The sequence below is a fragment of the Gossypium hirsutum genome, chromosome D12, assembly GCF_007990345.1.
Source record: "Gossypium hirsutum isolate 1008001.06 chromosome D12, Gossypium_hirsutum_v2.1, whole genome shotgun sequence".
Classification (NCBI taxonomy): Eukaryota; Viridiplantae; Streptophyta; class Magnoliopsida; order Malvales; family Malvaceae; genus Gossypium; species Gossypium hirsutum.
The window spans coordinates 29,427,080-29,499,168 of NC_053448.1; the positions used below are offsets into that span (position 1 = coordinate 29,427,080).

The 72,089-nt window shown below is 32.9% G+C and overlaps 3 protein-coding genes and 2 non-coding genes across 5 annotated transcripts; 4 read left to right on the forward strand and 1 right to left on the reverse strand.

Moving 5' to 3' along the window:
• The first annotated feature begins 1,131 nt into the window (after window positions 1–1,131).
• On the forward strand, window positions 1,132–1,237 carry LOC121224873 (small nucleolar RNA R71). The gene has a single exon (XR_005922615.1). It is a non-coding gene; the product is annotated as a small nucleolar RNA R71 (small nucleolar RNA).
• A 13,410-nt stretch (window positions 1,238–14,647) lies between these two features.
• LOC121224717 (small nucleolar RNA R71) lies at window positions 14,648–14,753 on the forward strand. Its single transcript, XR_005922462.1, has one exon. It is a non-coding gene; the product is annotated as a small nucleolar RNA R71 (small nucleolar RNA).
• A 3,246-nt stretch (window positions 14,754–17,999) lies between these two features.
• LOC107945363 (LOB domain-containing protein 38) lies at window positions 18,000–19,352 on the forward strand. The gene is made up of 2 exons (XM_016879337.2): window positions 18,000–18,431; window positions 18,518–19,352. The coding sequence occupies exons 1-2, from the start codon at window positions 18,248–18,250 to the stop codon at window positions 19,030–19,032; spliced, it is 699 nt and encodes a 232-aa protein (XP_016734826.1). The 5' UTR covers window positions 18,000–18,247; the 3' UTR covers window positions 19,033–19,352.
• A 30,321-nt stretch (window positions 19,353–49,673) lies between these two features.
• LOC107945361 (uncharacterized) lies at window positions 49,674–52,014 on the forward strand. Its single transcript, XM_016879335.2, has 2 exons — window positions 49,674–50,244; window positions 50,584–52,014. Exon 2 carries the CDS (start codon window positions 50,591–50,593, stop codon window positions 51,668–51,670), a length of 1,080 nt encoding a protein of 359 aa, XP_016734824.1. The 5' UTR covers window positions 49,674–50,244; window positions 50,584–50,590; the 3' UTR covers window positions 51,671–52,014.
• Window positions 52,015–52,145: 131 nt separating this feature from the next.
• Window positions 52,146–53,632, reverse strand: LOC107945362 (peroxidase 51-like). Its single transcript, NM_001398465.1, has 4 exons — window positions 53,377–53,632; window positions 53,076–53,276; window positions 52,817–52,982; window positions 52,146–52,729 (listed from the first exon to the last, which is right to left on the reverse strand). Exons 1-4 carry the CDS (start codon window positions 53,593–53,595, stop codon window positions 52,323–52,325), a joined length of 993 nt encoding a protein of 330 aa, NP_001385394.1. The 5' UTR covers window positions 53,596–53,632; the 3' UTR covers window positions 52,146–52,322.
• Between the last annotated feature and the right edge of the window lie 18,457 nt (window positions 53,633–72,089).

A 72,089-nucleotide genomic window follows, 5' to 3' on the forward strand; every position in this document is an offset into this window, starting at 1 on the left:
AAACTTATATACTCCTACCAAAACATCATCGATCTCTCTTTCAGGGTATGCCAAAGATCAATCCACCAACTGAAGTGTCATAGTAGTGGGTCTTACTTCACCTATTCCCAACAGCTTGAAAATAGGTTTGGGCATCAAGTTGATGCTCACTCCTAAGTTGCACCAAGTTTTACCACAATACAGTTCTCCAATGTTATAGGGTATGGTAAAACTTCTAGGGTCTATCAGTTTTAAAAGTAGCTTATTCTATAAGAACGCACTACACTCCTTCGTTAAAGTGACAGTCTCATACTCATTGAATCTTTTCTTCTTTGACAGAATGTCATTCATGAACTTCACACAATTGGGCATTTGCTCTAAAGCCTCTACCAACGGGATGTTGATGTGCAGTTGCTTTAGAACATCCAAAAATTTCTTTAATTGCACATCCTATTTTTGCTTATTTGGTTGGAACTTTTAAGGATACGAAGGTGTTGGGACTTTGGGTTGAATCAGACAACTTTTTAGAGGAGATAAATCTGTATCCAAAAAAGATGTTAGCTTTTCAGAATTTACTGGGTTAGATTTTCACCTCATCAGACTTTATAAGTTTTAGCTCTGCTGGTTTAGGAATTTCAACTGTTGGTAGACTTTACTCATTCTCAAGGGGTTCATCTTCAATCACAATCGTCTTGGGCTCCAAAGTCTTGCCACTTCGTAAAGCTACTACCTTGCAATGTTCCTTACCCAAATTTCATAGATTTTCTGTATCGCTTGGTAAGGTTCCTTATGGTCAATTACAAAACTCTGTATCTAATTGACCCATTTGGTTCACCAAATTCTTCAATGTTATTGTTTGGCTTTGGATTAAGGCATCATTCTTCACCATGTACACCTTCAACAAGTTCTCCAAACTGTTAGAGGACTCAACTTAAGGTGGTTTTAGAGCTTATTTATTGAACACTTGGGATTGGTTAGGTTTATGTTGCAAGTAAGTGTTGTTCAGTCTATATCCTTGGTTGCTCCAAGAAAAGTTTGGATGGTTGCACTATCAAAGATCGTAAAAGTTGCACCATTTATAGAAGCATCTTCCATCAATCTTGTGTGTACGTTGAAACCGTTATAAACATCTCCAATTGGATGCAATGTGGAATCCCATGATGAGGACACTTACAAAGTAATTCCTTGAATCTTTCACATGCCTCGTACAAGGATTCATCATCTAATAGTGAAAAAGTGGTTATCTCATTTCGTGACTTAGCATTTTGCCTTGGTGGAAAATACTTAACCAAAAATCTTTCTGCTAATTCTTGTCATGTAGATATTGAACTTGTGGGCAACGAACTAAGCCATGCCCATGGTCGATCTCGCAATGAATATGGAAACAACTTCAACATCAATACATCTTCAGTCACACTAACTATCTTAAAAGAATTGCTCACCTCCATGAATAACCGAAAGTGAAGGTGTGGATCTTATGTGGGAATTCCACTAAACTGGACCGCCGTTTAGAGCATTTGAAACATCACTAGTTTCAATTTAAATTGGGGTGCATCAATTTCCAATCTCTTGATTCCCAGATTTAACTCGTTGAAAAGGGACACTGTATACTATCTTATGGCACGATCCCTATCATTAATAATAAGGATTGGATTGTGCACATGGTTGGATCCATTACCTTGTCCATCATTCTGATTTCCAAGGTCCATCTTGACTTGTTTTTGAACTTATCTTTCGCGTCTTCTCTGTCTAAATGCTCGCTCAATTTCAGGGTCTACGGGTAATAAATCAATGATTCAATATATGCTCATAAATACCTAAAAAATAAATCACAAAAAATGAAAAATAAAGAATAAATTAGTAAATTTAAGAGTTAGATAAAAATAAAAACCAAACTGTAAAGAATAATTTTACAAAAATGATTAAGGAAACAGTCTCTGACAACGGCGACAAAAACTTGTAACGCTTAGGTTTATGCAAGTGTGCACAGTCGTTATCAAGTAAAAGAGTTATCATCTCCACAGGGACTGTGTATGTTAATCAAGTGATTGTAAAATTACAGTTAACAATTTGGTAATAAAAACACAACATTTTGAGTGATTATGTTTAAGCTAAATTAAATTATTTAAATGCAATATGATCCCTAATACAATTTAATCTAAATTCAAAGTATGAAATGAAATTTATGAGATGAGTTTAGCAGCAAAAAGACAAAATTAAACAAATAATAACATAAATATGTTAGGATAATTACACTATTCAACTTAGTTTAATTTTTTCATGCTTAATAGTGTTCGAAAAACATTCTATGGCAACTCTATCTTTCATGAGTTTGGAAACCAAATTAAGTTCTTTTAGAATCTTTTACTTAGTGAAATATGCATTTTTCTGACCATATTAAACTAAGGGTTTCTTAGAATTCATGTCAACTAACAAGAACGGATCAGGTTTGAAACAATTTAATCACATAAATCTAAAAACTATGCAAGATAATAGAGCTCGTTAAAGCTATTATGAACCTTTAATTTAGTCGGATCAGGATCTAAATTAATCTTGCACTTTTCAATTATTGTGTCAATTAGTCGTCATTTGGTCAAGATCGCTCAGCTAATTCAAATGTATCCAATCAGTATGAATGAAATACATACTTGAATTTAATTGAAAACATGATCGATTGAGGCAAAAACACTATAAACATGATTTAACAAACTTCAATAAATAAATTCAATCATCCTAGCTCAACAAATTTAAGCAACCATTGTTGATGACAACACCATAAAACACATTGCAAACATGATTAAATCAAAATAACAAAGTAAAAGAAGAATAAACTATGTTCAAATCGGTAGTCTCGCGAACTCCGAGATGTTTTCCTCTGATCCTCGCGTTGCTCCTTTCCTAATGGCTCCTCAAGGTGGTCAGCTAAGAGACAACCTTATCATGGTTTTGCTGACTAAACTGCTAGGCATGGAAAGAAGTAAGAAAAAGAGAGAATGAGAAAATGAATGGATGAGTAATGAATGAAGGAATTATAGATGATTTTAGGGATTAAGGGATGAATTAAATGGTGAGAGGAGTGTGGTATTTATACTTGAAGTTGGTGGTTGAATTTACTAAAGATAAGGTCAAAGATCCCTTGGTTCTCTCCCATTAATGGCTGGCCATAACAAGTTGAAATTAAGGTGAGTTGGTTGCTTGATTTAAGCATGGAATCATACTAAATTTAGCCATGTGGTGGATGATTTCTTGAGCAATCTTCATATGCTGATTTTTTAATGATTTTCACAATGTAGGGACCTTAAAATAATTTTTCCAAAGCTAATTTTTGGGCAGCCACAGGCTTGTGCCGAATTTGGGCTTGACTCCCTCTTGTTGGATGGTTTCATGACCCAATAAATAACCAGACATGTCCACCATGTAACATCACTTTAACTGGGTCAAATTAACATTCTTATGACCCAATTTTGTATGATTTTGCCGTCCAAGTAGGGTGGATTTGTTCATGTCCACGCAATAATTGTACTAAGCTCCATATTATATCACCTCATTGTCCCACTGCATTATTAAAACATAGCACAGTAATAAATAACATGAAAATGATTTAATTTATGCACAAAATTCATATAATAAAGCACAAATTTTCATATTTCATAAATTCATGCCCATAATTGAGATTGAAGCAAAATTCACTAAATTCATTAACAACTGCTCGGGATTAATGTTATTTTTAAGTAAAAAAATTGATAAAATGACTAGAAAAACCCTATACAATTTAGAGTTTACAACTTCTAAGACTCAAAAGATCCAAACCCAATTGAAAAGGAAACAAACTCAAAAGTTCAATGTGCAATTCATCTCAAGAATGAATACGACTTAATAAAAGGGAAAATAAAGATTCAATCGTTAAAGAACCTAACAAATTTGAACACAACCCAACATTAGAGAGGCTTCTCTTTGGTCCAATAAGAAAGAACAAGAAGTAACAAAACCTAAAGAATCGAAATGACCCAATAACACATAAAAAAAAACTTAAACATCTTCTAAGTATGATCTAAGAAGTATTCGAACATGGTAAAATAAACCAAGACTTAATCAAATATAAAAGAAAGAAAAAAAAGTGTTCAAATCAATAAAGAGATAAACATGTGAAACAAACTTATTCAAATAAGAAACTATGAAAAAACAAGACTCAAACAATCAAACTAGAGAGAGGAAAAAGAAGTGGAAATTAAAACTAAAAGAGGAATAATTTAAAACTTACTTGAAAGACTCTTGGAAAGACTTAGACAAATCTTGGAGCAATTTTATTCAAATGAAAGGAAAATGAGAAAAGAATGAGAATTTCTCTCTTTTTATAAGGCTAAAAATTAACTAACTCTCCATATTAACCAATCAAGTTAGGAGACATGGCAAGTATGACAAATAATTGCCAATTAATTAAGCATATGACAATTTAACTAACTTACAACATTACATAACTTAGGATAAAGACAACATTGTCCAAATGTTTCAAAAAAATTGTTCAAAAAGCATAATGTGTCTTAAAATAACATAATCCAATAAATAACCGCCTCCAAATCAAGAAAGCCAAGATTATGAAATCTAAGCTTTATATCTTCAAGATTATTGAACGTCAACACATGTTAAGGATTGCAAAGCAAGTCCTAAGATTCTTGATTTTGGACCAAGATTTTCAAGAATCAAAATCTTAATTTTCTTGAATCAAGAAATCTTTAATTGAGTTTGTATGAAACCAAGATTTTGTTTCGTAATTTTCTTGAAACCAAGATTTTGAATCTTGATTTTCTTTTGCCTCAATCTCAACTCCTCCAAGCTTGTTAAGCCCGCTCATCATGATTTGTTACATGAAAAATTTTAACTTCACTCAAATCTGCCTTGATCTTGTACAAGTGATTGGACCTTTAGAAAGACTAAGTTCATCACTTCGTTAGATCGCCAAATGGGCTTACAAACAAGCTTTTGTGCTTATATCAAATTTAAACATCAAATGTTGACAACAAGATTTGAGACTTTTAGGATGCAAGATAATAAGACCTTGTCTAAGTTTTACGTAAAGTCATGAAATATCACAAACCAAACATTTTCTATTAGTTAAGAGTATTCCAATTCTAAGTTGGTCAGAAATGTGCTTAGATCTTTGTTTGAAAAAAACATAGTCAAGGCGACTACTATATAGGATAAAAAAAACATTGCAATAAGGATTGATGAACTCATTGGTTTGTTACAAACCTTTGAAATGAGCCATGAAGAGACCAAAAAGAGCAAAGGCAAAGTCAAAAAGAGCATAGCATTACAAGTGGCATCCCTATTGCAACTAAGGGTGAAACTACGATTGAAGATTTGCAGTAGTTGGACCTTCTCACCTAAATCTTCAATAAGGTATTTAAAAAGTTGAATAAGAAAAGTAGGAGGCTTGATGCAAATCGTAACTTTAGCAAGAATAAGGGAAAGGATATAATGATCAATAAATATTCACCCAGGGAGAAAAAAGAAATATATTGTCATGAGTGCTAAGGTTATGGTCATATTCAAGCTAAATGTGGAAGAAGAAGCCCCTCTATGTCACTTGGAGTGATTTTGTCTCCTCAAGTACAACTTATTAGGATTATGAGCATCTTAGTAACTATATGGTGTTCACATCCCAAGTTGTGTCAATAATTACAAATGGCTTAGACCACTCAAGTGATAATTATGATTAGTATACTTAAGATTTTATAGATTCCTATAAAACCATGTTAGATAAGTGGGATGAGGCTTGCAAGATATATGGGAAAATAATTGATGAGAATTCAATATTGAAAAAGAAGAATTAGAAATTTGGTAACCAAATTAAAGAAAAATTCTCTCTTGAATGCTAAGTCATTTAAATTTGAAGGAATTGTTCGTTGCACAGTCAATTATGAAAAAGTTAAGATTTACCAGTGATAAGCTAGATTAGATCCTTACAACAGGTAAAAGAGACCTTGGTAAAGGTGGGCTAGGTTATGTGGACAAAAGAGATAAAACAATGTAATTAATTATGTTTGTTAAAGCCAAAAGGGTTGTTGACTAAACTAAGTGTTCCAAAAGGCTTAAGATTATTCGAATTAATAATTCTAGCAAGAAGACTAATAAGATTGTGTATCACTAATATGGAACCCCAAGTCGTGTTAGATCAAGGTGTTTTAAGTTATTGAAGAACCTGAGAAGAAAGCATCCAATTGTATCTCCATTCGTAACTTGAGGTACAATCAATAGAAGGTAAAAGCAAAAACTTGTTTTAAGAAGGAAGGATTAGAAGTGTTTCATTGTTGTGTGTCAATCCTTCAAGGCCATTGGTCATGTATGGTATTTTGGTAGTAAGTGTTTCAAGCACACATAACTAGGAACACTAGTTGTCTCAAAGACTTCAAGGAAAACCATGAATGCAGGTGACCTTTGGTGATAGAAAAAAAAGGATCCTTAGAAAAGTTGTTATAAATGTTAAAGGCATGCCTCAAATCCAAGATGTTTTCTTAGTTGAAAGTTTGAAGGCCAACCTAATTAGTGACTCGCCGTCAAATGTAGTAGTTAATTCAGGTCATTTTCGCACTTAAGGCACTTGTTTTCTAGGCAATTTAGTATTTAATATTATTTTTTTAGTATTTAGGACTTAGAATTAAATATTAGTAAAATAAGTATTTTTTAACACATTTTATGAGCGTTGTGACTCATTAGGCCGACACGGGCCTTAGGTAGTACTAATATGTTTAATTGAATGGGTAGGATAGAGATTTATTGGCCCAATTAACATGGAAGCAAGGGACGAGTGATGCACAAGTTTCCTAAGTTTTTAGAGCACAAAACAAATGACACAAGACAGGATTTGCATGTCGTGTCGCACCCTAGATATGGTGTAGCGCGACACAGGTTGACTTCTTGCCCAAGTATGTCGAGGTTATTTTCGTCCATGCAATCAACTTTATTCGAAGACCTAGGACATGTCAAAGACCTAATTTGGGATGCCAACACTTCTATAAATAAGACATTAGGGTTTGATGTTAAAAAGTCGTTCTAGACGTATTAAAAAACCCTAGTAGTTTAGGAGTAGGATTAGATTAATCTTCTTTCGACTTTTCAATAACTTAGTTGTTTTGCCTCTTGGAATTAGTTTTGATCCAAAAGTTTATTTATATTATCAAACTATTTCAATTTATCTTTTTGTTACATTTGATTTATTTTTTTATTTCAATCAATTGATTTGCTACTTTGTTTCCCATTTGATATCAAATCCACGATTGTTCAAATCCCTTTTGTCTTCTGAATCAATCATGTTCTTTACATGATTTGTTCAATCGAGATAAAGATTATGAATAACATGAGTGGCTAAATCCCTTAAAGGAGATTAAAGAGTGGATGAGGATGTTAACAGTAAATTACAAAGTAAACAAGTGAAAGAAAATTAAATATATTTATTTATCTCTATCAAAATGTATACACGAATATAGTATTTATTTTTGTATAGTATAGCCAGATCATATATTTTTTTCCTACTCAGTTTATTTTTGTCCATGCTTTGAACTCTAATGCAGTAATATTTCCTAGTATAATCCCTTATGATTTTGTTATTTGTGCCAGTACGATTGAGATATTTCTCAAGCACTTTTTCTAAGGGCTATACTAGCCATACGACATCGTTTTAATAACCATGAATTTTACTAAGTATTTTCTTTTTAATTCGAACATCCTATACTTCTACAAATATAATTACCTATTCATATATACCTTTATCACTTGGTATATTTAATCTTTTTTTTCCTATTTATAGTTTAATAAACTGAACTAATTAGTCAAACATAAACAACTTAAATTACCCAATTTCAGTCTAAATTTACAATTTAAACAAACAACCTAGGTATATGCTCCTAATCAGTCACTTGTATTTCTACAAGTTCAAGCACATACAAAGCATGCAATTAAAAATTAAAAACTAAAAACGAAAGAGAAAAGTTGAAAAAGTTAAAAAAAATTTCCTCAGTTAGCCCCCACACTTTATTGGGCACATTGTCCCTAATGTGAAATTAAAATGTAAAGGAAAGAGGTTACCCGATTGGTGTGATATGTGCAACTCATTTGGTAGGACTACTCCTCCTTTCAATTTTAGCTCACAATGGTAGTGTCATAAAAAATTGTGGGGGTTCCTACAAAGAAAAATTAAAACATACAAATATATATATAGGAAATACTAACTCCTAACTAATTAAAACTAAATCAAAAATTAAAAATCATCCCAAATAAAAATAGAGTACAAAATCCCAAATATAAAAATAAAAATGTTGAGAATTAGTCAGACTTAGACTCTGACTCCTCCACCATCTGGGCCTTGCCCCTCTCGCGCCCTGCCGATGCTTTCGTACCTAGCCTTTCCGAAGTCTGGTTCGTGCTGTGCTGGCTCGGGTCGGGTCACAGATCATCACGCCCTTTATTGATGAGCAGTTTGTTCTAAATACACGCTCATAGTTTGATTGCACGATTGGCTTCTCCACCTCATCATCATCGTCATCATTGTCCTCATCATTGTCGCCTTTATTACCTGGCAGTGGGAACCTCTTAAACATATCCAGGAGTGGTGCTGTTGTAGGCCACCCATTCTATTCCACGAAAGAATAAAGCATAATCGCTCGATATGCGATGACATTAGAAGCATTATGAGTTGGCATCAAGCGGCTACAAATAAATTTCATCCATATCTTAGCCATCGGGGACATGATGGCCATGTTAAATTTTAATGGCACCTCGAAATTGGTTTGGCGAGTCCACTTGCCATGCCCCTCTGTCAAATAATTGATAATACCCTCCATATCAAAATCCTTAAACGTAAATAAGTATAAAGTCTCTAGGTGATCATGGGTATAATATGGTGCATCATAGTATCGACAAATCTCACGAGGTTTAATCAGCACTTCTTAGCCCCAGACAGTGACGCCAGTGATTGTCTCACCCTTTGCTTACGATTTTCCCTATATTTCAAGGAGGCATAAAACTTAGATGATAGAGTCAATCGCTAGTTCGGTCGAGGTCACACAAAAATTGTTCCAACGATAGGATCGTACCAAATTACATATCTCATCACAAGCATACATGGCAGGATAGAACCCACACTCCTGTATAAATGAACATTCACTCATCTGAAGGAAAAACCATTCGAATTTTGTGTTATGGAAGCGATTGGCATCGAGGTTGCTCGGTGCTTGAGTGGCACATTGTTGTTTTCGTGGTGCCATTTTTGAAATTACAGTAAAATAACAACAAACCCAAATAATAAAAGTGATAAAGGTCGAGTTTAGAGCACAAAACCTCAAGTAGTTGTCGACCAACTTTGGCTCTCGATCAATGTGGAATGTAAAAAAAAATAAAAGATGAAAATTGAAATGAAAAGAATAAAATAAAACTTACTTATGCGAATCGAAGGTTGGGAATGAAAAAAATCGAAGCTAGGTTGCAGGGACGACATGCAGCAGCTCAATGAGGGTGTTTTCTCTCTTTTGGTTGTTTTACATGTGTGTTTTTATGCCTAAAACCAGTGTATATAAATAGAACTATGACAGGATTTATGCCTGAAACAACTCTATTTTGGCTGAAAACACTGTCGTGTCGTGCCATAGCCTATGCATGACACGACACAACACACTAAAATTGCCTAGCTTAGCTTCGAAGCACTCATATCGCACCATAGCTTGTACGTGGCGTGACAAGACCCTCGTCATTAGATGGTGTGGCTTCAAAGTACCTGTGTCGCGTCATGACCTATGCATGGTGCTACACGATGTTACTCCTAGCCTTCCGGGATGTGTCGATGTCCTCTGGTCATTCATTTTTGTCGTCGTTTAGCTTCTCATTTTCTTGTTAAATCCAAAAACTTGAATTCTCCTAATTCTAACATGTAATTACATCCTAATTATCTCAAAATCTAACTAAAAACTAGAAAATGAAACTAATTTACAATATGTACACATTAATGAAAGTTCAATGGTTAATAATTTTGTCATGCTACCGGATGTGTTCGAAAATTCTCTAAACTTCACCATTGACTTCAATCCTCATTCAATACCATCTTGGCTCTTCCATTTACTCCAATCCTCATTCAATACCATCTTGGCTCTTCCATTTACTCCTTTTTCCATTGGATTCTTGCCATTTGTCTCGTTCTCTCGCCTTATAAGTACCTACACATGCATCATTCGAGAAATGCCTTCGATGAACGTCATTATAGATTAAATAAAATAAAACATAACATTATTCCCTAAGTAATCCCTCACTTTGGGAATTGTGGCCACATTTGAAAATTTTTATTTCATCATCAATTTTTATGATTAGCTCGTTTCGTTCGAGATCAGTTGTTGATTTAGAAGTGGTCAGAAATGGCGTACCCACCAAAATAGATATTTCTCGATCTTCCTCACAGTCGAGCACTACAAAATCAATGGGAATTATTTATCCGTAATTTGACCAATGTATCCTTGAGTTCACCTTTTAGGTGCACCACAAATCCATCGGTTAATTGTAGCATTATAAATGTGTTCTTTAACTCGATGAGTTCAAGTTTCTGATAAATTGATAGGGGCATTAAATTTATACTAGCCCCTAAATCACAAAAAGGCTTTGCTACAATATTAATCCCTTACCCCTAATAAAATCACAAAACTTCCAGGATAATTTATTTTTGGTGGTATCTTCATTATGCTATGAGTTGAAATTACCGAATTAGGTACCGAATTGGCTACCTCCTCGATCTACTTATGGTGTTTGGTTTCTTTCTCCTCTGTGAGTTCATCGACATCCTCTAAAATTTTCTCCTCTTCATGGATAGGATTGCTTGGTGACTTCAATTCCTTACCCGATAACAATGCAATCACCTTTACGTGCTCCTTCCATCTCTCTAAGGATTATTCTCTGTATTGCTAGGGAGACTATGGCCATTTTGTTTTTAAAACATCAACATTAATTGGCTCATTTAGTCACAAAGACTGTTCATTCAGGATTTGATTCATCCACACGTAACTTGGACTTGTCGAATGGTCGTATTCATTGTTTGCATCTCCCCATCTAGTCGATCGAATCGTTGACCACATGCAACATGGTCGTTACCCACGGTTTGTTATTGTAATGGAGGGTTTTGTTAGATTTGTGATTTATTCTCACCTCCTTAGTTGCCTCCCCACTTAAGGTTCGATTGATCCCTCCAACCAAGATTGTAGGTATTTGAATAGTGATATCGACCCCTATTATTTACGTAGCTCACCTCCTCCAGTTGGTTCTCATAATGTGGCTCCGCTCTCATTAGCTTTACGGGTACCTCTAAATGGTTAAGCTTTTCAAGGATTCGTTGGAATCGATCATCGTTATTCTCTTTCTTCACATATTTTACTGTTGGTGTCTTGGATTGGTACATGAATCTCTCATTAAGATACATGTACGAATTCATGGCCATATCCTCAATGGTTTTGTAGGCTCGTTTTTACGTATGGAACATGAGAGATCCTTCAAATGCTCAATCTATGTCACATCCCAAAATTCAAGTTAGTGAATCGAGAATGGTCACGTCAAAATTTTTTTAGATGATCTTTTACTCATTTGATAATAAATAAGTATCAATGATAGTGGTTGAGTAGTGGTGGAGTTTTCCTTGTTGACCTTTGTTCGAATCCCTTCCCTCACATTATTTTCTATGTGGTGAAATTTTGCCTCACACCTTAACAAAGGTTGCACCATGTTTTTAAAATAAATGTTGTAGAAATTATAACAAGTTAGTGAATAGTCAAGTGGTTAAGTGCTTAGTTAATTTCCTAAAGGTATTATGTTCAATTCCCTACATTCTCATGTTTTTATTTAATTTTGGCTCATAAAACTTTGGTCAAAGCTTCCATAACCGTCCACTCTTAGTTACCATGCAAAGAAAGATTATTTCCTCCTTTAGCTAGTCAACTTTCCCCCACAAACCCCATTTTCACTTCTCAAATTCCCTCTTGATCCATTTTTCATGCCATTGCCCCCAGAGCTTCCATTTTCTCCCATTTACCAAGCTTGAACCGTCCATCCACCTAAGTTAGCCACCATTCACTTTTTTCTCTCATTTTGGTGTCTCTTTTTTTTTGACTAATTCCTCCATTGCTCCTATCTTCTCTTCCATTTTCTTCTTCTTTAAGCCACCATTGCACCTCTTTTTCTCCAGTTCTATTCCACCTTCCACCACTATTAGTTAATCACACCACCGCCGCACCACTACCTCACCACCGCCAAACAACCGTAGGACCACCGTCGTACCACCGTAGGACCATCACTATGACCACCATTTTTCCTACTTTTTCTTTTCTCTTCTCAAAACTTGCCACTTCCACTTTAATCTCTATATTTTTAGTTTTGATGAATTCTTGCTGGAATTTTATTGCTTTTATCCTAAAAAGATCCTTTTTTATCAATTATTTCTTCGATTTATCCTTTCTCTCCTCTTGATCGATTGGTTCAGCAAAGATTTGGTTAAGGAATAACGTAAGTATGGGATGATATTGGGTACTAAATCATCACTTCTTCCTCATATTTTATTAATATCCGAATGTATTATTAGTGTTAGACATCATTTTTCTTCGATATTAACATCTCGTATATTGATCTTGTGTGAAAGGTTGATTGCTAACAACTTGGAACCCCTTTGACTTTTGGGAAGTGAATCACATCTCTAATTCTAGACGTATTAGCGTAAGTGTGGTATTGGAAATCAAGATTAATCCATTTTTTATTTAAAAGGATAACTTAAGTGACGATTTAATGATGGATTATTTGTTTTGTGTTTAGATCCGAGATGGATCTAACTAAATCTGGAAGTAGGCGTTAGAAGGAGTTTTTTGCATTGGAGTTGCTTAGATCAGGTGTGGGTTTTAACATTAAACAAAAATAAACCTATGTTTTATATTTTTAAAATAATTATTTAAATTATGTTTGATGAGGATACTTTATGTATCCATTAAGAGAGATAAAACCCATCGTTATGGACTATGTCAAGTAAGTGATTCAAAACCATTGATTTTGGTGATATGTATGATGTGTGATTTATTGATTATTAACGATATGAAAATCTCATTCTCATGTTATGTGATCTTATGGCATGTTTGATTTTCGCATGATTAGTAAAATGTGAAATTTGGTACCATTTGTACATATGTGATTTGCACATTAAGCGTTTATGTTATTTTAAGTGAAAAGTGATATAATGAGCATGTCTCACATGCCAAAATGAAAAATGATTTTTAAGTGAAAAAATGAATTTGGTCATATCACATGCATGGGGTGGGATATGTGAAAGGTGGAAGCATGTGACATTGCTCAGGATTTTGATTATGTGGCAGTATATCTGTGATTTTGGTGGCTTGCCCACGATATTGATTATTGGCAGTTTATCTGCAATTTTGGTGACATTGTTCACAATTTGGTGTGTTGAATGGACGAGTTCTAGGGAACTCGATTTTGGTGTGTAGTGGAGATGGGTAGGATTGTTTTCATAAAATCTATATCATTTTACGAAATGTGCATTGACATGATCATGCATAGTATAAGTGTGAAATATTGAGTTATATGAAATTGATATGATTATTATGATTATAATGATTATATAATGTATATGTTTATATGTATGTGACTGTGTTTATGTTAATCTCACACTGAGTTTTATAACTCACCTCCCTTTAGTTTTCTGATTTTACATATAACCCCGAGGTTAGGATTCGATGACGACATTTGGAGGAGTTTCTCAGAAGTCTTTTTAAATTAAAGTAATTAAATTTTATTTCGATATGTTGATATTTTGGGTTTGTAATAAGTTTGAGTATGGACTGTGGCATGAAACTTTATTTTGGGGAATTTTCATTCTAATTTGCATAAATTGCTTGCGTGACATTAAGTTTTAAAAACTACATAAATTAGTATTTGATAAGATTTCTCTTGAAACTCTATTTTTAAAATAGAATCTATCAATAACACATTTTTCCATTGTATTTTTGAAAAATGAGTTTTTAATAAAATTAGACTTAGTTTTCAAAATTATTAATGTTTCCAAATGAGTTTTCTAAATGCATTTGATTTATGAAGTTAATATGTTTATTATTTCCGAAATAATGACGAATAACCAAGGTCTCCAATTTTGAATAAAAATACAAATGATTTAGAAGTATGATTGAAAATTCGAAATAGTTTTGAATAAATGATTTAATGTTTACAATTGAGATATTATTTATTTCGATTCCTGAAATCTGTATAATTTTTATGAAATTAAAATAAACGTTTTATTTCATTTGTTTTAAATTGATAAGCCAATAGTTTTAAAACATTATTTTTCAAAATTCCTAAAGTTTATTTCGGCCAATTTTTTGTGGACAAATGGTTTTGAAATGGTATTGAAAATAAAGTTAAACATTCGATTTTACTAGTTTTGAACGAACTGCGCGAATGGTTTAAAATAAAATAAAATAAGTACATTTGAAATGAAGAATTTTTTTTTGGGTCATTCTGGTGGCCAATGTAGCTTTTTGAATTCGGCCATAACGACTGGGTCGAGTTTGGGGTGTTCCAATTTAAGCTAGACTTAATGTGTCTGTCAACACCGTTATAGAATATTTGGATTTGAAGCTACACATGCAGTCCATGGTGTGGGCACTTCTTTAGCATAGTCTTGAAACGTTCTCATGCCTCGTATAGGGACTCATCTTCGTATTGTTTAAAATTGGTGATTTCTCACCGAAGTTGAATGGTTCTACTTATTAGGAAAAAAATTTAAAGAAATTTTTTCGCTAGATCATTCCATGTGGTGATGGAACCCGACTCTAGTGAGTTTACCCAATCGACTACATTGTCACATATAAAAATGGGAAAATATTGTAAAATTATTGATAAATGGACCTCCATACAATTCTCTAAAACTCCTAAGAATTTATACTCTCTTGTAAGCCTTAAAATATTTTATGGTGTGTCTTAATTTTCTTATTTATGCATTTGACTAAGAATTTATACTCTCTTGTAAGCCTTAAAATATTTTATGGTGTGTCTTAATTTTCTTATTTATGCATTTGTAAGTTATGGTGATTGAATCTCTATAAATAGATTATATGTATAATTTGAATTATCCTTTTATTTTTGTCTACTCTTCTCTCTAACTTTTATTACGAATTCTCTTAATTTCATAATAATTCAGTGTACTCAACGGATACCTCGGAAAAACTAAAAATTTAATAATTATATAATAATAAATAATTTTTGCCGGACCCAAAAACTAAAAACAATAATGGAAAGATAAGGTTATTAATTATCACTTGGACATAGTAATCATGCTTTTTAATTTTATTTTTTATAATAAAAAAGGGGTAGGATCAGGAATTGTCTTTTATATATTACTGGTATTTACTATTTTCACCTTAAATTCAAATCCAGAAAATTATACTTTTATTTGGATGCAGGCATTTCTTGCGATCATGACTTGCGGCATGTATCAAAAATTTTTTTTAGAAATCATAATAAAATTTTAATTTTAAATAATTTATATCTTTATAACTATTAAAGGATTAAATTATTTTAAGAGATCAAAATACAGTTTTATCTTTATTAATTTAAAATTTTTAAAAAATTAAATAACCTAAATAGCAACTTTTTAGGGGGCTGGAACACTGCCTCTACAAATGCATAAAAAGAGACCAAGGCAAATCCAAAATTTAAGGGTATAACAAATATTATAGGGAATTCCAAGTTAATTACATGAATTAGTTGTGAGGAGTTTAAACTAAATATGTTAAAAAGGAAATATGTTGGCTCATAAGCTATTTAAATTTTGTATTTTCGAAATAATTTTGTTTTAATAGTCTAAAACTATGGAATATTTTAATGTTTAACTTAAATAACTCTTGAGTTTAATTAATATCGGAAAATTTTAATTTCAACTAAAACCATAGCTCAATTCATCAAATAAATAAATTTTATAAAACAAGTAAGACCAATTTAATTTTTATTTTAAATTGAAGTTAAACTTTAAAAGTAAAACTTAATTCTGAATATCAAAGTTGATATCGATCTCGAGCTTCTTACGTCTTTAACTAACTTAACCACACACCCTTCACTAGGATACATACCAATGCAAAGCAACACCAACATTTGTTGGCTATAATAGATTACTTCTTGTTAAGAACTTGGGACACTTTTTGGATGAAATTTAAAAAAATTATCTTTATTGTAGGAGACAACATCTTATTATAGTTATTTTAATAAAAATTGTAACTCATAATAATAAAAGGAATGGTTGAGTTGGATTTTAGAATAAAATTATGATTAATGTATTTTTTTTGTTTATTTAAAAAAATAATTTGATCTAAACAAAATTTCACTCATTCAATCTAAAAAAATTACAATAATCAATCAAAATAGATCTCAATCTACATATATAATTCTTTTTTTTAATTATACATATGATGTGTTGATAATAGATTCTAGTGAACTTCCTTCTAAAAAAAACACTTATTAACTACACCTCTAGGTATGGTTGTGTTTCGTAATGTCACTCAAAACCATCAATGATTAAATCTATAAAAATACTATATCCCACTAGCCTTACAATATAACCCCTCCCATCGACCCCAAGAACATGTGCATTCCATGGCCTTGCCATACCATCATCAATCTCCATTCACCCCCTATAAAAATCAAACCACTTCCATTATTTAAAATACCCTTGCCTTGATGCAAGGCTACTTTATTTCAACTTCTTTTTTTATTATAAAAAAAATCATAAGAAGACGGAAACTAAATAAATAAATAAAACGAAAGATCACCAATAATTGTATTCGGTCGATTAATATACTAAATTGAATATTTTATTTCATGTATATTGTAACTAAAAAAATTTAAGTATATTAAAAAAAAAGTAAATTACACCATTAGTCATTAATTTATGGGTAAGTTCTCGTTTTGGTTACTTAACTAAAAAAAGTTACAATTTGGTCACGAAACTATTTGAAAGTTTTTTATTTAAGTTATTAAATTATTCAAAAGTTTTTATTTAAGTCACTGGCCTATTAAGTCTTTTTAAAAAGAAAAGGTTCCACCAATGAGCTCCAAGTGATGATTCGACAATCAGTACAGTGAATCAATACTAATCAATGAGTATAAGAGCATACCTTAGGTCCAAGTCAATCTGACGGTTAATACATGAGATCGAAGAAAAAACTTGTCTGAACTGTGGTTTGTAGATTTTTTACGTTTAAAGTTGTTTAAAAAAACTAATTGTATAAAAGAAGGGGAAAGAGAGCTTTCAATTTATCCATATAGTGCAAAAAGAGAAAGTCATACAGTATCGATTTTATCAGCCCAATAACTTAAATAAAAATTTTGAATAGTTCAATGACCAAAATGTAATTTTTTTAATTAAAAATCTAAAATGAAAATTTACTTAGAATTTAGTGTCTAATGATGTAATTTACCCTTAAAAATAACTCTTCTATTAAAACAGACCTTGTATATTTATTTTTAATGACGTAATAACTAAGAACGGTAACCTTTTATTAAAATGAAAAAGAATATATAATTGTTTTAATGTTAAAGAGACGACCATCCGCGGAAACAAGGAGCCGTTTCCGCCCAAGACTTTGGAATCTAACCTCCGTCACCGCATTTCCCCTCATCCCAACAAACACTTCACCGCACTTTCCCCTATAAACCCACCTAAGGCTTGCAATGCGGACTAAGCTTTTTGTATGCAGCCAACTTCTCTTTTTATTTATATATAAATTCAATTCTAATAATATTCATATATTTATATATATTGGTGTATCATAAACTGAACGAGGAATATGTCAAGACTTTAACCATGGACTTTGAATATCCAATGTAAAACTTTTATAATCATTTATTCTGGCGATATTAATTAAGGTGAATAATTAGTGTGCGAATTCAGATTTAAATATTAAAAAAATTATAAATATGATGTAATCCCTAAACCAAGTTAACTCAACCCTCCTTACCCTTGAGTTTGATTTCAACCCTTTTTGTTGCCTTTAAAACCCTCCAAAGGCTTTCCCTTCCCACCCTTAATTTCCCTTCTCAGTTCTCCCTCTCTTCCCCTACACTGCCAGTTCCATTTCCCTTATATATATTATATGTATAATTTTCTTTTCTGTTTCTTGTAAACCAACGGTCAACCCTGGGAAACTTTTGGCATAAGGGAGGGAAGAGCAGTGATTGTTGGTGTTGTTGAGTCATGAGTTGCAACGGGTGCCGCGTCTTACGAAAAGGATGCAGCGAGTCATGTATTTTACGACCTTGTCTGCAATGGATCGACAGCCCTGAAGCGCAAGGCCATGCCACTATTTTCGTCGCCAAGTTCTTTGGCCGTGCGGGGCTCATGTCCTTCATCTCTGCCGTTCCAGAATCTCAACGTTCTGGTATATATCCGCGCTCAACTTTCCTTTTCTCTGTCATATATTTCTGAGTTTTGGTTTGATTTTTTTTGTATGAAACTTTCGATCAGCTTTGTTCCAATCACTGTTGTTCGAAGCTTGTGGTAGAACAGTGAATCCAGTGAACGGAGCTGTCGGACTTTTATGGACAGGGAACTGGCATGTTTGCCAAGCGGCAGTTGAAACTGTCTTACGAGAAGGAACTGTACGGGCGGTGCCTGAACTTATGGCTCCCTCACCAGCATCCGGTGAAAAATCGGAAGCTACTAAGATTGCGTGCATGTTGAAGTTGCAAGAAACAGAAACAAAATTTAATTCAACCTGTCGGTTTTCCACTTCAAGATCTAAGGTTTCACCTAAGCGCATAAAAGTTGAAGAATTCAGTAAATTTCAGCCGTCCGATCTAGATCTTTGCTTGACTCCAAGCTCCACAGGCAACCGGCTTCCGGATAACAGACGACCGGGGACTCCGTCATTGAACTCGGAGGAATCTGTTACGACGACGTGTTTTGAAAGGGGGTTTGCAGATCAACAACAACAAGGTGGAGAAACAGATAGAATTAAGTTATTAAACTTGTTTGTTTGAAGAGAAAATTATTTTAAAAAAGAGAAAAAGTCTGACTGTAATATTCTACTTCACTACCACGTTTTCTGATGTACTTCTGATGATGGGTTTTCTCGGAAAATAATTTTCCGGTGAGTTTTTGTAAATTACCGGCACTGGAATTCTCTCTCTTATTTTTTGCTTTACAGTATTGAAACTGTTAAAAGGAGGAGAAAAATGAAAGTTGGTCGGTAATCTTTAAAATCATCTTCTTTTTTACTACTTTGTATCTTTCTTCTTTATGTTTAATATTGAATGTATGAAATGAATAAATCAAAATTATTGAAACATTTCCCAATTCATGATGATGGGTACAGTTTTTTTTTTTTTAAATTATCCTGTGATGCATTTTAGAATTTAGTTTTGTTTGGCTTGGAAAGTGAAATTTAGATAAATCATCTAACAACTATGAATTTAAATGTTTGGAAAAAAGTTGCTAGGTGCTTTTATGGCATGCAAGAATTCTTAAAACATCATAATCCACATTCTAACTATGATATTACTGTATTTCTAACTAGAATCATGACCCATGTATTCAACCAACCAGGAGAATATGTAATTTGGAGTATTGTTTTTCTGCTTTGATTGTTTAATATAAGGATTAAGTATGGAAGTATACTGTGTCTATCCTAATACTTACTAGCTCTTATGAAAACTCAATCATGGTAATAAAAACTCTTAAGTAATAATGACCTCCATATCTTTTAGGTAATAGTATTGTGGACCAAAAAAACAATATTGCGGAAAAAAAATTCTTTTAGAGATATGATATAACTTAATTTTGAATTTCATTATAACTACCAAATCATAATAAATTTCCGTACAAATAATAATCGATAAATTCATATGAAGAGTTTAAGATAAATTTGAAGTAAATTTATCGAAAGACTTAATTAACTATTTAATTATTTTTTTAAAAATTTAATAATTTAATTTAGAAAATATCTCTTTAAAATTATGATTACTTATATAAATAATTCTAATCAAAATTAATTATTACAAACATTTAATTAAATAAATTAACTTTATATAAGAAAATAAAATAAGTAAATCTCAATAATAATAAAAACTTGTAACTCTTGAATTTTGAAATGTCAATAGGATATGGGAAAGTTTTTGCAAGGCAAATACGTGGCGATGAGTGTATGCCTTCATTTTCAATTGGAGAAAAAACTGTTAGAGCAGAAGCAACAAAAGGAAGGGAGAGTGCGACTGGCGTACCTAAGTTGTACCCTTAAGGGTCGTCCATTTATGATTTATCCCTCAAATACCAAATTTTCTTCCATGGTCATTGCATCGTGTCCCCCACTTTCTGAAGCTAGCGCGTCACATTCATTCTCCATCGTCCAAATTCCAATCATAAACATGGTGATGGTGTCATTCATCGAAATTTCTCGTCATAGTTATCCACAATTATTATACAAATATAATATTAAAAAAAGGGACTGGGAAATTTGGGAGGCGGTTGGGTTTGGGGGCCTTTCCGGCGCTAGACAGACAAAGGCTGATTGCTGCAGGCGGCATTTGGAGTGCTCAAAGAGGCGTAAGAATATACTTTTTGGAAGAGGTGTAGGGAAACCTTTGAAATCCCCAAGATTCACAAAGAAAGGGTTAAAATACGTAATAAGTTTATAATTTTTTGTAAATTTAAAATTTATTCTTTATATTTTTATTTTTAATAATTTAGTCTCATTTTAAAATTTAGGTTCAATTATTAATATTTTTAAATTTTTTTGTTAAATCTGTTAGTGTAATATTTTGAAATTAAAAAAAATATTCACTTAATAATCATATAACTAAAAAAAGGATGTATTGAATCTGAATATAATAAAATAATTTTAACAATGCTAACAGTTGCACATGAATTTTAAAATCTTAAAAGTAGAGGAACTAAATTTCTAAATATATATAAATTAAATTTTAAATTTACGAAGAGTATAGAGACTTATGACATATTTTAACTTTAATAATACCTTACCTTCTAGTTTATTTCTAAATTTATGTGATAAAAATCGTATATTTATGATTTAATCTATCTAGCTAAGATAAAACCCACAACACCCAACATTGCTCCATGGCTTGGAAGAATATATATATATAATTCTTAGAACTATTCATAATCTCTCATCCCATAAATAGAAAGATAAATGCACTTCAACGATCTCAAACCATGATTTCTTGCACTAGCAGCAATATCGATGCCAACCAAATTAAGACTCAATCGACTAGCTTGAAAGAATTAAATTTTATCTAAAGGATAAAAACATTTGGATTATCATATTCTCATTTTAAAAGTTATTGGTATGATCCTCGATTTATTAATTATTAGATTTTTTAAAAATATAAATATTTTTAATTAGATTTATTCATTGAATATATATCCAAACTAACAGATATTTGGATATTTAGACAGATTTAGCTATCTTCTTTTGTTTTCCGCTTCCTGTTATTTATATCCGATTTGCTTTAGATTTACTTTCAATTATATATATATCCGATTTGCTTTAGATTTACTTTCAATTATATATATTTTCTGCCTAGGTCGGATCTGAATTCCAATAATAAAGATTTGATTTGTAAAATTAAAAAAAAAAAATTCAATTTTAATTTGTGAGTAATAATATATCTAATTTAGTAAATATTGGAGTATATTAATAAAAATATTTTTAAAAGAAAAAAGTTTACAAGTTTAAAAACAAATATTTAACTCACAATTTGCTTTAATAACATTCAATTTATGCTAAATTAATTGATTTATTCATGCAATGCACGAATTAATTATATATTAATTAAATTACATTAATTATTTTTAAATTTTGTAAGTTGCATTAATAATATGAGTACAAAATTAAAATATAATAAGTTTAATTTTAAAAGCAAAATAATTTATATTAGAATCAATTTTTAAAAAATACTATTTTATAAATCAAATAAAATTAAAATAAATAGGGACTATAATCCAACCTATCAAAGTTTCGGTTGTTAAATATTTATTTTAAATATCACTAGTTTTAACTCCCCGCTTTGCTGGGGATCTACAATTTTTTTTATAATTTATTTGATTATAAATAATGTATGTTATTTTCAATTAATAAATAATTATTTAATTATTTTTTGAAGTTTTAAAATATTATTGACATATTATGACATTTTAATCATGGAAATTAACTTGTAATCCAGTGAGCAAATAATTAATTTGGAATAAATTTAAATCTAAATCCAAATTTATTCAATAATTATTTTAAATCACATAAAAAAATATTACATCTACAAAAGTAACACCAACACTATATGAATACGTGAACCAAATTATCTATATAAAATTTATTAATGTGTAAAAGTTTGTATTAAAAATCATTAATACAAAACCTTATGTTTATAAATTAAATCATTATAGCAAATTATACAAATATAATCCAAGAACATTAAATAAAAATTTTCAATTTTTTTTTATAAATGCAACATACGAAAACAATTTAAATGCCATATAAAAATATAAAATAAAATTATTTATATGTCAAAAAAAACCCTTAAAAAGTAAAAAAAAAAAACAATTATTCACACTCAATTAAATCCTTGACGTTAACTAAAATATAAAAATTATTAAAAAATAAAAAAAAGTTATAAAAAAATTAAAATATTAAAATTAATATAAACTTATTAAAATTATAAAAATATAAAAACTTATAAATATTATAAAAATATAGAAATCTAATAAATTATAATTTTTTTTATAAATTAATAAAACTTATTGAAAATATTTAAAGTTAAAAAAGGTTTTAGAATTCTTTAAAAAGTATTAAAAATATTAAAATTGATATAAAATTATAAAAATTATAAAAAATCATAAAAATCATAAAAACTTGAACTAGACTAATTAGCCTGAAATCAACAAGGGTATTGATCCGGGAAAAGCTATTAGACTGATTGATCTAGGTATCGGGTGGTCAAATCAATTTTTTATTTTTTAATATTTCTATCAAACCAAATTTTCATTATCCAACTATTAGCATATGTCATAATGAAATATTCTAATCAATGTTTTTAGAACCAGACCGGTGGCTGAACTGATCAGGCCACCAGTTTATTAGTTTTATTGATCCATCCAATTCAATTAAATAAAACATTAAAAAATAAAAATTATTAAAAAAAATCAATTCAATCGTCTGGTTCCTGGGTCAACCAACCTAATGGCTTTCTCTAGATTGATACCCTTGCCATATTTCTTTTAAATATGTATTATTATTTTCTTAAAATTAGAATTTATTAGAGTTTTATTTTTTATAATATTTATAATTTTATAATAATTTTTGGGCAAGCAATATATGGAGGTCCGGAAGAGAGAGTTTATTGACTTGGTTCAGGGGAATATGTCAGTAGCGGACTATGAGTCAGAGTTTGTGCGACTCAATTAATACGCGCTTGAGATGGTATTTTTTTGAGAAGGATCTCTGCAAGAGGTTCTGATTTGGGTTGAATCAAGACATTTAGGTCTAACTGGTGGCCCATAGCACTGAGGTAGAAGCGTCGCGATTTGTGGCAAATGAATCTGGTAAGAGACCCTCTAATTCCTCTAGAGCGTCTAGTCGACAGGCCAAGAGGGATTGAGATTTTATAGGGTCAAAAAGAAGTGCTCAATCGAGTCAACCCAGACAATATAGAGGTGTTATGGTTAGTGTTGATGAGGCACTAAGAGCTCCTGTTTGCTTTGTGAGCACTGCGATCATAGGCATCCTGAAAAGTATTGGAGAGTGATTGAAGCTTGCCTGCGATGTGGTTCTAAGGAGCATATGCTGAGAGATTGCCCGAGAAGGATTGAAGTCTCTCAGAGTCAAAGTTCTACATCTGCATCTTCTAGAGGTCGTGATAGTAGTAGAGGTGGTAATAAGAGACCAGTTGGATAGAGGACCATAGCTCACACTATTACTGCACGAATTGAGACTAGAGGACTAGTACGTGTATATGTTTTTCATGGGTCACAGGTCTAGGAGGCGACTGATGTAATTGCAGGTACTTTCACATTGTAATCTATTCCTTTAATTTTTTTTATAGACTCTGGTTCGACCCATTTGTACATATTATGTGATCTGGCTAGTGAGTTGGGGATTTTGGTAAAGACCAATAGGTTGGGTATGACTGTTACTAGTCCTTTGGGTGACGCCGTAGTAGTAGGTCGGGTGTATCATAGGTGTCCCCTAATGATCCAAGGTCATGTTTTTCCTATTGATTTTATGGAATTACCTTTCCATAGATTCAATGTGATTCTCGGTATGGGTTGGCTGACCGAGCATCAAGCAAAGGTAGATTTTAAGTTGAAACGGATTACTTTGCGTGATAGTGATGGAGTGGAGGTCTTTGTTATTGGGGAGAGACCAGAACTTCTTTCTAATGTGATTTCAGTGATCAAGGCCGAGACGATGTTAAGTAAAAGTTGTAAGGCATATCTGGCTTATATGTTGAATTCGGGGTGTAAGGAGCTGAGGGTTCAATATATTCATACTATAAGAGACTTTTTTGTTGTTTTACCGAAAGAGTTATCGAGATTGTTGCCAGATCGTGAGGTGGATTTTGGCATCGAGTTATACCGTAGTACCACACCGCGTCTATTGTGCCCTATCGCATGGCATAAAATGAGCTAACAAAGTTGAAACTCTAGTTGCAATAGTTGCTTGATCGGGGTTTCATCCAACTGAGTGTCCCATTAGAGTGCACCAGTTTTGTTCGTAAAGAAGAAGGATGGTACTTTGAGGCTATGTATCGACTATCACCAGTTGAATAAGTTTACCATCAAGAATAAGTATCCATTGCCCTAGATTGATGAACTGTTTGATCAGTTCAGAGGTGTGACTATATTCTCGAAGATAGATATGAGATCAGGGTACTGTCAGCTTAAGGTGAAGGAGTCAGATATTTTGAAAATTACGTTCAAGACCCGATATAGACATTATGAGTTCTTGGTCATGCCTTTTGGTTTGACAAATGCTCCTACCGCATTCATGGACTTGATGAATTGAATTTTCACTCGTATTTGAATTAATTCATAGTTATCTTTATAAATGATATCCTTGTGTACTCACGCACCAAGGATGATCATGAAGCACATCTGCGGATTATTTTACAGATTTTGTGGGAGAAACAACTGTTTGCGAAGCTGAGTAAGTGTGAATTATGGTTGAATGAAGTGATTTTCTGGGCCATTTTGTTCTAGCAGATGGGATTCGTGTGGATTCAGAAAAAGGTTGAGGCAATAGTGGAGTAGAAGTCGCCAAAGTCTGTTACTGAGGTCAAAGTTTCTTTGGACTGGCTGGATATTATCGTAGGTTCGTTGAGGGGTTTTCTATTATAGCTTCACCTTTAACAAAGCTACTATAAAAGAATGTAGTGTTTGAGTGGACCAATGAGAGACAGAAGAGCTTTAAAAAGCTCAAGGCAATTTTGACTGAAGCGCCTGTGTTGATTCAATCGGAGGTTGGTAAAGATTATGTGGTTTATAGTGATGCATCATATACGAGGCTCGATTGTGTGTTGATGCAAGAGGGTAAGGTTAGGGCTTATGCCTCAAGACAGTTGAAATTACATAAGCGTAATTACCCGACTCGTGATTTGGAATTAGTTGTCATGGTGTTAGCGCTCAAGATTTGGCACCATTACTTGTTTGGTGAGAGGTGTATTATTTACATAGATAATAAGATCCTTAAGTACCTCATTACCCAGAATGAGTGGAACTTAAGGCAAAGGCATTGGATTGAACTGTTGAAAGATTATGACTGTGTGATTGAGTATCATCTCGGTAAGGCAAATATAGTCGCTAATGTGTTGAACCAAAAATCGATTACTGAGCTGCGAGATAGGTTTGCGCGATTAGGTGTGATTAGTGATGGTGGGTTGTTGGCTGAACTTCAGATAAAGTCGATTTTACCTCAATAAATTAAGAAGAAACAGTTGGATGATGAGATTTTGGTTAGGAGGATTCGTTCGGTTGAGCAATGTGTTATGAAGATTTCGAGCTAAATGCTGAAGGGATTTTGAGTTTTCGAGGAAGACTATGTATGCCTGATGATGTAGACCTAAGGCTTGTGTTTTTTACTAAGGTGCATAGTAGTCTTTATGTTATGCTCCCTAGTAGTAATAAGATGTATCGAGATCTTCGTGAGTTGTATCGGTGGCCTAAACTGAAATATGATGTGGTAGATTTTGTATCAAGGTGTCTAGTTTGTCAGAGAGTAAAGGCAGAGCATCAGTATCCTTCAAGATTGCTTCAACCGATTAGCATCTTGGAATGGAAATGGGAGAGTATTATGATGGACTTTGTCTTGAGTTTGCCTCTAACCTCAACAAAGAATGATTCAGTTTGGGTGATTGTAGACTGATTTTCAAAGAGTGCACATTTTCTAGTTGTGCGTACTAACTACTCCGTGTAAAAGCTAGCGGAATTGTATATAGCAGAGATCGTATGTATTCATGGTGTACTGATTTTTATTATTTTTGATAGAAATCTGCGGTTTACCTCAAGATTTTGGAAGAGTCAATAAGAAGCTCTGGGGTTGAAACTTCACTTCAGTACAACTTATCACCCTCAGATAGATGGTCAGCCGGAGAGGGTGATTCAGGTTCTAGAGGATATGCTCCGTAGTTGTGTAATCGAGTTTGGGGGTAATTGGGAGCGTTATTTGCCATTAGCTAAGTTCGCTTACAACAACAGTTATCAGACAAGTATTCAGATGGCACCATATGAGGTGTTATATGGTAGGAGATGCAGGACTCATTTGTGTTGGTTAGAGATGGGTGAGAGATGGATTGTTGGTCCAGATTTTATTTGGGAGACGGAGGATTAAGTGAAATTGATATTTAAGCGGTTGAAAACAACATCAAATAAACATAAGTCTTATGTGGATTTAAGACGTCAAGATATCGAGTTTCAAATTGGTGATGGAGTTTTCTTAAATGTTTCTCTTTGGAGGAAGGAGTTAAGATTCAGACAGAAGGGTAAATTGAGTCCGAGGTTTATTAGACCTTATGAGGTTATTGATAAGATTAGACTGGTAGCCTATCGTCTCAAGGTTCCAATAGAACTTGAGCGGATCCATGATGTCTTCCATGTGTTGATGTTCCGGAAGTATAGATTGGACTCATGCCATATTGTGTTGGTTAAGGAGATCAATGTTTGATCTGATCTCATATATGATGAGAGGCCAGTTGAGATCTTAACTCGTAAGGTTAAGGTCTTGCATAATAAGACGATTCGGTTGGTGAAGGTCTTGTGGCATAACCACAATACTGAAGAGGCTATGTGGGAAGTTGAAAACGCGATGAGACATCAGTACCACTATTTGTTCGATTCAAGTAAATTTTAAAGACAAATTTTCTTTTTAGTGGGGGAGAGTTGTCACGCCCTAAAATCGGGTCTAATAGTTTCGAGATTAGTGGATTAGATCTTCGGTTTAGAGACTAAAGGTTAGTCTAAAAAAATTTGAGAATTAAAATTAGAAAAGGGAACTCAGAATTAAGTATCCAAAAAATTAATTTTACTAAAATAATATTCGAAAAAAATTAAAACAGTTTTCGAAAAAATGAAACAAATTTTAAAAATTAAATTGAGATTTAAAAGAATAAAGGAAATGAGTTTTAAATTAAGAGGAAGGATTAAATTTGTAAAAGGGATAAACTTCAGAGTGGCCCAATTGCAAATGCCCCAAACTTAAAAAAATATATTGGGTTGTCTTTCCTGTCAATTTTAAAAACCAATTGCCACTCCCTCCCATCTTCATTCTCATTTGAAATTTTCAAATCCCTTCAAGTTCTCTCAAATTCTCTCCACAAATTTGAAATTCCTTCCTCCCAAACACCAAATCTTCCATCAACTTCAAAGAAAAACCTCTTAAAACTCTTCAATTTCTTCCTCTTTTCTTCAAGGCATTATAACACCCCAAACCTGGTTCGATGGTCGGACCCGAGCTACGAAATGCTACAAATAATTTTGGAATAATCACGTGCAATTTAAACCATTAAATGATCATATTAACACACACAATTAATTATTACAAATGAAAATGGGACTAAATCGGCCTTTAAAATACAATAGATTAAACTCGAGCATGAAAAAAGGACCAAACTATAAATTTTCAAAACCTTGGAATCTGTATCGATACCTAGTGAATGGTATCAATATCATTTTGGAATTCCGTCAAAACTTTAAAAAAGTTTAGTTCAAAACATTTTATTGATACCCTGAGAAAAAATATCGATGTTAATAATTAGGTATCGATACCAACATGGTATTCTACCCATTTAGAAAATTGTTCATTTGGTCAAGTATCGATACCTTGGTCCTTGGCATTGATACTTTTATCCAGATGGTCAAAAATCACAAGTTTGAAAGTTCATTTCATGCCTAAACCTATATCTTAATTCATAGATACAAATCGGTACACATATAACCTGTATAAGACTCAATCAACTCATTACAAACATGACATGATTCAACCATGATCTATTAACCATCTTACCTATTATAATAAGCAACTAAGTATGCAATTAGGCACCATTATCCTAATACTAACCAATATGCCATTTGACACCATCACAACCAAATTCAAAGCATAAACTCAATTATGCATATGAACATGTATCATCATAGTAAGATTTACCTTTGTACATAATAAAAACTTAGCTTATCATTGAAACAACTTAATTTAATGAATGCATATACCAAAATTATCAACTAACACATATACCATACATTTTACCCAAGATTACCATTTTCCAACCATTTCATGATCCAAAATCAAGCATACCATCACTATACATATTATCATCATTTAGCCTATATACATACCATAGTAATCACTAAATTCAACATTATGCATGACAACCATTAGAACAAAATTACAACTTCAAATTATAACTTTAAACCATCAACCTAAAATAGCCTATGTATATAACATATAACCATTTAAAACACAAACCACAATTAAGAACCAAAGTACCAACAATTAAGATTGACAAAAAACGAATCGCCTATATACATTCCACAAAATCGAGATTTAAATGATAGAAAGACTACTGAATCAATACTGAGATAGTATGAGTTCTCGACGATCCGCTTGACACGTTCCGCAAGTTGACCATCTACAGGGAAAAAGGAAACAAGGGAGTAAGCATTACAAATGCTAAGTAAGTTCACAGGTATTAAATATAAGTAACTTACCTTAGGTTATAATTATACACTATATGCTACTTAGTTTGGTAAAGTTTGTCTATCATGACAAATCACATATAAAAAAGGTGAGTTCAACATTTATCAACCATATAATAACTCAATCATATAACATTTCAATTCACTTATTCAACATTTCATTACCATTCACAAAACAAATAATCATATAAATCAATTCACTATCTTAACTTATCATACAATCTATTTATATGCAATACATCCTATTTCAATTTAATGCCAAACATAAATTTTTATTTCATACTATGAATTATCAGTCCAAATCATCTTAAACCATATGAACTGCAATCCCCATATTATAACAATTCATCTTTATACCAAATAAATATTGAATGTCAATTAAATATCAATCACTACTTTATTCCAAAGTACTAATTCTGAATCACATTCATCAATCATATTAGCTTTCTGGGCTTATATAACCGATTATCAATATGAATATATATATCATCCAATTATCATATCAACTCATTTTACAAATAGATATTTCATTTCACACTTTTCTTCCATTTCTTATCTATTTACTATCACAATATCAAATACCACATCTCACATTCAATTTTCCAATTTCATGAATTTCAATGTTCATTCATTATCATCATTTCAATTATGAATTTTTTTTATTTTATCTCTCTATTAACATGACTCAGACTCGGACGAATACACAAATCCAACCAACACACCAGTTTGACACCCAGTGCCTTATCGGAGAAATCTGAAGCAAATAGTTACGCCTAACGCTTATCAAATAGCTTGACACCCAGTGTCTCATCAGTATAACCGAAGTAATTTGGCACCTAGTGCCTCATTGAATTGTAGTCAAAGTAACCCTAAACTCTTCCTATCCTATGGCATGTCAATTATATCCGACTCTACCCAAACAGTTAATAAGGTATACATTACTCAATTTATTATTAATCGACATCTCAATTCACATATATTTTCATCATTAAATCATTCATCCATTTTTATGACATCATCAATTATCTCTATATGCATTCAATTACACATATTTATATATATACACATTTTCATATATGTTCAATTACACGCGTGATTACATGTTTGAGTGAAATTACTGTTTTACCCCTGATTACATGTTGTATGTTTTATGTTAGAAATGCATGCAATTATGTTTTATTTGAATTTGTATGACCAAATATGATTAAGATGTATGCTAAATGTTGATTATACGTAAAGAAAAAAAATAGCTACGCTTGAATTTTATATGTGTTCAGTTCTGGGTCACTTCAGAGACTAATATGTCATTTCGGGTTTGGGTCGGACTACCACGACCAGGTTTGGGTCGGACCGCCCCGACCGGGTTTGGGGCGCCATAGAACTTGGCCTTTTAAGTTAAGCTCGCATAGTCCATCATTTACTCAGGATTGGGGTAAGCCACACTTTAAATGTCAAAAGTGAATAAACTCATAAATGGATCAAGGATAAATTCAACCTAGGTCCTATTCGATGTATTGTTAGTCTAGACAATTACAACTATGTCTCCATCTTATGAGAGTCATTTGCTCCGACACCTAAGACAAGGTATCTCCCTAATTGTACTTAATAGATGACATAATAGTCCTTGAATCAATATTCTCAATTTTGATTCTTTGGACTATGGACCATTTAGATTACATACTAATATAAGTTGTCTTCTCGCATCATGACATGACCATATGATGCAACTTAATATTAGTTAAACGTAAGGTAATTAATGAGCCAATATTTGCTTATATATTTTGTTTTGCATTCAAAAACTATTAAAGAACAAATACAAAAGATAATGATGAGAATGATGAAATTTTATTAAAGCAATTTGTTCAAAAAAATAACAAGCATATATGATGAAATAACTACACTAAAGACACTAGATCCTAACACTTCTCACTACAAATAATTTTCCATATACCAACATTTACTTTTACTTACTATCAAGCTTTGCCAATATCAATACATCTACACAGATAAATTACTTGTTCGTTAATATATAACGACCTTAGATTGACACATTTTTCTATCATCGATATAAAACTATTTATAATGACAAATCAAATTTATCCATAGCATAAATTTTGTATATTCCAATAGTTAACGTTAGTATAGGATGAATTCTGAAAAAATAGTTATACTATTTTATTTTTTAATGGGCAATAATTTCATTTTTTAAGTTAAAATAATAAAACACTCTATAACTATAAATTTTTTTATTCCGTTAATACATAGTTTTAAAGTTTTACACTTAATAAAAAAACGTTTAACTCTACTTCAAAAAAAACTCATTTTATCTTCAAAAAGTTTACTAACCCTAAAACTCATTTTTCCTTGTTTATTTTCGTTCTTTTCTTTCTCCGTTTCCTCCCTCTTCACCAAGCGATGAAGCTTGTGGATTTCATTTGTTGATTAACAATGCACAGCGACGTGTGGTGTCGTATCCAGGCCGTATCCACGTCGACTGTGCGAAACTCAGCTGGCTTTGTGTCTTAGCTATGGCGGGTAAAAAGAGTCCGAAGCGTCTCAAATACTCAGCCCCTCGCTTCTCCAAGTTCTAATTTCTTCTCAATTTAGTAATATTTGAAATATTAAGTGGAAAAAGAGTTAAAGAGACTAGAATTGGCAGGTAGATGGTTTGGTTTATGTGGAAATAAAAACAAGGCCTTAACAACTTCCTTTTGCATAATTTTGTTAACTTAATTTTTAAAATTTTTTAATTTCAGATTTTCATAGATTTAATTCACCGTTCTATGAAGCTCCACGCTGTGTTACACATATAGATGATGCAAGCAGTGTCACACTTACTAAGTACTATTTAGGGGTTTTCCCTCGCAGTGCAGTAGTTGGGTAAGACATTCTTAATGTCGAGATCAGTCACTTCCTCTGTTGCATTCTCATGATGCTGTTCTCGCTTTTTCTGTTTAGGCCAGTCATTTACAAACAAGAACGAATAGTTGGGAATGCGGATGAATGAGGAAGAAATCAAGCGAAATCCTGAGTACAATAATTATTCTCACTTTTTTAATGGTTGGATTATAAGTTGGTCATCAAAACGTTGTCATATAAGCAGAATTAGCTCTATATGCCAATTAAATATCATTTTAATTTTAGAATTAGCTTCGAATCTGGGTGCTTATTTTAAATACCGTGAGAACCTGGCATTGATAGTTTGCAATTAGAGACCATCTTAGGACAGTCCAAAGTCTTGTATTAATTAAAAACTCTAATTAAGTAGTCTGGTCGTATGGTTGTTGACTTAAAGAATTATTGTAGCCGATGATAAAGGGCGCAATTTCTTTGGTAGAGAGCTTCATCGATGCATCAGACTAGGAATAAGTGGTAGAGAGCTAGGCACCATGTATCAGACTAGGAATGCATCAATGATTAAAAAAAACAAAGGGGCTTTGGTGGATACGATTAAACAAAGGTTGAAGATTCAATTAAGCTTTAGTGGGTGGTAAAGTAAGGGGCTTTTGCTTTGATCATGTTTAAACTACAAATGTAATTGTTTCTACCTGCTTGACAAGTGACTACATTTGATAAAAAAAGGCTGCTCGAAGTACTTGTTGCAATCCTATCTAACCACAAGCAACATAAAAGTAATAATTCAACTCTATAGATTTTAAAATTTTAAGGAAATATCTATTAAAACTAATATGGTGTACTCAATTGGTTTTCACAAGTTTTGCTCGGTCCTTGTATCTCTACATACTTCAAATCAGAGGAAATACAAGATAATGTAAGGGTCAAGTTTTATGTTTTCTCTCATTTCTTTAGATAATGCTCAGCGGATACGATTTACACTCAATTGCTTTGTCATTGTTGATTCTGTTTTGAAATTGTAACTTATATTAATTATATTAAGTAGCAACGTTTAGTCAAACATGGAATTGTAAAATCTCCAAGGATGAAAGAGGTTGGTCTTCATAGAATCATCTACAAGGTTTCTTAGGTCTGCAAGCTTCAATCTCACTACTTGCATCTTTGTTGAATTGCCTGTTATTTGGTGAGTTCCAATGATCATTACTTTTTGTTCCAGCTTTGAAATTAGATTTCTAATGCCAATTTAATTAAAAGATAACATAACTAAGCTCCACCCTTAAAACATTTTATCCAATTTAATAAAAGTAGTGCATTAAATTTAAAATCTTTCTTAAAACAAATTTTTGTTTGGGCAATGCAAGGTCACAGGAAGTTGAACATGTTTAGGAAAACATTGACATTTGTTCTAACCATGAAGAATGTGATGCACGCCCTTCTCAAGTTAAGTTCACAAAAGGTTTTTCTGCCGAGGAATATGTAAAAGGCTTTTATGTATGATTAAACATTTTATCTAAAAGAAACCACTACACCAATATAGGCTTTTAGCGGCGGTTTTAGCGGCGTTTAGATGAAAAACGCCGCTAAAGTTAGATCATTAGCGGCACAAAACGAAAAACGCCGCTAAAAATAAGAATTAGCGGCGTTTTCCAGAAAGCGCCTCAAAAACCAAAGCCCAACGACACCGTTTCCGAGCTTTTGGGGATTTAGCAACGTTTTTAATCAAGCGCCACTAATAATCCGAAGCCAAACGGTGCCGTTTCCGTAGTTTTTGGGATTTAGTGGCGTTTTTGGGGAAGCGCCGCTAAAAAACCTAAGCCAAACGGTGTCGTTTTCTCAGCTTTCGTGGAATTAGCGGCGCTTTGACGAAAGCGCCGCTAATGTTCAGGGATTTAGCGGCGTTTTTAGGAAAGCGCCACAAAAAAACATATGTCCAACGGCACCGTCTTCAGATCTTTCGAGGCCTTAGCGGTTTTTTAATGAAGCGCCGCTAATGCTTGGAGGTGCCCAACAACACCATTTTCTTAACTTTCAGTGGATTTAGAGGCGTTTTCTAAGAAAGCGCCACTAATGCTTCCTTTAGCGGCGTTTTTCGAAAAGCGCCGCAATAAAACTAAGCCGAATGGTGCTGTTTTCGGAGCTTTTTGGGGATTTAGCGGCGTTTTTTGGGAAGCGCCGCTAATGCTCAAGGGTTTAAAATATTTTAAAATATTCGTTAAAAATGGAAAAATTAAGATACTATTATTTAAAATAATTTAAAATTTTTTTGGATACATTACTGATTTTTTTAGATTATATATTAAATAATTTCTTATATAATTGTAAAAGAGATAGTATTAATTTTAAAATATTGAATTAATTATCTCTATAGTATACGGTTTAGAGTTTAAGGAGTAGTCTGGGGTATGGATTTAGGGTTTGGGATTTAAAGTTTAAGGGTTAGATGTTATGCTTTAGGGGTTAGGGGTTAGGGGATTTAGGGGTTACGATTAGGGTTTCAATGCATATCAAAGTGTTGAGCAAAATCCATCGTTTTATTTTAGGTTTTAGGGTTTAAAATTTAAGATTTAATGTCTATGGTTTAGGGTTTAGGGTTTATGGTATACTATTTATTAACTTGGGTTAAGTGTTTATGTGTTAGAGATTGAGTTTGGGGTTTAAGGTTTGAGTTTAGGGTTTTAGGGTTTAGTTTGGAAATTGAAGAACATTTGGATTTTACTAGGATTCATGCCATTTTGTACTACAGCCATATATATAATATAATAATATAAAATATATGTCTTGTACTACACTAACACTGGCCACACGAATTCCAAAAAATATTGTTTAGGTTTACAGTTAGGGTTTACGGTTTAGAGTTTAGAGTTTTAGGTTTGGGGTATAGGATTTAAGATTTATGATATATTGACGGTCGGATTTTGGGGTTTGGTTGTTGGGTTTAGGGGTTAGATTTTTAGAATATAAATGTAAATAAGATAAATATAAAATATTAATTCAAAAAATATATATATCAAAATGGGTTAATCCCAAAAGCGTACATGAACAACAGTTTAATGTTCAATTGTATACATGAACTTTAGTTTAATCTAAATATTGTAAAATATTAACACAATTATTGATATAATTAACATCATTTTTCATTTATATATTGCATACATAAATATTTATATTTATTCAATATAAAAATATATTGATGTAAATTTTTTTAGAACATGAATTTATTTTTTAAAATGCATTATTCTCCCATTTTTTATTAATTAATAATTTCATTTTATAAATTTTGTTTTAATTTGGATCAAATTGACTTCAATCTTGTAGGAAGGAATTAGCGGCGCTTCAGAGAAAACGCCGCTAAAGGTGATATATTACCGGCGTTTTGTGAAGAAATGCTGCAAATTTCCTTTTTAACTGTAACAAAGACGGTGCCGTTTTGTTGTTTTCTTTTAGTGGCGCATTTGAAAAACGCCGCTAAAAGTGATATATTACCGGCGTTTTACGAAGAAACGCCACAAATTTCCTTTAACTGTAACAAAGACGGTGCCGTTTTGTTGTTTTCTTTTAGTGGCGCATTTTAAAAACGCCAGAAATATTTATTACGAGCTGAGAAAATGGCGCCGTTTCCTATTTTTATTAGTGGCGCTTTAGCTAAAGCGCCGCAAAAATGTTTAATGTTATCTTATAGCGGTGCCGTTTTGTCCGTGTTATTAGTGGCGCATTTGAAAAACGCCGCTAAAGGTGATATATTACTGGTGTTTTACGAAGAAACGCCACAAATTTCCTTTAACTGTAACGAAGACGGTGCCGTTTTGTTGTTTTCTTTTAGTGGCGCATTTTAAAAACGCCACAAATATTTATTACGAGCTGAGGAAACGACACCATTTCCTATTTTTATTAGTGGCCCTTTAGCTAAAGCGCCACAAAAATGTTTAATGTTATCTTATAACGATGCCGTTTTGTCCGTGTTATTAGTGGCGTTTTTACTCTAAGCGCCACAAGTTTTACTCTAATGTGTGTTAAACGGCTGCGTTTGTACTGATATTAGTGGCGCTTATTGTTAAGCGCCGCAAATGATTTCAATTTCATAGAAAAACGTCATCGTTTTTTTCCCATACATTTTACCGAAACTTAAACCCCTATCGTGACTTATCCCCTAAAATCTCATTCTCCCCCAAATCCCTAAATTTCCCCTAATCCAGATTTCCCCAAAGCCGACCTCTTGCAACGTTGCCGTTTCCTTTGGCGCATCACCGTCTCCCTCCGTCGGTCTCCTCTGCCCCATACATTTAATTGAAACTTAAACCCCAACTATTGTGACTTTTCCCCAAAATCCATTTCTCCCTGAAATATTGAGAAATTTCCCCTAATCCATATTTCTCTGAACCTGACCTCTTGCAACGTTGCCGTTTCCTTTGGCGCATCACCGTCTCCCTCCGTCGGTCTCCTCTGCCCCATACATTTAACCGAAACTTAAACCCCAACTATTGTGACTTATCCCCAAAATCTATTTCTCCCTAAAATATTGAGAAATTTCCCCTAATCCACATTTCCCCAAACCCGACCTCTTGCAACGTTGCTGTTTCCTCTGGCGCATCACCGTCTCCCTCCATCGGTCTCCTCTGCCGTAACAATCGGTAAGTTTTCGTGATATCTTCTGCTGTAAAATATCCGTCCGTACTTGCTTGTTCTTCTTCCTGCCCCAATTACGATATTTTAAATTGTTGTAATTTAATTTAATTACTTTTAAAGTGTGCATTATGTAACATATAAGCTATGTATACCTCTTGCATCCGTAAAAAATGATGCATTAGTTTCTGACGATTTTTTTCAGTTTCATTTACATGGTAGTAATTTCATGGCTTTCGATGAAAATCATAGCCAAAGTATTTTAATCGGTATTTTACGGTGTTAATTATTTATTTTAGCAATACAAATAATTATATTAAATATTAAATATCAATGTTAAACACTGCAGAGGGATTAAAATTGGAATTTTACCTAAAATTGCCATTTGACTTTAGTGTTGTTAAAATTTAGCCAGAATAAGCTTAGAATTAGGTTGGACAGAAAGCAATGGAATGGAGCTATTTTGACCAATTTATTTATATTTCTAGGTGAAAGCCCATCAAATATTGAAAACTTGACCACTTTCGAAGCTGCGGTTAGATTCTAATAACAAGTTATCAGGTATAATATCAATTTTCTGCTTTTTGTTCTTACATTATGCAATATCATTTTTCATAACTTGCATAATTTGAGCATCATTTTATGATAAATTTGAGCTTTGCTTTATGATAAAAGTTACAAATTGAGGGGATGTGGTTTTTAAAAAAACATGAAGCTTTAGGCAAATGGTTAAGAAAAAAATACGGCTTACTGTTAAAAAAAAGATGAGCCTTGTTTGTTGATAGCAGTAGCCATTACTAGTGGTTCATTGTAAAATATGAGTGTTTTGAACATTGTTATGTAATGACACAGTTGAGCTTATAGGTAATGGCTTATTTTAAGAGAACCCAAATGGACTGTCACATATTATCAAATTGCTGTCATTCTTGTAAAAATTAAATTATACATTTTGTTGGTGCAACAATAGATGGTGTGCTTTGCAATATAATTTCAGATGTTGAGACATCTTTTTCCATGTACCTTGTAAATCGAAATCTTTTTTACATTATACAAGATAAGGTCACATTTCATTGAGACTTCTTTAGTTGATAATGTGATGGCCATTTCGGCTACATACTTTTTAAAAATAATTATATTCAATAGTGATCATCTAAATCAAATATTTAGGGATAATACCATGTTGTGTGAATGTCAAAGGCACACCTCACTAGCACTGTTATATTCACTTTTTTAATTTCAGTTTACAAATATATGAACTAGCATAATTAAAATCAATCATTATAAATACTAATTAAATAATTTATTTAACAAATTAACTCTCCCATTCCAAAGGAAACAATTTGTGAAATGACAGTAATTGTTGTTAAATTAAAAGCATTAAAGGCAGATTAACCCTAAATTTTAAGCTATATATGCTAGTAAAATATATATACTTGGTCCAAATATATTTATTTTGTAATGCCAAATCAAAGTATTATTTCTTTAATAACAAAAGTTGTTTTGATAAATATAAAAAATTAATTGTAAATATAAATGCCAAGTCAAAGTCTTTTTGATAATTTTTAACTTATTTTGATCTTTGAATTAATAAAAGCTCAAAAATATATCATATCAAAACTTGTATTTTAATTTAATACATAATTTACATAACTCACATAACTTACAAAAGTCACATACATACATAACTTAATAAATGGTACATAGCTTATATAACTTACATAATACATAACTTAAATAAATACATAACTTATTTAATACATTACTTACATAATAACTTACATAGCTTATATAACTTACATAACTTATATAACTTACATACTCCATAACTTACATAATTTACTTAATGCATAATCAACATATATTATATCTTAACTTACATAATAACTTACATAGCTTATAATAACCTACATAACTTACATAACTTACATAATACATAACTTACATATCTTTTATACTATATACATAACTTACATAATTTACTTAATACATAACTTACATTGAGAAAAATATTAACTTACATAATAACTTAAATAGCTTAGTTATACTTATCCCTAAATCTTAAATCCTAAACCCGTGCAATTTTTTGTCAATGTCAGACTTCAATAATTAAGAAATGGACCGGTCTTGGATGAATTTGTCAAGGGTAAGCAACGGCTATTGAAATGGAGTACAGACGTTTCTAAATTTTGCATTTCAATACGCAAGCCAAGAGAACATGATTCTTTGCCCCTGTAAAAATTATGTAAACATAAACTGGCATTATCGTGAGGTTGTATATGAGCATCTAATTGTTGATGGGTTTGTTCGGGGTTATAAACAATGGTTATTTCATGGAGAATGCCCGCCTAGTACTTCCTCTTCAAGGATGGATGTAACTTATCCTGATACTACTTACAATCAGTCTGATAGAGGGGATGACATGGAAGGTATGTTGCGGGATGCATTTAATATGCACAATCATGGTGTCCAGTCGTTCCTAGCAGACTTTGTGGCCTCTGATGATTGTAATATTGGTGGAAATGCTTTTACCGAACAGGGAAGTAGTGTACGTCATGAATAGCCGAATGGAGAAGCGGCGAAGTTCTACGCGCTACTTAATGACATGAACAAAGAACTATATGAGGGATCAAAATTTTCAAAAATGTCCTTCTGTGTTCGTCTTTTTCAATTAAAGTGTTTAGGAGGGTGGACCGGAAACTCGTTGACAATGCTGTTAGAGTTTTTGAGAGAAATGTTTCCGTTTGCAAAAATCCCTCGGTCATGTAAAGATATGAAGAAAATGATAAAAGATTTAGGCCTTGGGTATAACAAAATCCATAGTTGCCCAATGACTGCATGTTGTATTGGGGCGATCGGAGAAGCCAACAATGCTGTCATGTATGCGGCCACTCTTGTTGGATAAGTAGAAACACAGAAGATGGGAACGATGATGAAAATGATGCACAGTCACGGAAGAAGCCAGTCAAGATTTTGCGGTATTTTCCGTTGATACCAAGGCTTCAAAGGCTTTTCATGTCATCGAAGACAGTGGAGTCAATGACGTGGAATCATGATGGACGAACCGATGATGGATTACTAAGGCATCCGACAGATTCTTTAGCTTGGAAATCATTTGACAATAAATTTCCAAGCTTCGCAAGCGATCCTAGGAGTGTAAGGCTTGGGCTAGCAGCTGATGGATTTAATCCTTTCAAGATCATGAGCACTGCCTACAGTACTTGGCCAGTAGTGCTTGTTCCTTACAAGCTGCCTCCATGGATTTGCATGAAGAAATCTTCCCTTATCTTATCTATGATTATCCCTGGAGAGAAAGGGCCCAGGAATGATATCGACATTTATTTACAGCCACTTATTGAAGAGTTAAAACAATTGTGGGTTGGTGTCGAGACATACGATGTGCTGAGAAAGGAGAACTTTAATTTACGTGCAGCTTTGATGTGGACCATTAATGACTTTCCCGCTTATGTCAATTTATCCGGTTAGAGTACCAATGGTCGTTATGTGTGTCCTTGTTGTGCTGCACAAACATGTTCGCAATGGTTGTACAATGGGAAGAAATTCTCTTACATGGGGCATCGTCGGTGGTTACCGGAAAATCATAGATTTAGATTTCAGAGTTCTGTATTTGACGGTACTGAAGAGTTCAGAGAAGCTCCTTCGCAGACCACTGGCTCTGAAATCTTGTTCATGTTGGAAGATATGAATTTCATTTATGGGAAGATGAACCAACCGCCAAACACGGAAAGAAATAGAAGATCAAATGATGAAGCTGATGATGACTCTGATGAAGAGGACGATCCTAATGAGGCGGACTTGTGGAAAAAAAGAAGTATTTTTTTGAGTTGCCTTATTGGGAGCATCACCTTTTACGACACAATCTTGATGCTATGCACATTGAGAAAAATGTCTGCGAGAACATTATGGGTACAATTTTGAATGTCGACGGAAAATCAAAAGACAATCTTCAGAGTCGACTTGATTTAGTCCAAATGGGAATCCGACCTGATCTTCATCCCAATCCACTTCCAAATGGGAAATATCGGTTGCCGCCTTCTATTTTTTCAATGTCGAAGACGGAAAAAGAAGTGTTCTGCACGGTGTTGAAGGATATAAAGGTTCCAGATGCGTATGCATCAAATACATCTCAATGTGTTAGTGTTAAAGATCGAAGATTATATTCACTAAAATCACATGACTATCACATCTTGATGCAAGATTTACTGCCAGTGGCTCTACGATGTTGTATGTCCAAGAAGGTGACGTCTTGTATAATTGAACTATCCAACATAATGAAAGCCATTTGTGGCAAACTTTTGGATGTTCAAGAACTTCAGAAGGTACAGGATCGAGCCACTTTGACTTTATGCAACATGGAGAAAATCTTCCCACCTTCCTTCTTCACCATTATGGTTCACTTGATAATCCATCTCCCGCACGAAGCAATTCTTGGCGGATACGTTTTCTATCGATGGATGTATCCCATAGAAAGGTGTTAATTAAAATTTTTAAAATTTTCCTTCATTCACCTCTATGCCTTTAGTTACAACTTTTGATAATGTTGTATATTGTGTTTAGGTTCCTATCCAAATTAAAGTCTTACTGCCGCAACAAGCGATATCCAGAAGGATCGATTGCTGAAGGCTACTTGGCAGAGGAATGTATGACCTTCTGCTCAAGATATTTGGAAGATGTTGAAACAAGGTTAAACAGACCAAATAGGAATGTTGGACTCACGGACCATAACTTAGCCGATACTTATTTGTTCCAAAGTTTTGGAGAACCAATCGGCAAAGTTGAAATTGCAGAATTAGATCATTTATCGTGGGTACAAGCACATCGATATGTTCTGTTTCACCACGAATCATTGGAACCTTTACGGAAGTAAGTTCTACAAATTTTTTAAATATTTATCAAACTAATAACTGTTTATCTTCTAACAAAGTGAACATTTTTTTTAACATAGTGAGTACAAACAAATATTGAGATCTCGTTCGCGCTCCCGAAGAACATAACATCGAGATATTAATAAGTTGTTTACAGAATCTTTTTATGAATGGTTAAGCCAAACGGTATGCAGTTAGAGCTTCCACTTACAAATAATAATGTTTTCTCATAACATTTTTAATTACTCAGTTTACTTTCCATTCAATAGGTTTGGAGTGGGAAGAACGTAAACGATTAAGTTAAATGGCTCTCCCAAGGTCCAAATCGAATGGTTAAAAGATATAGTGCGTTCCTCATCAACGGATTCAGATTTCATACAAAATATCGCGAGAGGTTGAGGAGAACGCAAAATTGTGGAATAGTTGTTAATTCTGCAATTACAAGTTATGCTAGTGCTAGGGACGATAATCCTGTCGAGGGAAATGTGGAATATTTCGGACATCTTACTGGCATAATTGAGTTGGATTACTACAACAAATGGAAAGTTGTCTTATTTCGAGGTGATTGGGCCGATGTTAATACAACTCGTGGAATTAAGCAAGATCAATTTGGTTTTACAATGGTAAACTTTGACCGATTGATTCACACAGGACAACAACTGATAGATGAGCCGTATGTATTCTCATCTCAAGTCAAACAAGTTTTTTACTCAAAAGATCCAACTGATGAGGGTTGGTATGTTGTACTCCGTAACATCCCTAGAGACTTGTTTGACATGGGCAGTGGAAGTAGAGATAACATCGACGACAGATCAAAAACTTTGCCCTTTCCAGAACAAAACTTAAACGATAATATCCCTAGTACTAGTGCACAATTTCAATGGGTTCGTCAGGATACCGATGAAGATATTGACGAATAATGATGTAGTAAGATTTTACGATTTTTTAAACTTATATAACTTAGATTAGTATTAAATATTGGTCTTATTATATATTTCAACTATTTTATATGTGATGTTATTGTTGTAATTAATTATTAAGTTTAATTACATTTTATGTGTATTGCAGATAAAATGCCTAGAAGAAAAATTATAAGGGAAAGCATTGTTCAAAATGATCCAAACTCGACAGAAACAAATAGTACTGAACAACAGACAGCAATTAGATCTTCGAATGTTCCGATTATACCTGAGGATCCTACGGAAGTTCAAAGTAATTTTACATTTAATTTACATGCGTGTTGACTTCTAATTGATTTATTTTTCAAATTCTTATATTATAATATACCATTTATAGCTAAAAATGGTGGGTCGCGTAGAGGTCAAGGACGTACGCTACTTAGAGAGTTATACGAGTTAGATCCAGTCGAGCGTGTCAAGGTATGCAGAAATAGTTTTGGTCAACCTGTTGGATCTGAAGCTCGACTTTTAGCAGGATACATGGGCATTTTAGCATGAAATGCGAATATGTTGCCTATCAACTACGAGTCATGGCGTCAAATGCCCTTTGCAACAAAAACCAAGCCCTCGATAATATTAAGGTAACAAAATGTTAATGTCATCTGTAATGCTTGGGAAATAGTTTCATTTATATTTACTTTATTAACTTGTGTTTTTTGTAGGCGAGGTTTGCTTTAGAGGTCTCAGATGCTTATGTAAAGAAGGCATTGGGAAAAAGATGGAGAGACAATAAAATTACTTTGAAGAAAAATTATTATACGACAAAAACAACCCTCGATGAGAAATTGCAAAATGTCCCGCCGGGTATGTTGAGGTACCAATGGGAAGATGCGGTTAGATTTTGGCATTCTTAGAAAGGCGAGGTACGACGTACTTCCAAACTACTGTAATTATTTTGGTTTATAGTATTTACTATTTACGTACTAAAAATTTTATAACATAGGATCGTGAACTAGTTGGAAAAAGCAGCCGGCAGCAACAAAAATTCACTCACACAGCCGGGTCGAGAAGTTTTGCATGTGTAGCTGAGACGGAGGTATTTTTAATTTTTTAATATTCTCAAATATGTATAACTTTCTATTAAATAATATTTTTACTACTATATTGTAGGAACGGTCGTCCGGTCAAAAAGTTGGACGCCTTCAACTTTTTGAAATTACACATAAGAAGAAAGATGGATCTGCTATGACTCCTGAAGCTGGTGAAATTATGGTACGTTTACTTAATACGATTTGACTTGTTTTAGTTATTTATAGTGTTTATTTTCTAATGGTTTAATTCATTGCTTGTAATGCGACTATTGTTATATTGCATTTGTTTTTTTTAATATATATTGCGTTCCTTTAGGAAAAACTAAAGGAAAAAAAGACGGAGTACGAAGTGATTGCTTCTAGTGATAGTTATGTTCATCTTGAAGACATTGATAACCGAATTATTACTGAAGTTTTGGGTCCTGAAAAGTATGGTCAGGTTTGATTTCAAGGATCTTTTATCAGCCCAACCCAATATTTTGGATCCAGCTCGCACCAATACATGGCTTTGGGGAGTCAATCTCAAGCTGAAGTTCAGAGGTTAAAAGACCAGATGGCTCAGATGCAAGCGACCACATTTGAGGTTCAAAAGAAATATGAATAACTTCAGCAACAACTTAAAGCAGAGGCGGTAGCGAGGGAAGCAGCGATAGAAGCAGAGGTTTAAAAGAAATATGAAGAACTACAGCTACGACTTCAAAAAGATGCGGTATCGAGAGAAGTAGAGCAGAGCAAAAAGTACGACGAACTTCAACAGCAGCTTCAGATTATGATGAAAATGTTTTAGCAGTCGCAACTCCCGCCGTCATAGTGTATGTTGCATAAATATTTTTATCATTTTAACTTTTAACGTTTTTGTAAAGAAAAGTATGAATTCACTTTTATTTATATCAATTAATATTATTTGTCATTTAATTTGAAATATTATATAAATTTTTTTTTGTTAGTTTAGATCTGGTTGTTTTTGATTTGTTGTTGCAGGAAGGCTAAAAAAATAGAAAATTTTATTTTAAAAAAATCCCAAAATTAGTGGCGTTTTTTAAAAAAGCGCCGTTAAAAGTCATATCAAATAGTGGCGTTTGTGAAATAAGCGCCGCTAAAGAACACTACTTTTAGCGGCATTTTTGACCAAGTGCCGCTATAGAACATTACTTTTAGCGGTGTTTTCTTCCTAAGCACCGCTAAAGAACATGATCTTTAGCGGCGTTTATTTCCTTAGCGCCGCTAAAGAACATGATCTTTAGCGGCGTTTTTTTCTGTAAGCGCTGCAAAAGTTAGCGACGTTGTCGTTAGCGGCATTTTTTGTGGCGCTTCTTCAAGCGCCGCAAATGCCTTTAGTGGCATTAAGAAGCGCCACTAAAGGCCTAAAAAATGCCGCTAAAAACCTGTTCTGGTGTAATGAACCTTTTCTGAAATCCAATGATTATTTACATATATATTTAATGCTTTCTATGACAAACACGTTTTCTTTTTGGCTTACTATGATTATTTACATCAATATAAATTTACTCTACTCAAAATAAATAACAGTATTTTCTGATTAAAAATAATTTTAAAACGTTTTCTTTCCATCAGATTTATCTATGCATTCCATGCTAAACGCAATATGGTAGTCAATCTCCTTTGTGGTTGGCATATTGAAGTACTTCCTGCCATATATGCTTTGAACTAAATAGGTGCCTCCTTTTTTCTTACTCACTCTAGTAGAAGACACAGCTGCCAATGTCAAGCCCCCATGAAAAGATTCTTTACTCGGTAGTTATACGGTTGACTACTGTCATTTAGGGCACAACTGAATCATTAGGAATATGCACTGTATTGCAAAACTGGGCTTCTAATTATGGACAAGCAAGGGGTCGGAAGAAGCGATCAGGCTTCATCTATCATTGGTGCCCCCTTAGCTGCTATTCTTTCTTCTCCACTAACGTTATTGATGCCAAGCCTTGTAGGCGTGGCAACAGTTACAGCTGAGATGTACTGTATGAGCCGGTATACAATTGATATAGGTGTTTGAAGTGATGTGATCAAGGTAATATTGAAGACTTGGGTACAGCATCACGATGAAGCAGCTCAAGAAAATGAGGCTTCGAGCAGACAACTTGTGACTTTGTGACATGATGCGAGTTTCTTGTGCATGGAAAGTTGGGTGCATAGTTCATTTGCTAGCATAATAAAGCCTATTAAAGAAATTGGATTATGTATTTGATTTATATTTGGATTATGTTTGTATTATATAATTTGCTTAATTTGATTTAATTTAGATTTTATTTAGATATATTTTTACTTTGAATAAAGTATATTGAATTAAAATCATAAATAAATTAATATTGTAAACAAAGTAAAATATTAGCAACAACTGGACTTTGATGGTCTTACTAACTGTCGGTATATTTGTATTATTCATGGTATAATAGGAATTTCATTTATAAGAATATTTACTGACGATTTTTACCATCAATATAGGTATTCGAAAATCAACTATAGTAGATGGTACTTTATTGACAGCTTCTACTTTAGCAATGCTTAGATTGCTGGTATAGACTTTTAGACTTATTTCGATGATCATGTTTTTCGTCAAAAATATTCTATATCAGCATTACATCTATCAACATTTATTTATTTCGTCAGAATAGCCTTTTGGACCATCGGTATAAGGTATTCATACCTATATTCATAGTTTTTTTAGCGAAGGTTTTTAGGTCGTTAGTATTTGGTAGTTTGTTTGTAGTGTCTCAACTATCATTGATATATTACACTTAATTTTCCTGAGAAATCTGTTATGCATATTCTTGGTATAGTACCACTTACATCATAGTGGTTTTAAGGGCATTACATAGGATAGGACATATATTGTCTGATAAGGCATTGGCTGGTATTCAGGCATGGGAGGATTTGCCAGCTAATCTTTGATCTTAGCCACGATTTGTTTAACAGTACGTGACAACTATACTTCACTGGTGTCCATAGCCTTTGAGGTAACTTTTCCCCTTATCTCATTGACCTATAGTATGGATGAGTCTTTAGAAGAAGGGTATGATACAAGGGGAGTAGTAGCTTTCTTCATAAATGTGCCAACGACAGTGGGCACTTCAGTTGTCATTGTGGCTAATGAAGGTTGAGTATTTGTGGCTTGAATTGATGAGCCTTCTTCAACATACTATTTTTCACATTGAACCCCCTCATATTTTTCTTCAGATGTAATCTTGACACAATTGAGCAACTAGAAGAAAGATTCTTGAAAAGTTGAAAGTTTTGAGAAAAAAATCAAGAAGAAGATTTTTTGTAAAGTTTCTTGCTTTAGGGCTATTGAGAAGGATTTGAAGAATCAAATGAGTTTAAAGTTTGATTTACCATAGTACTTATACCCAATAAAAGTAACCTCCTCATTTAATTACATTCCTTCTAAGATATATAGCGAGAAAATCTTGAAAATTTACCCTTTAAAAAAAGCTTTCGTGCCAAAAAAATTTTCATTCACCAAAATAATCAAATCATCATCAAAAGTGGGTGTTTAGATGCCTTCATTCAGCTATTGAGTCTTCAAGCTTGACATACTCAAATTGAATTCCTCAAGCTTTCGAACATTGTTGAGTCAAAAGCATTAGTAAACAAGTCAACTAGTTGACTTTATGTAGGCACAAACTTCAGTTAAACTCTACCATTCTCAACCAATTCTCAAATAAAATGATGCTTAATGTTCATGTGTTCAGTTCTCGAGTGTATCAGTAATTCCTGGTAATGTGGGTAGCATTCTTGTAATGGTAGGAAGTGGCCACTAGCGATGGCACTCTGAAATCCTCTATCATTTGCTTCATGTAAAAAAATTTTAGCACAGTAACTCCCCAGTAGCTATGTACTTTGCCTCTATTGTTGAAAGTGAGATGGATGCTTCCTCCTTATTGTACTAGGACACAAGGTTTGATCCGAGGTAGAAACATCTTCCTAATGTGCTTTTTCGATCATCAATGTTTCCAACAGGGATTTAAATTGCGGTCGCGGCCGCGTTTTCAGTCGCATTGTGTTTATCGCGGTTGTGGACAAAACGGATGCGTCGTGAATTTTAAAAAAAATTCACACAACTTATTGTAAAATATAATAGCGGTTTCGACAGTAGCGGTTTCGACAGTAGCGGTTTCGGACGGTGCCGCTACCACTATATAATGGCCACTATTTCGGTAACGGACCGCTATTTAAATCCCTGGTTTCCAGCCTAGTTAGCATCACTATAACCAACAAGATTCATTGCATTATCTTTAGAAAACCAAATTCATAAATCAATTGTTCTACGCGCATATCTGATGGTCCTTTTGACTACTTTGATATGTGATTCTTTAGGATTTGCTTGGTTTCTGGCACAAACACCAACACTAAATTAGACATCTATTTAGCTTGTAGTAAGATATAATAGGCTTCCAATCATGCTTTTGTAACTGGTATCCAAAGTGGGCACTCCCGCTACATCTGCGTCTATCTTTTCACTTGTTGACATGGGAATTATTAAAGGCTTGGAACTCTCCAAACCAAACTTATTCACTAAGTTCCTCACTTACTTCTTTTGTGATAGAAAAGTATCATCTTCCATTTGCTTAATTTGAAGTTTTGAGTAAGCAAAGAAATTTATTGTTGAATGTCTTCTACTGTAGTGGAGTCAATAATGGGCATTGTGTCTATCACTTGCCAAACAATACTCCTTCCACCTTTGGTTTTGCTACGTTTGGCTTCATCCAAGTTCATTTCAAAGGTCTATAACGAGCCAATTAGCTCATCAATCCATAAACTATCTAGGTACTTTGCCTCCTTGATGGCAATGACTTTGATATCAAATCTCTTAAGTAATGATCTCAACACCTTCCTAACCAATTTGGAATTGAAATATTCTTCTACAAGGGCAAATGCTTGATTAGACAGATCACAAAGTTTTGCATAAAATTGACCAATGGTTTGTAAACTCTGCAATCTTAGGTTCTACATCTTAGAATGCTTTATGTATTGGTTCTTTCATGGGCAGTTTAAAGGATGTTACATGCCTATTTAGTAATTGTACACTTTGATACCCTCTTAAATTCTTGTTCATTGACATCACAAAAGATAACATAAAGAGCTTTCAAATGATATTTGCAAGACTTTCTTCATCAATGGTCTAAGCTAACTCAATTCTTCCTACTTCTGTCTCAATCATAGGTGGTTGTCATCCTGTGAGAACAAAACATCATGCTTTCTCATTAGTGGACTTGATGAAGGCTTTCATTCTTGCCATCTAATAAGCATAGTTAGAACCTTTCAACATAAATGGATCGAGCAATTAAAGATCATTTCATATCTAACAATTAACAAAATCAGGAAACACCATTAGCTAAGTGTTAGGCTCTTATACCACATGTTGAAACGGACAGTTGCTAATTTCTAAGAAAAATAGAGTGCTTTAATGGAAGTGATGGTTGTAGTGGCTACTACAATTACCACTACGATGAACACAACAAAAGAACAAAACACACAGGATTGTTTACGCAGTTCGCTTTCCCTATATCTTTGAAGCCTAGCTCAGTGAGTAAATCAACTATCTTTAATCTCAGTACAACAAATGATTCAAGTTTTATCACACCTTGATATAGAAACCTCACTTTTGTACCTCAGGATCTAAATCACTCACCTCTAAGTTCTCCACAGTAAACTAAACATGTTTACTCTCTCATGCACTCTCAAAAACATGTTCCACTATGAAAAAAATAAGTACTATCAATACCAATACAAAACATATACAAGTGTCTCAAATATATAAGATTTCGAGAATTGCTAACATGCTAGAGATTAATTACAATTCAGTCTCCTATTAAATAGTTGTTAAAATAGCAAGATACAATATAATAATAAAGATTAATGTAAAGTGGATTATGGAGATATGTCTTCAATTCTATCTCGATCCAATCCAACCTTTAAGATAAATTGCTTCAAATGGATTGATATTCGTATATGAGGTTTCATACTTTCACAATATCAATATCATTTAAAGCCTAAATATTTTATTTCAAAAATTGTGAATTTCAAAATGACAAGTAATAATCAGCCGTAGTGTTTAAGTGTAACTATCACTACAGTTGACACTTAAATAATCACTTCGAAGTTTTACGTCAACAAATCTGATGATCTTAGCATGATCATCAACACCTTCAAGATAGTTTTGGTAACCTTCTACTCTCATCATATTCAAATTTCATGAATTCTGAAAAAAGAAAAAAGAGTAACGACTAGATAGCTAAAAAAATCTAAAAACAGGGAATACCCCAATGATTTTATTGTATTGCATTGTGATGTAGTCACTCACTGTCTGGAACTTTCCTCTTGACAAAAGGAAATTTTGATGTTTGATACTTTGGACCAAACCAATGCACTCGCGTAGATGGTCGGACAAATCCAACGCACAACTAAGCTCAAAGCTAACCAGCACTAGTTTATACTTACACTTGCTTTTTTTCTTACAAAAAAAAAAGGCGCACGTGTTCCTTTGACCTCGATGACTCCAAAAGAAGGTTCCAAAAAACAGAAGTTTTTGCTTGCTCGCTCGCTCGCTTCATGCCCTAATCTCTTTTTGCTCTACTCTCTTATTCAGTTCAAAAAAATTGTGAATTCAGTTTCATAGTTCGTTATTTCAGGTGGGTTTTTGCTCTCTTTCTATTTTAGTTTGTTTTTCTTAACCGTTTCACTTCTTTTTCCTTCCCGAGGGGGTTATGGATAAAGCTGAAACTTCGGTGTCTGGAACTCGTTCATGGTTTATGTTAAGGTGTTTCCTTCTTTTATTTAATGTTCTGATTTGAGATGGGTAGATTTGTGGTCGGAGTTTTTGTTTTATTTTTGGTTTCTATTGATTTATTAGAAAACCGTTTGACTTTGATCACCCTTTGACTTGCTAAGATGAAATGACATTAGGAATTTTGGTGATTTTGATTAAGAAATAAGTTTAACTTTATATGGCTTTTGGCTGAAATTTTTAGATTTGGGATGATACTGAGGAACTTGGAAACTGAAATGCCAGGTGGTCGGAAATTTTCCAGAATAGGTACTTTAGAGCTGAAATCTCAGATTGTAAGGAAGATTGGGCGTATAAAAACGGAGGAGTACTTCAATCTGCTTACTAGATTTTTGAGTCTTAGGATTGGGAAACCCGAGTTTGATAAGCTCTGCATTGATACAATAGGGAGAGAAAATGTTCGTCTTCATAATAATCTCCTGATATCAATTGTTAGAAATGCTTCGCTTTCAAAGACTCCTCCATCGGTGGAGAACAAGTTTGAAGCTTCTTTAAGTGTTAAAGCGTCAAATGGGTACCAAAGAAGCAATCTTCAGTCACTGTGCAAAGACTTTCCTCAATCCCCTCGTAAGAGTCGGACTCCGAATCTTCGTGATCGTAAGTTGAGGGACCGCCCAAGTCCTTCAGGGCCTCATGGGAAGAGCCATAACAATACTACCTGTGAGGATGCAATTCGTAAAGTTCAAGAACAGCAGAGTGCTACTGAGTTTCTTTCTTTGGGTAGCAGACCGCCTGGCTCTGTCGAGGATGGAGAAGAGGTTGATCAAGCTACGGGAAGTCCGGGCACTTACAGTAGAAGTCCTGTTAGAGCTCCACTTGGCATCACTTTGAACACTAAAGGAATGCGAAATTTACCATGGAACCGAGCAGCATCTGCTTCCGAAACTTGTTATTGCCGGGGCGAACTACCTGACAGCGGTTCTTTGAGGAAGAGGTTGGAACAGAAGTTGGAGATGGAGGGACTAAATATCTCTATGGATTGTGCCAATTTTTTGAACAATAGCCTTGATGTTTACATGAAGAGATTGATCAAACCCTGTTTGGAACTGGCTCGCTCGAGATCAGGAAAGAAACTTATTGACCAAGGCCACAGTTGGTCCATGGCCTGCTTGAATGGGATGCAGCCCATGAGATATGCACCAAAACAAAGTGGACCCATTTCTGCATCAATCTTAGACTTTCGAGTTGCGATGGAGTTGAATCCCTTGCTTGTTGGAGTGGACTGGCCAACACAACTGGAGAAGGCGTGCCTGCTTGCTTCAGAAGAGTGAGCTGGAACTAATCGGCTTCATGATTTGCGTTCAACCAGATTCTAGCCGTAGCAATTTTGAGTTATTTCAGTTTTGAATTCCACTCTAACATTGGTCTCTAGCATACCATTTTTATAGAATAGATGAAGTAAATAAGTACAAACACAGTAGTTTTGGATGATGCTGATTACTTTGTAAATATTTCACGGTTCTGATTTATCCCGGAGGTGCAATGTCTCAGCTAGGTGAAATCCATTTATATCGACACTTCATAAGGATCCATATAGGCTAGCAACTATCTCCACCTGTTATCCATTGTTTTAGTGAACACTGATTTTCATAATTGTAAAGCATATAATTTGCAATTGCTGTATGATTGATTTGGTGAGCTGACTTTTGTTGCTTTTGCCTAGTCTTATTTCCTTGTAATGTTAGGTATGTACTGGTATATAACATCATAACTAAACATTCATTTTCCCGATCCAATCCAATCCAATTAGGCTCAAACAACGTTTGCTGTGACTGTCACATCATCTATTTATTTGGCTTTTACGATTCAATCATTCCAAACCCTTTCTCTAACTCGTTACGATACCAAGAAATCTTACCAGAAACTAAATAACACACGTCTTTGTATAACAAAAATTCAGCTTCAAGAACCCAACTTTTTTTCTCAGTTAAAGGCAGCACAGTTTCTACGAATGTTGCCGTTCCTCCCAGTCTTGACACCTACCCGACCCAGCTTACTCATAGCAGTAATAAAGGCTTGGTTAAAAGCCTGTGAGTTGGAGGCCCAGGCGTCTACAGTAGGTCTAGACCTTGTGTCCGTGAATAAAACCTGGTCGGAGGTGAAAAGGCCCTGCCCTTTCTGCAAGTTCTGGAAGTAGACATTGTCAAATGTCCTGGGTGTGTTTGGGTCCATGTTGATGGCTATACTTGGGTCCACATTCCTGGGGCACATTTGTTGAAGTTGAGTAGCATAGTCCTTGTTGAGCGTTGGGTCCACTGCATTTTGACGGCTAAAATTGTATATTCTGTTGGAAAACTTGTCGCAATGTGAGAATCCAAGAGTGTGTGCCGCTGCAAAAACATAAAACCAATGAGAGCCTTTAACATGGGAAGCTTATGCTGGAAATGCAGACATTGAGGTTGTGGTAATAATAAGACCTGATAGAGCAATCATGTCAGTTTGGCTGAGTCCATTTGCTGCAAAAAGCGAATTAAGCTGATTCAAGTTGAAAGTTGGGTGAGGAAGCTTTCCATTGACACTAGCAGCTGTAGAGCTTAACCCATCCAATCTCCCCAATTCAACAGCATAAGAAGGTCCACCAGACTGTAATTATAATCAGATCACATTCACTAACATATCTGCAACAATGTCAAACAATCATTGTGGTAATATCAAAGAAATAGGAACGAACCATACCATAGCAATAACATCACGGGTAGCCAAAGCCAAGATATCAGCACAAGACACCTTATTTCTGCAACTTGGAACCGCATCAACCGCTGCTTTAGCTTTGATGACGGTGTCAAATCCATCTCCGGCTAACGACAGGTTATCAGGGTGATCTTTTTCAGCTTTGTTGCTACCGGTAGATGCAATCATAACCGAAGCATCACATCCCTGTTAGAAACAATAAATGCACTTGCGATAAGGTTGATACATTTTAAGCGAAATGGAGAAAAGGGTAATCTTCAGAAAAAAAAAAGTGTTGGAAAAAAACCTGGACAAAGCAATCATGGAAGAAGAGACGGAGAGTGGCAGGAACTGTGACGAAAGTTTGGCTGAATTTCTTGGCCACTTCACCTCTAACAATCGCTTCTACATTTGAGCAAGAATTAGCATAGAAATTTTGTCTTAGTTGAGCTGATACTGTGCCAGGAAACAAACAGAAGCTTAGAGAAAATGACAGGAAAACTAAAAGGTTAATGAAGTGACCCATTTGAGAAGAAACTGAGAAATAATGAGTATAAAAGCAGCTATATAGAAAAAGAAGAAAGTTGATTAATGAAAATATAAAAAAGCATATATTGGAAGAAGCTTGGAAGTGGTCCGTGAGAGTAGTAAGTTAGATGGGGAATCTTTTTTAACAGCAAAGAAAGAGTGCCTCAATAATAAGTGATTTAAATAATAGATAAGGAGAGAGTACGGAGCTTGAAAGAGACATCAATGCTTCTCCTTGGCTTTGTCAATGTCAATGGCCGCCTTCATCTCCTTCCACAAACTCAAACTGCTCTCCTCGTTGCCCTACAACTTGGGTTTCGACTACCAACTTGGAATCTCATAGAAACGTGCTCCAAGATCCAACACTTTGAAATAAAAACTAGAGACATAGAGAACATCGAAAAATCCGTAAAACCTCAAAGTCATGAGTTTTTTTTAACCTAATACTTTTTCGTTCTTTTTTAACATGAAAAAGTACGTACATCTCGATCCAAAAGAGAGCCGTTGGTACATACATTTTCAACTCCTCAATAAATATTAATATCATCTATTTAAATTAATATTTTTCTAAAAAAATTACATATTGGTTAGGATAAATAGAAAATAAATATATCAAGTTTTTATATATTTTAACAAAACATTTAATATTGTTAATTTTTAGCTTTTTAAAGTTAAAATAGAAAAATATTAAAAGGGTGGGACACCAAAAGCAGGCCATGCCATTTTAAGCATAATATTTGATGAAAGTACTTGGCTATAACGTGCAAGTTTGTATAGCTAATCAATACTGGATAAAATTAATATGAAAAAAGAAGGAAAATTTTAACTCCCAAATTTAGATAACCGATGAAAAACCAAAGCAAAGCAATGAAGCACCACTGATACAAGTAAACAAGTAAATAAGGAAAAGTCCGTAATTTTCAGACTCATCCTGGTCCCAGAGTTTACATACAGTAATAATAAAAGAAAGAATATCATTGGCTACTCATCTACGTAAGCTGACGATGGGATTTCATGCCAATTTTGAAGAAAGGTTTGGTAGAAATAATAACAATAAGTCCAAGGCCACCATAATTAAACTTATCATCTAAAATTGAAAAAACTATTAAACAGGAAAATTGATCGTTATTAAACTAAATAAAAAATAAAAAATCCAAGCATATATTTTTAATTATTACATAAAGATATGAAGTGGGCAATACCCTTCTAAAGGTTTAAATTTTGTATAAAAACTATTTTTGTGAAAGACATGGATGAATCAATAATTAAGTGGGTATGAGAACCCAGCTGGAGAGGAATAATGAGTTTGAAAGGCAATTTTAAGTGTCTCATTGTTGTATTTTTATTTGACAATTTAAACAAAATGTTTTCTATTTTACTATACACAGAGTTCAAATCTGCTGTTTTAATTTTGGTAGAGTGAAGGAATCTTTTGGGCAGAGAATCTTACTGTCAAATTGTTGGTCTTTTTCAACCTGTTGGACTAAATAAAATTTAAAATTCTAATTCACACCATGTGTTTTCCTGTCTTTTTTGTACAGGTTTACTTAATACGAGATTTATGTTTAATATCTGGCTTAAAGATTTTGAAATAATATATATTTCAAACGGCAACATCCATATGTTTTCCCAATTCTATAATAATAGCAAAAGTTTTATATAAATATATTTAATTTGAGCAGATCACTTGCTCTGGTGAAGGTTATTGGTAAAAAAAAAAGATGGTAAAATATGATGCAAAATGTGCAAATTGGGCAAAGCGATGATGGGTTTGAAGTAAGTCAAAAGAAAAATAGATTATAAGATAGTTTAAAAATAAATACAGTCACGAACTTTAAGTATAAGTATCATATTTAACTAAAAATTCTACTAGTCATTACAATATTAATTGTACACAAGTTGATATTTAAAATTATCTAAGAAATAAAAGAAAGTAGCTTATTGAAGGAGGGGATGCACAGAGGTTATACAACTACTTCAAAGAACGTGCAATAAAAAATCCTGGATTCATTTATCTATTTTAAGTTGATCAAAGTGGTCACATAGGAAAATGTTTTTGGGCTTATGGGTGCTAGGATGGTTAGTTTACCTAGAAAGGTTAAAGCCATGGAGCTTAGAAAAAGTACAAGAAGTTAAGTCGGTAAAAACTGAATAAATTTGTGGTATTTGTGAAATCATGGAACATTCTACTGTTGAATGTCCAAACATTTCATTTTTCAAACAAATGATACATGATCAAGTGAATGTTGTGGAAACATTCAAAAAACCCATTCATTCTTCGTACTATAACACTTACAACCTTCAATGAAGAAACTATTCTAACTTCAACTGGCAAGATAATAATCATGCTCGGTTCCCCCGACCTCAAAAACCTCCCAACACTCTGACCCATCCATCTCTGCAAGTCAAAAGTTTAGAGAAAACATTGCAAGAATTCATGCAAACACAAACAAATGTCAACAATCAGACTTCATAAGATATCAATGAAATCAATAGCACACTTTGTATGTTGACAGCCTCATTGCGCATTCAAGAAAATGTAAGTTTTTTGCTCAATCTCAACCTAATCCTTCTACTCAATATCATGTTCCTTGTCCCATCAAAATTCAAAAAGAAGATGTGAAATCCATCTCAACACTTCGAAGTGGGAAGGCCATTGACAAGAGCATTCCTTCCAAAGCCCAAGAGCCCTCTTTCTCTCCGCAAGCTAATGGTAAGCCTAAAAGTTCTGACAACCTAGACAAACAACAATGTGTGATTTCAACTCCTTTCCCTCAAATATTGCAACCAATAAGGAATCTGAATCAAAATGCTGAAATTTTAGAAATTTTCAAACAAGTCAAGATTAATATTCCTTTATGGGATACAATTAAACAAGTTTCGTTTTATGCTAAGTTTTTGAAAGATATGTGTACAATTAAAAGGAAACATAATGTGCAAAAGAAAGCTTTTTTAACTGCACATGTGAGTTCAATCATTTAGCATATCAGAGCACCTAAATATAAAGACCATAGTTGCCTTATAATTCCATGCATCATTGGGAACACTATAATAGAGCATGCTTTGCTTGATCTTGGTTCTAGTGTTAATCTTTTGTCTTTCTCTGTTTATCAATAGTTAGGTTTAGGTGAATTTAACCTGATATCTATCACACTTTAATTAGTTAATTAGTCTGTCAAAATTCCTCAAGAGGTAGAAGAAGATGTGTTGGTTCAAGTTGACAAATTTTTCTTTCTAGTTGATTTTATTATTTTAGACACACATCTTGTCTCAGATTCAAATGTACAAATCTCTGTTACTTTAGGTTGTCCATCTCTTGCAACTTCTAGTGCTTTAATTAATTGCAGGAATGGTGTTCTAAAATTATCTTTTAGAAACATGACATTACAATTACATGTGTTTAATGTTTGCAAGCAACTTGCTAAAGATTCTGATGTACATGAAGTGGACTTCATTGAACAACTTGCCCATGAGTAGTTCACCAATTCCAAATTATTCAATCATTTGGAAAATTATTTAACTAAATTTGAAATTGATGATGAAACAAAAATTGCATGCACTGATTCCATGTTAAATTCTTTCTAGGGACAAGATAAAAACTTTTATTGGAGACAAAATTTTGAGGAACTTCCAACGATTACAGATGTTTTAGTACCATCAATTGATCAACCACCCAAGCTTATTTGAAACAACTACCATGTGATATGGAATATTCATTTTTTGGTGAGAAGGAAACTTTTCTAGACATAATTTTCTCAAAACTTGATGCACCCCAAGAAGGCAAGCTATTGAAAATTTTGAAAATGCATAAAAATACATTAAGATGGGCCATAGCTGACATAAAAGGAATTAGTCCATTGATTTGCGTATATAACATTTATTTAGAGAAAAATGCTAAACCCTCTAGACAAATGCAACAAAGGCTTAACCCTAATATGAAAGAAGTGAAAAATAAAGTCATTAAAGTCTTGGATAATGGAATCATTTATCCTATTTTTGACAGCAAATGGGTAAGTCCTACCCAAGTTGTACCCAAGAAAACTGGAATTATTGTACTAAAAAATGAAAACAATGAATTGATCCCAACCAGGACTGTTACTGGTTGGCGCATGTGCATTAACTATAGGACACTTAATTCAGTGACTGGAAAAGATCATTTCCATTTACCTTTCATGGATAAAATCTTAGAAAGAGTTGTAGGGTATGAATTTTATTGTTTTCTAGATGGATATTCTAGGTATAACTAAATTGCAATTGCATTTGAGGATCAAAAGAAAACTACTTTCACATGTCCTTTTGGCACTTTTTCATATCGAATGGTGCCTTTTAGATTATGTAATGAACTAGCCATATTTCATAGATGCATGCTTAGTGTTTTTAGTGATACGGTTGAACGCATTTTAAAAGTATTCATGGATGATTTTTCTATTTTTGGTGATTCATTTGATGATTGCTTATACAATTTAGAAAATATTTTAATCAGGTGTCAAACTGGATGTTCCAATCGAATAATCCAACAATTTACGTTCAACAATTAAGCAAATGAATCCATAAGCAAAGGTATGCCCATCAAAGAGGTGTCCAATATGATTGTCCAATAAGTCTAAGGGTTTAGCAAATGAATCCATAAGTAAAGGATGGTGCAATATGAAAGTTCAACTGTTTAAGTTTAGTCCAAAAATATAACATATGGTATTACAATCACTTGATAACTTCAAAACTTATAAAAAAAATTTCAAATCTTTATTATGTCAATTTTTTATGTCTACAACAAATCAAGGTTAATTTATCCAAGCATTCATTGTGTCATCTATTGTCAAGAACAAATAAAAATACTTTACAAGTATGATTATGACAAGTGATTAATAATTAATTTTAGCTCAAAAGACGAGTATGAAATTTACCTTAATATTTGCCAAGAGTTTCACCCTTTCACCTTAGCATTGAAAACTTAGACTAACATAACAAAATTAAACAACTTAAACTTAGATGAAAAAGACATATTAGATATAAGAAACTAGAGATTTACACAGATAAACAAATAAACACTAACAAGAAAAAAAATATTGATCTCAACTCCAAGATGCCTCCTATTCTGAAACTAAAGGCTATATATAGAGGTTTAGGAAGAGGAAAATGACAATACAAAGGACTTTTTAGTAAAAAATTGCTAGGTCCACTTCTTTGTCATCTTTTGGAATAATATTTCACATGTTATTTGATGACTTATTTTGTCCAAGTTAATGACTCTAAATGGGAAAAGTCAATGAAAGTTGATTGAATATCTACATCTTGTACATTCATTATAAGAATTTCAGCTCCAAACTTGAAGTATGTGAAGATATTACCCAAAACTGAAAATGCGTCAAAATTTTCCACCAATGTGAAACTTGTAACTTTCTCTTTATTTTTGGAATCTTCCTGATGCATTTTGGAATTAGTGTTCCAATATTTGAGTATATCTTTAAATTCTCTTTCCAACGATATAAAGTACACCCGAAATGGAGTCCTAGGGCTTAAAAAATGATCAAAACACTAATAAGTGTTCTGACTAGAATTTCTAAATGTGTCCAAATTAAAAATTTTGAATCTTTGAGCATTGGTCTATCACTCATCGTCTTAGATCAAATTTAGGCTTAGCGCATTTAATCTCATAATTCAATGTATTGACATATTCTTTCCAAACATTTTTTACCTGCAAATAACACATGAAATATTTTTATTGAAACTAAATGCATGAAAAACACTAAAAACACAGAGTATTTACAATGGAAATATAAAAATGTCAAATCAACTAAAATAAATCTAAAACATATAAAAGCACTCAAGAAATTAAGAAATGTAAGCAAGATATACCCAAAATAATCATATGGTGATGACTCATCAATGGGATATCAAGAATGACATACTAGTGTTTTGGAGATGTTACTTTTGATGCTACATATCTACAAATCAGTACGGTATGCCTTTTGTACCATTCGTTGGTGTCAATCATCATTATTACTCAATAATGTTTGCATGTGCTTTATTGGTGCATGAAACTACAGGATCTTATATATTATATTTAATCACTTTGCTTGAGGTTATATTTAGGCATGCATGAACTATTATTATAAAAAATGATGACAAAGATAAGGCTAAGGCAATTGTACAAGTATTATCTAATTCTACTCATAGATTATGCATACGATGTCACACCCAAAAATAGAGCTTAGGAGTTTTAAGGGTATTTTAGGAATTTTAGCCTTAGAGTGCTTGGAATTTTGTGACATGACATATCGATAGCGTTTTTGACTATGATTTTTAGAAAATTAAATCAATTTCTAAAAATTAGTTTTAAATAGCTTTAATTTTGAAAATAGGTTTGATTTGTAAAAGAGTCAAAAGTAAGAGTTTTTATGAAGCAATTTGACCAAATGTCCAAAATCAACCTAAAGACCCCCTTTTCCAAATAGTTTTCACGATAACTTCTCCTCCCCCATATTGGTGTCGTCCTTTTGTTTACCCTTTACTCTCCCAATCAATTTTTACTTCTAATTCATAATCCTCTTTGATTTCTATCGCCCTTGAACCTTAAACATCTATAAAAGACCAAAAAAATCACTCAAAAACTTCATCATCTTCTCCAAACGTAGGTTTTTCTAGATTTGCATCAAAGCTCATTTTTCTTCCATCAAAGGTAACCATTCGAATTTCTATGAGTTTTAAATGATATCTAGTCCCTTCAACTGAATTTGTAGCCATTGAAACACATGTTTTAAATAAAAGTCAAAAATTGAGTCGTTAATGGTGGATTTCGAGATTTTACATAAAAATGTGGTTTCAAAGTATTTTTCAATTAGTTTTAACATGGTTAGAAGGTTTTTTAACTTACTTTGAAGTTCCGTTAAAGATTTCTAGAGTTTTAATAAATTTTCGAAAAAAAGCCATAAAACATGTCGAAAAAGTCGATATATTGAATTGAGTAGTTTTGTGTAGTTTAAAGGTTGAGAATTAGTCGCAGGTGAATTATAAGATGAACGGAATTGATTTTAGGCGAAAAGATTAAGTATAGATCGAGATATTTGAATTTAAAGTTTGCTATGTTATAAGTTTCGGTTACATGAGAACTTAGCTTAGGCCTATATTTTGTATGCTTGTAATGAGTCCTTGGCTGATTTTTAGATGTATTGTTATGTGAATTTGTTGTGTCGAAGGTGAAAGTTTCAAATTTCAAGTTTGCTATATTTTGTATGCTTTTCGGTGAAAGTGTAATCGGTGAGCGTTTAGATTAACTACGTGTAGACATGATTCTTAGTGTTGATTGGGAGCTTAAGATTATCCCAAACCTCTATCCTAAGTTCCGAGTGTAAGTTTTTTATTTTCCTTGTTTTATTTTTGGAAAATTATGCGAATATGTGAATAACTATGAATTGATTATTATGATGCAATATTGTGAATTGTATCGTATTGTGGGTATATTAAATATGCCGAATGACAATAATGATCTTGTGTTAGCAATATAAAGATGTGCAATGAAAGTGTGCAAAAGCTGGTAAGTATGTTTGTGTTGCATTGTGGAATATGAAGCTAATGTAACAGGTTTTTGTATCTGATAAACTGATTTTAATGCACTCATATGTTGACGGATATATGATGGCTTAATGAGCATTATTGTGGCACTATTAAATGTGAATTTGATAAGTATGCATTGTGTATAAGTTTGTGATGCGAATTGGCGAATATGAACAAAGATGATTTGCATCAAATCAATAATTAAAATGTGTAATTATGATATGGATATTTTGGCCTTGTGACCTTATGAGACCTTTGGATATAGCTGGCATGCCATAAGATTATGAGTACTAACCTATATGTGTTATGTGATTTGAGCGTTGAGGCCCTAGGACATGTTAGAGAGATAACGGAATGTGAGCTGAGCTCCATTCAATGGGACATGTTTGTTATGTTTGAGAGTGCTAGCTTTATACTTCAGTTTTGGGATATGTTCGACTCTATGAGTCAATTGGTTTATTGGAGATCCGTGTATTCGATGAGTGATGATAGAGCTCACTTTATGTTTCATAGCCTCAAATGCCAATTTATCGTTTAAATATGATCTTATATGTTATGATAATACAATAAGAGATAGATGCTTTTAATTGTGAATAATATGTTAAATGAGTTTATTTAAGTTATATGAAAACGTTAGTATGTTCTCATAGTAAATTGCGTATGTAATTGTGGATTGGGTTGTTTTCATATAACTTGTAAATGTCTGTTAATATAAATAAGTTAAACTTGTGAGTTATTAAAGCATGTATATGGTTTTTTAGTCTTGACGAATTATTGTTAAATGAATTAATGAAGCATGAATATGTAGTTCTGACTCGAATGGAATATGGTCATGAATGTGTTGTAGTATGCTCTTGATTGACCTTTGATATTGTGTGTACATTGTGGTTACTCTGAGCATTCATTGAGCTTGTTAAGCTCACTCACTCCCTTCTTAAAATTTGCAGATTAGTTGTGTGTTGGTGTGAGTGGTGTGGCTCTCCGATGGGTGATCCAAGCAAGTCCATTTTCGTTATTCATAGGTGTTTATTATTATTGGTTATGTTTTGGGAATAAGGCAATGTAGTAGTCTTTGTGCTAATATTGGATATGATATTTTGAGTTGTCTCTATGATTTAATTGCTCTTAGGATTTTGGGATTTGTTTTGTAATATGTTAACTATTTCTCAGATTTGCTTTTGATGTTTGGAACTATTATTATGGCCATTTCGATGTTTATTTGATGATGATGATATCATAGCATGTTGAATTGGTACGGGTTAGAATGATTTATATGCTTAAAAATGTTTTATTTTTAGGGTTTGGAGCAGAGGTATCGGTATTCGTGTTTTAAAGACGATAACTTTGTGTTTTGAAACGTGCAGGAAGTCAGAATAGAGATTTGGTATCGATACATTTTCTCAAGTTTCGATACTTAAGGTAAATTTATCGATACTTCACGACAGGTACCGATAATTTTCGAGACTTTGATTTTTAATCGAGAAACAAAATGCAAGTTTAATATCATTTTTCCAGGTGGTACCGATACCACTTAAAGAAAATATCGATGCCTTAGTGTCAGTACCGATACTTACGGACCTAGTTTGAGAATTTTGCTGAATGGATCTTATGCATGTTTTAATATGTTTATAAGACTATCTAATGTAAGTTTAGCACGTGATAATGATAACTAGCTAATATGACTGACTTAAGACCAATGCGAATAGCAAACGGATGGATGTTTTGTTGGAATGAGCTTTTACTTGTTGGTTATGACGTGAGATAGTGGTGTGGCATCTTGATATTCGAGCTTGACGACCAGGCTGGGTATAGGGTGTTACATACGACACATTTTACAAAAACTTCCAGAACATTTGGAACATATAAACAATAAATATATTTTGTTTCATGATAAACTTCACTATTATATTCATGATATAGTTACTATTGGCGAGTTTGAACTAAAATGGAATGGGATATTATTTATAAGTATGGCTGTATAGAAATAATTAGTTGCAAGATTTATATCTTCTCATGAAAAGTGGGTACTTGCATATTTGATAACAATATTTTTTGTCGAAATGTCAACAACACAACGATGTGAACATATGAACAATATTTTTTTTCAAAGACTTTGTTTGTTCTAGCACATTAGTTAAGTGATTCCATTTATCATTATTAACAAGCTTTGAACGCATGATACATTAAAGAGAAAAATATATGCGAAAATGATCACCTTTAAAGCAATTTTGAAGCATGATACAATGTTGAGGTTATAGCTACAATCACTACCACTACACCAAAAGAGGCCTTTAGCGGCGTCTATAGCGGCGTTTTAACACAAAACGCCACAAAAAACCGAGCAATAGGGGCGAGTGGCGCTTTAAATGCCGCAAATTATAAGCAACAGCGGCGATTTCCCAAAAGCGCCGCGAAAGAGTTAGGTAAACGGTACCGTTTTCTTGGTCAGCTTCAAAGACATTAGTGGCGCTTTAAACAAAACGCCACAAAAGTGAAGCATTAGTGGCCCTTTTACAGAAGCGCCGCAAAACTGATTAACAGACGACGCCGTTTTAATTTACGTTTGATGACATTAGTGGCGTTTATAAGGAAACGCCGCAAAAGATCATGTATTAGTGGCGTTTTTAGCAAAGCGCCACTAATGTCCCTAAAAACCTGACTTTACTGAATTAAATTTTTAAATTGAAGTTTTAGAAAAATTCAAACACTATAGACGGATTAACTTCCTACCTTAAATTTTAATAAAAATACCATCACTAAAAATCAAATTTCCCATTTAATAGAATTAAAAATAATATTGTCATATTGTTGTATGATATTTTAATTTTTTTAAAATTATTAAATATTTGGAAATTTTTTACAGTTGTGGTGTTTGGGCTAGAAACGCCACAAAAATGTGTTTAAAATTATGTAAAACGGCGCCGTTTGGCTACAAGAATTTGATTTTTAATGGTGTTTTTTATAGAAACGCCGTAAAAATGTTTTTTACTTCTTATTATATATATGTCATTAAAATTGGAATACATTATTTTAATAATTTCAATAATTTATAAATTTTAATGTTGATAATATTTAAATTATTCATACCGTATAAAATTAAAAAAAAATTAATAAATTTTATCAATTAAAAATAATGTATTAAATCAAAAATATATTAAAAATAAAAATTATAAATAAAAAGAAATAAAATATTATAACAACTGAATTATTAGTGGCGTTTCTATGCAAAACGCCGCAAAGATCCAATCAAAAATAAAACAAAACGGCGTCGTTTCGTTGACAATTTACTTGTCAGTGGCGTTTTTTCTCAAAACGCCGGAAAAAGATATAAGATTAGTGGCATTTTGTTGTAAGTGCCACAAATGTATTTAAATGAAACGGCATCGTTTTAATGACAGACCAGTTTTTGGGGTATATCCCCGCTCCCAGCCCCAATTCCATTTTTTCTGATCTGAAATCCCTAAGTGAAATCCCTAACTCGTTTCAGTGTTTTTCCTATCTGCCATTTCTAAAAATCAATTCTTCATCTCTTTCATATTTCATTGTTTGGGTGTTTCCATTTCTTGCAAAATTACAAAATATTCGGTTCGTACATTCGGTCAACATAGCAGTTGACGGAGAACGTCGAAGAGCATCATCGGAATCGGTGGTCGGGGGAATAAGTATTCAAGGTTCGCTTTCCCCATTCTGCCTCCGTATACATTGGGTTTTCCCCTATTTGTTAATTTTATTTTTGGTTTGTTATTGTTTGTTAATCCTGAAATTAAAAAAAATTGTATTATCTGTTTATAGGGTATTCAGTCTTCCTCTTCATTTTTTGTTCATCGTCCCGAAGGTAATGTAATGCTTCGAATGTGAACTTATTTTGGGAATGGTTTCATTGGTTAGGAACTGATGTTATTTTGTTTGTGTTCAGGGTATTATTCCATTCCATTTCATTGCTTTCATTTCTGTTTTCTGCATCGTTCTGAAGGTACACAACTCATGCTTTCATTTCATTCCATTGCTTTCTTTATCAGTGTAAAGTGTTTAGGGTTTGGACTAAATGTTAAGATTTCACTGGTGTCGGTGGAATCATCTGCTACTGTGTTTTTAGTGAATTTATTTTGATGTGTAGTTTAGGGTATAATTTATTAATTCATAACAATGTTATGTTACAAGTAAAGACCTTGAACTTTAAAGATTCGAATTCAAGTTTTATTATTAACAATTTCTTTGTATGAGTCTCAATGCCACCATTTTGAGTTTTATCTATTATAAGATACATGTTTATACTTGTAAAACTTATAAAAAAATTTTATATGATAAGTAATTTGTAAGTAAGAGCAAGATAGATTAATGTACAAAAAGAAAATAAATTTTCTTTGAATGTTTTTTTTTTCTGAATTATGCTTTAGACTTTCATAAAAAAAAGTACGGTTTAGATATTAGTATTGTTTACATTATTCTTACGATTTGTTTATCCAGTGGCCTTAATTTCTTGGTTTGGTGTTTTTTGGGTACTAATTTAGTTGTGTTTTTTGTTTGGCAGGCGTCTGCTCAGAAATTTGGGAAATTTGAGGTATTTATTCATATATTTCCATAGATTGTTTTATTAAAAAAAACACCTCCAAATGTTTTATTTTCGAGTTTTCAAAGGGGTTTTGATTAAGATTTTTGGTTTTAAACATGTGGTATCGGTTTTACATGACCAATTTTTGCGTTATATATTTGTATCTCAATTTGCACGTAATTTTGCAGCCTATTACATAATTTAATAATTTTAAATCATAATTTTATTTTCTCCCCGTATTATGTACCCAAGCAAAAGCAATTACACAAATTGATCGATTAATTTATTCGGTTTAATGTGAATAATTTATGGATTTATGATTTTATGCCAATGAATTATTAATTTTACTTCTAATTTAATAAATTATCGACGTTAGATGTGACTTGCATAATTGAATGTATGTGTTTAATTATCTTTTAAATACAATAAAGTCATCGATTAATTGATTGAATGTCAATGAATTATCCATTTATAATACATACATTACATAACTTATTAATATATATTTTAAAATTATATATATATCTTTAAAATTTAATATGTATATATTTTAAATTTTAATTTATATATACTTTTAAAATTTAATATAAACTTATATACTTATAAATGACTTTCATAACTCACTTATAATAACTTACATATTTATATACATTTTTAATATATATATTTTTAAAATCTATATTTTTTTCAAAATTTATCAATCATGTCATAAGTTACATAACTCAAATTTATCAATAAGATATATCATAACTTATATATAAACTTACATAATACATAACTAAAATAACATACAATATATAAACATATATAGAAACTTGCATAACTTATATAATAACATAATAACTAACATAATACATTACCTACATAACTTACATAACTTACATAAATTAAATAACTTACATAACTTATAAATATTTATATACATTTTTAATATATATTTTTAAAATCTATATTTTTTTTTCAAAATTTATCAATCCTAGCATAACTTACATAACTCAAATTTATCAATCATATCACAACTTATATATAAACTTACATAATACATAACTTAAATAACATACAATATATAAACTTATATATAAACTTGCATAACTTATATAATAACATAATACATAGCCTACATAACTTACATAACTTACATAAATTAAATAACTTACATAACTTACATAAATTAAATAACTTACATAACTTACATAAATTAAATAACTTACATAACTTAAATAACTTACATAATACATAACCTTCCTAACTTACATTATTTACATAATACATAACTTAGTACATAACTTACATAATTTTTTTCTAAATAACTTACATAAATTAAATAACTTACATAACTTACATAACTTACATAAATTAGATAACTTACATAACTTACATAACTTACATAATACATAACCTTCCTAACTTACATTATTTACATAATACATAGCCTACATAACTTACATAATTTACATAAATTAAATAACTTACATAACTTACATAACTTACATAAATTAAATAACTTACATAACTTACATAACTTAAATAACTTACATAATACATAACCTTCCTAACTTACATTATACACAACTTACATAATTAATATTATACACAACTTACATAATACATTACTTATATAACTTACATTACTTACAATACTTACATAATACATAATACATAATACATAACTTACATAATACACAACCTACATAACTCACATAATACACAACTTACATAACTTACATAATACATAACTTACATAATACATAAAAATATATCATATCATAACTTACATAACTCATTTATAGTTATATCTGGCGTTTTAACTTACCCGTGCAAATTATTGTCAACGTCAGACTTCAAGATTTAAGAAATGGATTGGTCTTGGATGAATTTGTCAAGGGTTAGCAACGGTTATCGAAATGGAGTACAGACTTTTCTAAATTTTCCATTTCAATATGCAAGCCAAGAGAACATGATTCTTTGCCCCTGTAAGAAGTGTGTCAACATGTAACACCCCTTACCCGTATTCAACTCTGGAATAGGGTATGAGGCATTACTAGAACACTTACACATGTAAACATATTAAACCGAGTTACAAAATTTCATTCAAATTTAAACTCTTCAAATTTTTAACATGCTTTTATAATTCTTTATAACATATCCTCAAAATATTATATTCATAACAAATAGGGCCTACGAGACCCAATACTTACTCATGTAATTCAAAGCTCCATTTCCATTTTATTCAATTCACAATATTTCGTGTTCACAATTCAAATTAATTTCTCAATCCAATATATATATTTCAATACTACACTCTCATACTATGAAATTTTATTTTTCCATATTAGCTTAAACCATGATCATCACATATCAAAGACAAATGTTCTTGACATTTCCATCACATAAACCGAATTAATCAATGCAACTCAATGATATAATCATCCATATATCATTATTATCATATATATATATATCAAGACTAAATTTCTTATATATTTGATCAATTGCTTTTCAACACCGCAATAGTTCCTTCGGTACCAATACGTATTTACCATTCAATTTAACATTTACCGATTATAATCGGGCATATGACCATTACACACAATTCTTTCCTACATTTTATTTTCCTCCTCCTCCTCTCCATTCCACATCCTTTATGTATAAAACATGCTTAAATAGCATTATACATAATTTTACTATTCACTTATATTTAAATTCAAAGCTGTCTATTTGAGTCAGAGTCACGAAATCATTTTTATCTGAAGCTACAGAGCTCCAAACTAAGATATGTTAATTTTACCTGAAACTAGACTTACATGTATTCTTATCATAAAATTTTCATAATTTTTCACTTGGCCAATTAGTACAGTTTATTCTTTAAACTCACCCCTATTTCACTGCTCAACATCACTGACCTCTCTTCACTAAAAATGAATTATCTCATTGTACAGAATTCAGATGATATTTACATTTCTTTCCTTTGAAAATAGACTCATTAAGGATTCTAAGCATATAAATTATAACTCATAATTATATTTTTACAATTTTTAACTATTTTCCAAAGTCAGAACAGGGGATTCCGAAATCAATCCGACCCTACCTCACTAAAATTAAAATATCTAAAAATGTATAACTCTTTTGCTTTCCTTGTTTATTTCATGTAAAAATAGACTCCTTTAGCTTTCATTTCATATCTTATTCACTCTCTAATTCAATTTTCACCATTTTTGGTGAATTTTCAAAGTCACACTATTGTTACTGTCTAAAACTATTTTGTTGCACATTTTACTTTTTCATAATTTCATTACTTCTTTTCATCCTACTTAAGGGTCGATTAAATATCGAACCCAATATTCATCACGTAACCTTATTCGATTCACATATATTTTCACTTATCTAATTTTCCTGATGAACACTTCGGAATATTAACCGTTACACGGTGGAATCAGCACTTAGCAACCACCTTATAATCAATGATACGGGGAATCAGCACATAGCAACCCCTTTCACAGTCAAGGATACGGTGGAATCAGCACTTAGCAACCACCTTTATATTCAATGATGCAGGGAATCAGCACATAGCAACCCCTTTCACAGTCAAGGATACGATGGAATCAACACTTAGCAACCACCTTTATATTCAATGATGCGGATTCACATAGTAGCATGCACATAGTACTACACATGTGACCATCACTATCCGGTAGACGTAGTAGCCTGCACATAGTACTACACACGTGATCGAAGCTATCCGGTACGCATAGTAGCCTGCACAGTACTACACACGTGATCGAAGCTATCCGGTACGCATAGTAGCCTGCACATAGTACTACACATGCGACCTATCATTCTGGTACACGTAGTAGCCTACACATAGTACTACACACGTGATTGAAGCTCTCTGATACGCATAGTAGCCTGCACATAGTACTACACATGCGACCTATCATTCTGGTACACGTAGTAGCCTACACATAGTACTACAAACGTGACCATCACTTTCACTTTCACATAGTGGCCTACACACAGTCCATGCCACATATGTGATCATTCCTGTCACTTCATTCGTATCCCTTTTTATTCCGAATGTTCAATCGGGAAATTTCTCACTTTTTCTCATTTTTTTTACTAATCAAAGTCAATTCCTTGTCTTTCTTGACTTATAATAACACATTTAATTTATTTAACACTCACATTATTCAATCCAGTCCAAAAATCACATTTTGGCAAAATTACATTTTTGCCCCTAAAGTTTCACAAAATTACAATTTTTCCCCTAGGCTCAGAAATTAAACTTTATCCCTTATTATTATGTATTATGATATGCTGAACATTTTTCCCTTCTATGGCAACACCAAATTCCCACTCTAACACTTACTTATGAACATTTAGTATTTTTATCGATTATGTTGTTTTACTCGTTTTCACTCAAAATCGTTTAGCAAAAGTTTCTTAACATAATTTCTAGCTTCATATTCTACCATAAAACATCAAAATAAACACATTTCACATATGAGTATTTTTCCAAATATAAACCCTAGGTTAAATTATTGCTAGAATAAGCAAAATCAAGTTACCGGGACTCTAAAAACGTAAAGAACATTAAAAAACGGGGCTTAGAATCACTTACTATGGAGCTTGGAAGCTTGAAAACCCTAACAATGGCTCCCCCCTTTCTGATTTCGTCCCAATGAAGAAGATGAGCCCAATTTGCCATCTTTTTCCCTTTTAATTCATTTTAATTACTAGATTACCAAATTGCCCCTAACTTTAAATTTTCCTATTTCACTTATCTCATGCCCATTTTTGTCTACCAACTTAACCAATGGTCTAATTACCATATAAGGACCTCCAATTTAAAGTTTCATAACAATTGAACACCTCTAACATGTAGAACTCAACTTTTGCACTTTTTACAATTTAGTCCTTTTGACTAAATTGAGTGCCCAAACGTTGAAATTTTCGAATGAAATTTTCAAAAAATCATTCCGTGAAATCATAGACCATAAAAATATAAGAAAAATAAATTTTTCCTCGTCGGATTTGTGGTCCCGAAACCACTGTTCCGACTAGGCCCAAAATCGGGCTGTTACACAACATAAACTGGCATTATCGTGAGGTTGTATACGAGCATCTAATTGTTGATGGGTTTGTTTGGGGTTATAAACAATGGTTATTTCATGGAGAATGCTCGCCTAGTACTCCCTCTTCAACGATGGATGTCTCTTATTCTGGTATTGCTTACCATTAGTCTGATAAAGGGGATGACATAGAAGGTATGTTGCAGAATGCATTTAATATGCACAATCATGGTGTGCAGTCATTCCTAGTGGATTTTGTGGCATCTGATGATTGTAACATTGGTGGAACTACTTTTACTGAACCGGGAAGTAGTGTACCTCATAAAGAGTCGAATGGAGAAGCGACAAAGTTCTACGCGCTACTTAATGACATGAACGAAGAACTGTATGAGGGATCAAAATTTTCAAAAATGTCCTTCTGTGTTTGTCTTTTTCAGTTAAAATGTTTGGAAGGGTGGACCGGAAACTCATTGACATTGCTGTGAGAGTTTTTGAGAGAAATGTTTCCGTTTGCAAAAATCCCCCAATCATACAAAGATATGAAGAAAATGATAAAAGATTTAGGCCTTGGGTACAACAAAATCCATAGTTGCCCAAATGACTGCATGTTGTATTGGGGCGATTGGAAAAACCAACAGTGCTGTCATGTATGCGACCAATCCCGTTGGATAAATAAAAACACAGAAGATGGGAACGACGATGAAAATGATGCACAGTTGATGAAGAAGCTAGTCAAGATTTTACGGTATTTTCCCCTGATACCAAGGCTTCAAAGGCTTTTCATGTCGTCGAAGATAGCAGAGTCTATGACGTGGCACCATGATGGACGAACCGATGATGGATTATTAAGGCATCCAGCAGATTCTTTAGCTTGGAAATCATTTGACAATAAATTTCCAAGCTTTGCAAGCGATCCTAGGAGTGTGAGGCTTGGGCTAGCATCTGATGGATTTAATCCTTTCAAGATCATGAGCACTGCGTACAGTACTTGGTCAGTAGTGCTTGTTCCTTAGAATCTGTCTCCGTGGATTTGCATGAAGCAATCTTCCATTATCTTATCTATGATTATCCCTGGAGAGAAAGGGCCTGGGAATGATATCGACATTTATTTACAGCCACTTATTGAAGAGTTAAAACAATTATGATCTGGTGTCGCGACATACGATGTGCTGAGAAAAGAGAACTTTAATTTACGTGCAGCTTTAATGTGGACCATTAATGACTTCCCCGCTTATGCCAATTTATCTGGTTGGAGTACCAAGGGTCATTATGCGTGTCCTTGTTGTGCTGCACAAACATGTTTGCAATGGTTGTACA

Bases quoted from the DNA above. Each gene is read 5' to 3' on its own strand.
- LOC107945363 (XM_016879337.2), top strand. From the start codon at position 18,248: ATGAGTTGCAACGGGTGCCGCGTCTTACGAAAAGGATGCAGCGAGTCA. The intron at 18,432-18,517 runs GTATATATCCGC...ACTTTCGATCAG, and splicing joins TCCAGAATCTCAACGTTCTG to CTTTGTTCCAATCACTGTTG.
- LOC107945361 (XM_016879335.2), top strand. From the start codon at position 50,591: ATGATACTGAGGAACTTGGAAACTGAAATGCCAGGTGGTCGGAAATTT.
- LOC107945362 (NM_001398465.1), bottom strand. From the start codon at position 53,595: ATGGGTCACTTCATTAACCTTTTAGTTTTCCTGTCATTTTCTCTAAGC. The intron at 53,277-53,376 runs GTTTTTTTCCAA...TGTTTCTAACAG, and splicing joins TCCATGATTGCTTTGTCCAG to GGATGTGATGCTTCGGTTAT. The intron at 52,983-53,075 runs GTATGGTTCGTT...TTATAATTACAG, and splicing joins CCCGTGATGTTATTGCTATG to TCTGGTGGACCTTCTTATGC.